This window comes from Anoplopoma fimbria, chromosome 24 (genome assembly GCF_027596085.1).
Source record: "Anoplopoma fimbria isolate UVic2021 breed Golden Eagle Sablefish chromosome 24, Afim_UVic_2022, whole genome shotgun sequence".
Taxonomy (NCBI): domain Eukaryota; kingdom Metazoa; phylum Chordata; class Actinopteri; order Perciformes; family Anoplopomatidae; genus Anoplopoma; species Anoplopoma fimbria.
Window position 1 is genome coordinate 11,735,471 of NC_072472.1, and position 60,067 is coordinate 11,795,537.

Here is a 60,067-nt window from a genome sequence, read left to right on the forward strand (position 1 = left end):
GCTGACTATCAATCTTCAGGGCTGAGCAATGGTTAACGTATCTGGCTACTGATCAGAACCATCTACATTGAACTTTTGGCCAGCTAGTAAACTTTTTTAACTTGTAGAATAAAAAAAAAAAACTGTATTGTATCCGCAATCTCAATCTTTCGGTCACACTGTATCAAAGTACATCAGAATTAAATACAGAAATATAGAAGGATTTGCATAATATATTAACAAATCCCAGCAAATGGAGGGTTTAATTATATAGATTTTATTTCACTCTTTCACCCCAGCTCACATAAAAATAAACAACTGGATAAGTTGTGTCTTTGGTTGTATACAAAAAAAGTGGAAACGACAAACTGGTATAAAAAGGTCCCTCCCAGTCCTAAAAGGCAGATGGTTATAGGGACATGGTTATAGGGACATGATGGATAAACTGACATTTTCCCTGATGAATAAGGGGGAGACCTTTCCTCAAAAATGAGAGACATGTGTAACCTTCACTGCAAACAATGAGGACGATGCAATACCAGGATTTTTCTTCCTCTATCTATCTTTCCTTTCTAAAGTATACTTATTTGTTTGAAAATAAAAAGTGACAAAAAGGTGTCTGTGCGCGTGTCGGTACCTGCAGCATTGCCATGCCGTCATCAGTCTGGCCTCTCTGTGCTTTCAATTTGGCACCTTCGACCATCAAGATGGCCTGAATATCCAGGTCTCCCCATCGTGCACATTCATCAAGTCCCTCCTGTAACACCCAAGCTGCTTCCTCGTTGATGTTCTCACCTAGAAAATCTGCACATGCACACATCCCCTTACACACAGTTTCAATATACAATATCTAACATTTAATGACTTACATATATGCAGCTAATGACGTGTAAAGCTTTTTCCCCCTCCTCTTCTACAATACACATAATTTAAGTAAGCGTTGTTACGGGAATCAATGAAAAGAAACAAGGTAAAGTAGTTCTACATGATTTTTTAAAGTATAAATCCAGTACTAGTTTGAATAGAAGTGAAAATAACTAATTTGTTTTGACATTTATAAGTAATGTGATATTAGTTCAACTTTTTCAGCAAACAATACATCGTTCAGAAAAAAAGAAAAAGCAGCACATGATCAGACCTGGGAAAAGGTCAGCAGTGCCAGGAATCTGTGCAGCCAAGCTGCGGACCAGAGCCAAGCGGCAACGCAGCCACAGAGAAACAATTCTCTCACTGGCCTCAACTGCTCTAGGACAGTCTCCATGCAGGAGGTTTGACACACTGCAATCTTTAGAACCCTGTAGACCAGATTTTACACATATAAACACATATTGCCTACACACACCATGTACCATCAATCATCATTCTACTTCCCAGTGTGGCTAATATGTGCATATTTTACATGTAAATAAAAAAAAAGATGACATTATAATTTTTCAGCTGCCAATACACTTTACATTACAGAACATGACATATGCTTTGGTTTGATAAAAAAAATCAACTTATTTGATTCTGCATTTAATTCATATAAACCTGCTACCTGTTCAATTCCAGTCCTGGCATGTTGGATCTCAGATGCGGGTTTCGGAGAGCTCGGTATGATTCCTCTCATGATCACAGGACATGTCTGCAGCAGCACCAAGGATGAAATTGCCATCTCAGAACTGAAGGATGTTAAAAATGGTGAGGATGGTCAGGAAATACAAACATAATCATGTGAACATACAGCACACATGTATAAGGCGCCTGTACCTAAGTGCAGCATGTCCTTGCTGCAGGTATAGATTGGCCTTCAGAAGATTGGACTCTATTGACAGTTCCAGGTTCTCCATTTCGCTACAGGACTGAGGTGAAAGTTGAGGGAAAATACAGTGCAACAAGGAGGATGCGCCTTCCAGCAAAAGGAACTACAACACATGAGAGGACAGATATGAGTAAGTTGACATAAACAAGTTAGAAAAAAATACATATTTAAAGTAAGTTGCCAAAAATAAAACAATGCAATGCTTATATTACAGTTAGTGTCAAACCACTACAGTAAAGATCCATTGAAAAATCCCATAGAGGTCTTACCTTTATCCTCTCTGGCGTGAGCTTCTCCTTTTCTTTATCAAGGGTCAGCACTTTTGGCTCTTCTGTCTTTAGACAGGAGGCCTCAGTGTCCAATATGTCCTGTTCATGGGGGTTTGAGCTCACTGGACAGCTTGTTATGCTGGCACCTGCTTCTCTTTCAACAGTATCTGAAAGACATTACCACTGTATGCATATCACGCTGTTTGATCCACAGTGACTATTTCAGAATTAAATCAAAATCAAAAACGAAGCTCATTTGGTTCAATGCAATCCAATTAGAGGTGTCACATGATCCAAATATTAAACCGAACATAAATAACATAGAGAAGGAAGTACTGTTGCTTACAGACCTGGCACAGGAGAGCCGTGTACGGTGTTACTGAGTGCAAGGACTAGTTGAATACGAGCAAGGTTGAATCTGAGGCACAATGTGGATCCATACAGTGATCGGACCTCTGGAGCAAAGTCACAGTTCACAAGTTCCTCCAAAGCCTAACCACAAACCAAAAACACACAAATTTGTTGAACTATATTTATTTCTTAATTTGGCAGATATATTGCTGAAACAGCAGCACAGAGACAGATAACATGTCATTGTAGCAGTTTTTGCCTACAGCTGGAACAGGGTGTACGTATTTATGTATGTTTGTGTCGATGCATTGTGCTGGTCTTAAGGCCCTGTAAAGAAGCTTTCCCCACCGAAAGATATTGCAACAAATTTCCTAACAGCCGTTATTTGGATAAACTAAACACATATTGGGAATTAATGATTTGGGGGCACAGCATCTTGCTTTACTTTTTAAGCTTTCTCTAATCGGGAATAATGGTTTTAGCAGTGGTGAAAAAGTATGCCTACTCAAAACTTTTTTCTGCCCTAAAACTATTAACTCTTAATGGCAAAATTATTAATACCGCACTGTAAAAAAATGGCATTAGAGTAGAGAGTGAAAGAGAGATATTATCAGCACAATGTATTCCAATACGGTGCTAGATAGGTCAAAGGGTAACAATGCATAATATTTTAATTGTTAATTGAAATTAATGTTATTGTTATACTTTGTGACCCAAATCTGAATCTGCAACATAACCAGTAACATATCTCTGTCAGGTAAAGGCAATACTACAACATTCTCCTCTGAAGTAGACATTAAGTAGTTTACAGTTGAGTGGCATATTTTTTAGGTGCTTTTGAGACCTTTTGAAAGTTATTTCAGGTTACAATGAGTTAGAATAGTTTATAGGTTGTTAATGTCAGCCCCTTGTGTTTTTTCTTGAACCAGTGTATTTCACCACTGTTTCTGACCGTGAGCAGCCATGACTTTGATGTGTGATGCAGCTATTGTATGTTATGGCAGGAGTATTAATGAGCACCCAGGAAAGCTCAGTGTCAAGTGTGAAGTTGATTGCATGAGCATAGAGTTTGCACTAATGAAATATCCCCAGATCTTCAAAATAAAATAAAAAATATATATGGAAAATACCTCAGAATTGTCCAGGAGAGACTTGTTGCTGTAAAATGTCTTCACAGGCTGCAGGATAAGCACAATTTATAATATTAACTAAATGATGGCATATACAAACACCCATCACAATAATTTCAAGCCTGTGCAGAAGCAGCAATATAATATTTTGTTTGACAATCTTCAATCGATTCAAAAATAATGTACAGTCTGTCTCCGACTAATGATTAAATTAGGTTGGAAGTAACCGGCACACATATGTATTTCTCCAAGAGTGTGGTAGGAAAACAACCCATGTCTTAACATATTGAATGAAAATTTCAGATTTACAGTACTATAAACACAAGGTCAACATTGTAACTAAAACTGTACATAAAGTACTTCAACAAAAGCGATTTGCACCACTACCAACATTACCAATTTACAAAGGCTAATAGGGAAAAAGGCAAAGAGTGCATATGTGCATTCTTACTTGGAGATTATCTTTGGTAATGTAGTGTCCATGAGGCAGAAGGACCCCTGTGCCCTGGGTGAGCTGAACTGCCTCCTTTACAGCTTCAGTGAACAGACACAGTTCAGTAAGGGCACGGATCTGCAGAAAACATCAATCCAGACTGAAAACTGTACCAAAACTATGAAAAGAAACATTTACATTTACATATAGAAAACAACACAAATACTGACCTTCAGTATTTTGCCGTCAACAGTGCGATATACATCTCTGCACACAGTCCCCACAAAATGTATGTAAAGGGCTAATATGGGCAGTAGCTGAAATTACAAACACATACATTTTTAATCTTGAGCGTTGCAGTTCAAAATGAGGACAGACAGACAGTGTTTATGTGTGTACCGTAATGTAGTAGCCTGTGCTGAAAAGCCAGTGGCAGATGAAGTTAAGGCTGGTTACAGTGGTGCTGAGGTGAACCCTGTGGGGTTCAGAGAAAAGGTCGACTCCAGGGAGCAGTTCATCTCTAATGCTGTGACAGGTGTACTGGAGGTCGGCCTGGGGCTGAGCCAGGGAGCAACACAGCACACACTAGGGAAGTGGGTCATACACACACACACACACACACACAAAAAAACAAACAAAATAATGTAAAAATGAATGTACACATAATACAGATAATAAAACAGTATTTAGGCATGAGAGCAAAAACCTCTCCTGTCATCATTTCATCAATAGTGCATTTAGCAACATAAATAAAAACACATTTGTCAGCAGAGAGAGACTGGAAGTATTACCTTAAAGAAGTGCGCAGACATGAGACAGCACTTGGTCCGCTCGCCGATATCAGACGTTAAGATATACCTGTACATCAAAACACATCCCTCAGGAGCAGGTCATTTTTAGAGCGACATGCCGAAAAACACCTCAAATGAATGCTTAACCTCATTGAAACCTACTGTGCAATCTTAGCAGTGAGCCCAGCAGCCTCTAGACATCCCCAAATGCCGACCTCTTTCAGGGTTTGTTGCAGGGAGCCACCCCCAAAGGACACACCATCCCATTTCTTTACAGCACCTGAGCTCTTTAAGGCACAATCAACTGCTTTACTCCAGTATAAGTGTGCTGACCTGGAGATAAAGCACAGGCAGGAATACAATTATTATAACAATATAAGGAAAATTGTGAAAAGCTCAACGTACACTTTTGCTATAATTATAGGTAAAAGCATAAAATGAGAGGCTGTAAGCTTGCTTCAACACACACACAGACACACACACATACACATACACACTCAGTCAAAGATTCTAACCGTGTGTTTCCGTTGTAGAACAGTAGGTTTCCCATTTCATGCAGTGCCAGAACTCTGAGGGAGTCATGATTGTTGGCCTGGAGATACTCTGAAGAAAAGTAGGGTTGAGATGGGGAGGAAAGTAAGATATTTATGACCGTGACAGCCTGACACAGACTTCATCCAGATATTTCTTGTCATGTAGTCTGCTGGTACTCTCTGTAACACATCTAACTCTGTGTCCCACTTATAGAGAACTTGTCAATACATGCCTTCTTTATGTAAAGTGTGCCATAGAAGTCTTTCTCTAGATGTTATTAGTATTTTGTGCTCTTACTAATGGAGGTGGAGTACGCAACACTGACAGTCGCCATGTGGTCAGGGCTGATAGGGACGGTGTAGAGAGCATTTGGAGTAGTGAAGTCCTCCTCTGTCAGGTCGTAAGGTTCGATGCTTGGAGTAGGCATAACTAAGGGACTGAAATCAACCAGGCTTGCAGAATGGCTGAGACTTCTGTTCTGACAGTGCTTCAACTGTGCCACAAAGCCTGGAAAAGAGACAAACAGTGCAAACAGTGACAGTTTGAAACAGTTGTTGTGTGAGCGTGGTAATCCAAACATTTAGAGGAGAACTCACAGGGCTTTGTGAATGCAAGAAGTTGTAGCAGTAATGAGCGACTATGCTGGAAGACCTGAAGACAGTGTGGTCTTCTCTCAAGAGCTTGACGGTAACAGCTCAGTGTGTCTTCCACATCCAGAGGAACGCACACAAGGGACAGTGCATGCTGTACCTCTGCACCTTAGACAGAGAACATGCACGAAAACATTATACATGCCAACACCATTTGAAACTGCCTACAAACAAGTATTTGTATGACTCAAATATTTTCACATGACATGACATGAGGCTGGCTGTTCAAACCTTTAAGATCAACTGTGCCTCGAGGAGTGGAGTTTGAGACTGCTGCTTTTCTAGGAGTGGTCGGTTGCTTTACAGGGGGAGCTGTACACCCAATGAGCAGTTGGGAGTCTGCGTAGCTCCTGTAAGTTACCTGAAATATAGAAAAGAGAGCACCATAAACTGTATACACATACATACAGCATAATACACTCAAAGCATGAGGTACTATAATATCCATTATCATTTGTTTGAAAATAAGTATTTGTTTCATTTGCTTGCTTTTTCTTGTAACACTTTGGTTTTTGAGATTAGTAAATAATGCCTCATAATGTTTATAATGTTTTGTGTCGATATGTTCTACCTCCTTGCCAGTCGCCTTCTGTGTCTTGACATGGTGTGGTTGAGGGACTACAGGTCCTCCGAAAGAACTTATCCTTTCCAGCAGCCTCCTCTGAGCATGGACTAGTAGAGGAGTTATGATCAAGGCATAACGATCCCTGGGATAGACATACAGATGCAGGCACAAACACACACACAAAATCATTGGCAAAAAAAACTGAGATAAGTGAGTATTTGATCCAGATTTGCAACATATGGCAATGTTAAGTTGTAAAAAAAGAGACGTTTCTTTCAGAAAATCCACTAAATATGTTTTTTAAAGGTTATGCGCATTATACAATGGAAAGTTTGTGCTGTGTCTATATTGACCAAAAAGTCTCCAAATTTAAAAACTCTCAAATTCCTTTTGATGATAAGAACCTGGCCATAATCTTTACTCGTTTCTGTTGAATATTACAATACAAAACAATTTATTATCAAATCTTGGCTGCAGTTGCAGATTTAGGACTGCAATATAGTTTTACTCACCGTGTGTATGAGTTGAAAACTAAGGCAAAGTGGGCCAGGCTTTCCCATTTGCCACTGTCGTGGAGACACTCCAGAGTGTGCAAAACCAGGGTGCGGACCCAACGCAGGTCCACCTGGGTGCTGTTATCCAGTGGGGCTGAGAAGTGAAGACTGGACTCAAGTTCCTCCTCTGTCAAGTCTCTGTCATACAAACTCCACAGCTAGTTGGGACAAAGATAAATATGAAAGTCATAAACAGGACTGTGTCATGTTCACTTTGTAGCTGTAAATGTGCTTTGCTCAGATGACAAGATGAAGACTGAAGTGACAATAGTCATCATTCAGCAACCTCTTGATGTGAAAAGTGAACCCAATACAGAAGTACCTTAAACTTCCAATCCCTCTAATCCCCCGCCTTCAGGGGGCGACTCCTCTGGTAGCTAAAGTAGAAGATGACCCTACTTCTCACTTGATTTATACCCTCTGTAACATTGTAAACATGAGTTTATGGTCTCAATCGGTTTTGGTGTTGTATTGTTTTCTTCTTAGAACATTAACCCCTTCACAGTTTGTTTTAGGTTCATGAAAGTAGATTGTAACACTTCTGTCACCTAAAACGGTCTTGGTCAGCCCTCAGGTATATTAAGCTCCACCATATCGTGTTACTTCTGGCTCCAAAATACTAAGATGGCGACGGCCAAAAAACCAAGAAGGTGGCTGCCAAAATGCCGAACTGTAGGATTCAAACCTGTAGGCCGCGAACCAGTGGGTGACGTAACAGTGACTACGTTCACTTCTTATATGCAGTCTACAGTATGATGCAGCACACTTCGCAATGCCTTGTATACTTTATTAGTAATGACTTATTAAGTGGGTGAGTTTTATAACAAGCAGTTACATGTGTTTATAGCTCTATGTGACGCTTACCCCAAGTCTGTTCAGCATGTCCATGATTAGGTCAGTAGCCAGCACCAGTAGTGGTGTGAAGGTGGTGTGCAACTGGTCTGCTGTGATGGAGGAGGGAGGTTCATGCTGAGCAGCTCTCTGTACTAGGACACTGATTCTGCAGCTTTGGTCCCAAACAGTCTGACACACACACTGTAGAGTTGTCCAGTGGCTGCCACGATGGGCCAACACCTGAAAGATGTTATAAATAGATAAATAAAATATAATACCTGGATTAATACTGTATGGTCACATGTAATGTCAGCAATTCTGTACTTGGGTGTAAGTGTAAGTCCGTGTGTGTGTGCATTACCATGGCCCTTTGGAGATGTAAAGCAGCTTTGTTGAGTGAGTCGATCAGCAAGGCAGCAGCGCGTCTGTGTGTCTCAATCCGCTGTTCTACCATTTGAGAGGCCTCTCCGCCCCCACAACTCTCCTCTGTGACAGAGTTATCAACTCTTACTGCTGGAAGAAAAGATTGAGAAAAGTGATGAAACACAGATCACAAGATAGTTATCTACTGGTTTTTCATTAAGTGTTTCTCACCCTCCTTTTTTTTACCCTCTTTGTGTGCAACCACATATTCCTTAAGAGCGGAGTGGGAGGAGTCTCTCCCTGAGACAACCTCGTATTTGGAAGATGTCTGTCGCTGTGGGTTCCTCCGCACCAGAACACCGGAGTAGGCCAGAGAGAAAAACAAGGGATTGAACTGCCTATAACTGAAAAAATAACATACAGAACATAATATTACAGGTAGGTTATAGGTATACAAATGCCCCATATGCAGAATTATTTGAGAAAAATACAGAAAATGTGAAGTAAAGTAGTTTCTTCTATCTTGTGAATGAACCTCTGCTGCAGGGCTCCTCCATGCAGCTGGTCCAGGCCCTGGTAAAGCAGTGCTAAATGGGCTTGAGCCATGCTGTAGTTGAGTTGAGACTTCCACACTCTCTCCTCAAAGCAAATGCTCCTCAGCTGAAGTTGCTTCTTCTGGCGTTGCACCACAGACGACATCACGGTTAACAGGTTCTCCACAACCTGCATATCTCTACACACACAGATAGAAGTCCAATGCACATGTGGTTATGTGAACAAACACATATAATTGCACACAATCACAGGTACACATACTGTACCTGTTAGTTTTCACTCTCTGAAGCATGCTGTGTGGCATTTTCTGCTTTAGTTTCTTCCTTGCGTCATCGTGTGAGGGTGTGCTCTTGTTCTGCTACAAAAAGTATCTGGGGTTAGGGTACATCCTTAATGTTATGTACTTATGGATAGTTTTGAAGGGTGTCCACAGTATACATTAGGCACCAAAATTGAGAGCAATCCACAAGGAATTTGCAGAACATATAGCTAAGCAGTAGATTGAGGCTACAATGTCTTAAACCAGAGCACATAATGAGATTGGCTTTCTGTGTTTTCTCCTGTGAAGCAGTTTTAAAAGAGCTAATATACATTATCCTTCAATTTTACTGAAGTAAACAAATTAATAATGTGGATTCCCATAACTCACTACGCTTGGCAAGGTCTGAAAAACCTCCACTGCTTGGTCGAATATTGTCCATGAAGTGAACTTAATGTTTATATAGAACATATGAACACATTCAGTATATTGTATGTCCTTATGTATCTAAATTTATGTGTTGGCTATTTGTTTGCATATTATTTTTACCTGTGGAGGTTCATTTCCTTTTAGGGCCTGAGCACTACTTCTTCTTTTACTCTGACTGTTTCCCTCCAAATATTTTGTGGAAATTACCTTCACTTCATCTCGCCTGAAAAAGATAAAACAATTTACATACTGTCAAGCCTTTTTTACCATTTTATCATAGTGTACAACATTTTAACATTTCTTTTTTTAAATCAGTAAAAGAGGTGAATAGTCAAAGCACACCTGGATAGATATTCAAACATGCTTTGTCCCCACTTTAACACAAGGTCTGGGTGTCCTTCTTCCATGGCTCTCTGGAGAATTAATGCCGCAAACTCAATAAAATATACCTTGCGTCTGAGCTTCATCACTACAAAAACACACACACAAAATACAGGTGTCAATTATAAAAAGATTAAAACTCATTAAAAAAATGATGTAAGTGTGTGCCACTTACCTTTTTGGTAGGCATCATTCACTGTGCTGTTGGAGATTAGATCATACAATACGGTGGGATCCTCACAGCCAGTCAGTGGGCGTGCAATCTCTACAGAAAAATGGTATACATTGTTCAGCTAAGGTAAACAAAACAATCAATACGTTTAGTTAACCAGGTGAGAGAAACAAAAATGTTTCTAATATGTCATTTAAATTCAGTGTTCCTGAAGTGATGTGTTACATGCCAGTGGTAGTTTTGGTGAATAAGGTGAGAAAGTATTTATTATTAAACAGTGGACTCAAAAGTATAATTTAGAACAGTGGTTCTCAACCTGGGGGTCGGGACCCCTTAGGGCATCAAAAGATGGTTGTAGAGAAAAATACATCAAAACATATTAAAAATAAAAAAACCTATTTTAAACTGGGGAATTTTTTTCACATTACATCGCCTTTACCAGTTATATTATTTGACTCGGAATAGATTTATTAAGAATATGTGAAAATCAAAGTGTGCCGGCACATGAGAGTCTGGCGGGAGAAAAGCCACGGAACGCATCATAAAATCCACAGTTCCACACTGGAGCAAGTTGGATAATGCCTAAGTGCTATATGCTCTAAATAATCAAAGCCGGGGGGGTCTAGGGTTATTCTGTGTATACCAACTTGCTATACACAGCACTTTATTTTTCACAAACTTCCTTTATACAATAAGACCAATGTGTGTGTTTTTTTGTGTGTTACCATTGTCTACGATGAGAGCTGCTTCAGATGTGATTGTTTCCTTGTTCTTCCAATGCAATGCCTTCAGCTTAAGACTTATCTTGATTTCACCCTTTATTGCAGCATGATCTGTCTTAGACTGCACAAACACACACACAGAGACACACAACAACACTAGAAAAGTGGAGCAAAATATTCTTCATTTTGCTGTATAGTTAAAGTATCGCATATAAAATCATCACAAAAAATATAGCAGTCTTTTGTACAATATTGGATATCATAGATTAATTTCATGATTTTAAATCACTCTTAGATTGGGGCTAAATTATGAAATAAATCTACACTTTGACACTATTCCTTACACTCACAGCTTTATCGGCAAGTCTACTGATCTGCAGTTGAGCATCATAGACCTCTTGGAGCAGCCTGCGACCACTGTCCATCATCACAGAAGCCATCTGAGGCTCCCTGAGCACACGTGATGCCTGGACAAGAAGGATGAGACATTATTGCAAGGCAACTAGTTGGTTATCATTTGGGGTATCTGATCTGTGCACTATATATATATATATATATATATATATATATATATATATATATATATATATATATATATATATATATATAAGTTTTGCCAAGTTTTAACATGCAGTTCACCCACAACGTTTTCAAGACCACTGAAACCTCTATAAACACATAAACAATTTAACTGTTAGTATACATATGCATGCAGACGCACCTTGGAAAGGTAGTAGGTGATGCAGGCTATCATGTGCAAAAATGACTCTGCGGTGTCTCCAATCCATTTTTGTTTGAGAAGACCTGAATTCTCCTCCAAAACTATCAGGCATTTTTTTAGTATCTGCATATCAGAACACAGACACACAGTTATGAATTATTACATTGATAACAAGCTAAAGTTGTTGTTTGTAGGAAGAAATATGAAGATGTATATGGATAAGGTGATGCATACCTGTACAACAGGGTCGCAAACGATCTGATGGAAGATTAGAGGGGCTAGGAGGCCATAACAGATAACTACAGCTTGCACTGCAGCGCTGCCATCATTCAGCCACATTGCCAGGTCCACGGCCACCAGCATTCGCTCACACTCTGCCAGTCGGGCTTCCTGCATATACACATGTGCAAACATAATTTATTTATATGTATGTTAATATATTTAAAAAAAAATGTTAAAATCATACAAGCTAAACATGGTAAGACACTCTCACACTGTGACTCTTTTCTTTTTTTTACCTGTTCCCAGACAAACGGCCCAGTATCACTGAATGAGTCACAATAGAGGGATCCCTGCTGAATGTTGATCTCTGTCTCAATGAAGATGGAAGTGAGGAACAACTGACATAGGTGAGGAGAGGAGCGTTGCAAGGTCTGGACACGAAGCCTTTCCGTAGGTGAATGGGGATGGAGCAAAAGGAGATTTGCAAATTTATAGAAATACACACTTCTTAGCTTGAATTGTGCGGATATTTCCCTCCTTACCCTGTGTTAGCGAGTCTATCCTGTGTGCCGTGGGACCCAGGGTCAGTGTAGGTATAGTGGATCCACAGTTCTCTGCAGGCTTTCTTTGCTACAGCATACTGCTCTGTTTGAAATGCCACCTGAGGAAGGAGTCAAACAAGCTCAAACTTTTTCTCTGGCTCTGTGGGCAACAGTGATAAAGGGACAGAAGGAAGACGGCATCTGTACTTGATACTGCTAGTTCACCTAGGCAATTGTTTCTTTATAAAACTGCTCATAACAAGGCCTCTGGTTTATCTTGAGTTACTAGGTGATGATTTTTCCATAAAAAGGCTGTTGAGATTTTTTTATGTATTTTTTGGCTTCTTGAGCATCACAAACCAGGTGCCGTCGAGATCTATTATAATTGACAGAAAGCGGACATCTCTATAGTCATATCTTCAACACTCTGCAACTCACACCAAAACAATGTAGAGGTGAGAGGAAAAATATGTATTTTTGATTTTGATTTCGGGGTGAACTGTCCCTTTAAGATATCCACCAGTTTGGCATGGGCCAAAATCCCAACAATGAGCAATAACTGTATGAGTCAGTGTTAATCATTATTATGCCTACAGGCTCTCCTTTCTACCCAAATAAGGCAACATGTACATATGTGTAAGGGTGAGAGTGTAGTGTACCTGTGCCAAGTGAGCCCACGTGGAAAGCAGTGTTACCGGAAACGATGCCAGCAATGGGAATGTTGACCCTCCTATGGTGTTGCCCAGTAGCTTGCCCTGGCTGTTGTAGGCTGCTACAGCAAACACATACTTCTGGTTGGGCTCCAGCCGCTCCACTCTCAGCACGCACTCACCAGAAACTGCTGGTACCTGGAAACATACAAGTCAGACCTAATATTATGGGCACACACCACATAATACAAGATGACAAAATGTGTTCCACTAGACCTGACACTCTTCTGTGAAAGAGAAATATTGTACCATATTTCCAGTTCCTTGCAGGCTGCAGTCTCCAAGGCGGACTTTCCTGTTAATGCCCTCAGCTGCACGGCCGCAGAGCTGGTACCAGCACACCTGGAAAGCAAGATAACCAAGATAAAAACCAAAGATAACGAGTAAAGAAGCTGTGTTTATTATCTGACACTTAAATTAAAATCTCACTTGTCCCTCCAAGTTATAAGGTGCTGGGGAAAAGGTTAAGGAGCGGTCAGTGCGTGAAAGCAGGATGGGGGGAGGTGGTGGGTTTTCTTCTTTCTCCTTCTTCCCTTTATCTTTGTTTTCAGCTGGAGTCTTCGGGGTGGCGGAGATATACAATTTCCTCTCTTCCACTCCTGCTTTCACTGTCAGGGTGTAGGCCTCCTGGCAAAGGAGCACAGACAAACCAGTGGATTATTGATTACACTTCATAAAGGATCAAAATGGGTAACATTTTAGTCCTCAAACAATATGAACTGAATAATTAAATTTGCCACTGAGGCCTGAAGTAAAAGGTTTGAATTTCAACAATTGACAACACATGTTTAGTATGGCTTCAGAAATAAAATAGTGTGTATTGGCTCCGTGTTTATGTTATAAAGTTCAATTGATTCATTTAATTTAAAGTAAGCATACTCTTTTCACATAACTGTACTTGTACACATTTGCAGATAAACATACACATGACTGTGGTGAATGTGGAAGAGCAATTTTTTACATTTCATGTGTAGTTGTGACTGTTCTAAGAAAGTATGAAAATTCATAAATGTGTAACCTCTAGAAGAGCCTCCGATTTGTGGCTGGTATTTGGCTCCATGTTGTTGTACGCCAGCGAGGCTTTCTGCATCAGAAAAAGAGCTTTGGTCACCTTGTTCTTCTTGATCCGATCCAACAGTTCAGACTCTGCGACTAGACATAACCAACAAAGTCACAACCAACACTATCAGACCCATTACTTATGTCTACAATTAGGCATGAATTATTGGCAGACGTTATTTTTTAATCAATATCCTTTCTGAACGTTAACCCTGACAGGTATCTACGATTTATTGTTTAATCATCATAAATCAGCAAGATCATGGATCATGAAATTTAACAATTTTCAACATTGGAAACGTGCGTATAAACAGGTAGGCAAAAGGCAATTAATTCTCAAAAATCACAAATTAGTGCATTTTCCTGTGTGGCAGTGATTCTGACCTGCATTTAGCTGCAGTAACTTGAGGGAAGCCCTGTGGCGGATGATGTCAAGCTCTTGATGAAGGTCTGTGGCCAGGAGGAACGCATGAGAGGACTGAGTGTTTCGAGAGGCTCTGATATCGGATTCTGCCTTAGTTTCAATCTCTTCTTTTTTCTTCTCACTTATTTCATCTTCTTCATTTCCCTCCTCTGATGATGTCGGAGAAAATAGGGAGGGAGTTGATTGAGGGAGAGGACCAAATCTCTATGCCAACAAGAGAAAAACAGGGTTTAGGTACACTCACCCACTGTATTTTCTCAATCTACACTGATTTCCTGTTCATACTTTTATATGTTCTCATCTTACAATACTGTGTATTGGGATCCTTACACACAATAACCCCTTAGAATTGTGCAGAATAAATAAATGCAAGACGAAGTGTTGCATAGGTTAACTTCCTACCTGCATGAAGGCAGCGTCAGTGATTGCTGAGCGGGGCAGCAGTGTAGTTATACCCTTTGCCAGATCTTCAAGACCCCTATCAACCACCTCACACACCCTCTTAAGCAGCTCTGTACATGAACTCTGCAAGCGCACACAAACACAAACATTTAAGGATACATTGGTTGGATATGTGTGTTTCTTTGTTATAGCAAAGTGCATACACTTAATAATAATAAAAACTTGTAGTATAAATAATAATATAATTTGACGCTACGCACAGACAGTCAATCCATTTAACATACCTCAAGAATAGAGAAAGAGCTTAGCTTCACACCCTCACAGTCTCCTTCACAAGCTCCTAGAAAAAGACATGAGAATAATAACAGAAAAGAAATCATGGTGAACATGACATGTACGTGCGTGTGTGCATGTGTTTTTGAGATACTGTGGTGGGGAGTTTACCCAATCTTAAATATATTGTGATATTTCTACAAAACAACACAAGATGAAGTAAAAAAGTTGTATGTTTATGCTGTCCTAAAGACTGAAACAGGGAAAACAGTAGAACCTCACCTCGGCTTTGAGTACTGCGTTCAGCTGCACTCTCTAGCTGTATGGCCAATGTGTGAATCATCTCTGCCGCCATTATGCAGTCAACAGTTGCCAGGTCACAGGCATAGGCCACCTCACACAGCATAGACAGACTCCACAGCCACTGCAAACATGTTACATACGCATGAAAAGTCATAAGTAGGACGTCTACATTAAATATACTGTGAAAAATGTAAGTAAATATAAGTCAATGAATGTGTTTTATCCTGTCCGAATTAATGTTAAAGTTCACTCAGTCCTTAACTACAAAAAATGATATAAAAAAAGTCTATGCTGTAGAGTAGGGCTGTAACGAACGATATCAGATATTCACAAGACCATTATTGTGGCCAAAATAATTCCCCATAACGATATTATCACTTTATATAGAAAAACAAATAATACTGGTATCAGTCAAATTCATCTTAACCTTCTCCTGTATACATACAATTATTTAAGAGGCCTTGGAATATTTACATTATAACATCATATGTGTATTATAAACATGATTCATTCTTGAATGTCACAGATATCGTGACACCCATATTCTAGCGGATAAAAGAAGCTGTTTTATATTGACAATAAATTGCTCCTATCACCTGGAAGTCAATGCTTACCTTTTTAAATACATACCTTGTCGTACATATATACCTTCTCATGGTAGTGTGTCAACTCTAGGTTTTGTAGCTGATTCCTCTTGATCACCATCTTCACTTTACCCCACAGAAATAACACAACATCCAAAACCAGATCCCCATCCGGCTGCACATCCTACACAAACACACACAAACAGTGTATAGACACTAAAAATGAACTATATCGCTAACTGTAATCCTAGTCATTGGCAGATCAACCCCAACACAAATGCACACATAACAAAGAAACTTACAGGAGCAGAGCCACAAACAGACTTGTGCAGGGTCTCTACCAGGTCAATGAACTCATCACCCATTGAGAATGAAGACTTGTGTCTGTCTGGTGGAAACATCAAACAACAAAACCACATTTTTATTTCTGAAATCAGCGTTGGAGGCCGAATGTTGAACACCTATCTAATCAATGCTATTTTATGAACAAGAAATCTCAAAGTGCGTCAGCTAAAATACTCAAGCAGCTTAGCAACAATGTGAAATTATCAATCACAAATAAAGGAAAAGAAGACAGAAGGTTGTTCAAGCATCATTGAAGCCTGGGCAACAGCATTAAATGGCTTATGCGAGTCCTTTGTGGACAGTTTATATTAATCCATTTATCTACATAAAAGTTTAGGGGTCTGATGATTCAATTGTGTCACAATCTTACCTTTGCTACCATCAATCGTGTTGTCTTCTCTAGGATGGCTCCTCTGGGAAGACAGCAGACGATTAAACCTGTCAAGTAAAGCAAGCTCCAGCTCTGCCCTCCTGAATGACTGACCTTCCACACCCTGACACAGAGAGACAAAGTAAGACAGAGTTGAGATTATTTAGAAACACAGCATACATTCAACTGAAGTTGAAACATTAGAATACAAAAGTGACAACTGATAGAAATGGAGTGCATTCCCCTTTTCTGAAATGCTTGTGTGCTACTTACAGACAAAACCTGCAGCATCTCTCTGGCAAGTTCAGTGAAAGCATCTGGCTGCTTGTACTGAAACAAGATCTTACTAAACCTTACTGCAGACATGATGGGTACTTTGTTTTCTCCTAGCAACACAAGACATTGCATTAATTCAAAATGAATTTCAAACCACTTGAAACAAACAAACACCTCTAAACAATTATAAAGTGTTATAAATGTAACAATTTCTGTAATGTATGAAACTGGGACTAACCTGTAATGGCTAAATCCATCAGTGTGGATGTTGGTGTCAGTGCCCCGAGACTCACAAGAGACTCACTAGTAGTTGTGACTCCTTCACAGACAGGAACATACAAGCTTATTACTCAATAGACAAAGTGAGCATTCCTTTAAGGATTCTAGAACATTTGCAGCACCTGTAGGTTATCTCTTAATTGTGAACATAGTGGAATGAACACAGAGTGTATTCTGTTGTTTGTTTGTTTTACTAACCAGATAATATACTAATGCCAGCAGACAGGAGTTCCAGGATCACCTCCTGCAGCTCTGGCTCATCTGGCATCCTTGTCTGCAGCGGGCGTCTGGTGCTGTCCCAAAGTGCTTCCAAGATGCCCAAGAACTGCGCTGGACTGCTGTCAAACAGGCCCATTAGCATTCGCTCTGTTGTAGTACGAGGCCATGGTCCCTACAGTAGATACAGGCAGGCATACAGGGAAAGGGACACTTAAGTCTGAGATTTAACAATGAAAATGATCACATGGCAGTAAAGGGGATCTTATTACATTGGGTATGTCCTTCAAGGTGCTTTTGATTTTGATTCTGAAAATGAGTTTGGGTCTTCTTCTGGCCTCAAACACTGCATGCTTGAACATCATGGCAGCCAGCTGAAAAATAAAATGTGAATGGACATTATTTGATAAACCAGAGAAGTACATCAACACTGGAAAGGCAAAACAACAAACTGTTAACTTCGGCACATAAAGCCACAAGAAATCTCAGAGGGCAACCATCTGTATAGTGTCTGTGTTCAGACATACAGTGGTGGCTATCTAGTGAAACAGCTGTCGTCTTACACAATGAGAAATGTTTCCCCAGAGTGATTCTATGAATGCAGAGTCACCATTTGCTCATACCGCATGGGTTGAGAATGAAGAAATGTCGCTTCTCATGCTTGGGTCGTGTAGATTGGACTTCCAATGGCATTTAAACTGATATGTAGATCGGCATGGCTTTATATTTGCCTGTACTATGTATTCTTTGCACCCATTTAATGTTTGCAGTTGTCACTGAGATGTGTGAATGATCTCCCTAACACTTTATAACATTAGAAGTAATAAGAGTATATTTCGGTAAGGGGAGTCTCCTGCCTTGATAGATGATTCTTTGTAAGCTCTCTGAGTCTCTCTGGTGGCAGGACCTTCCTTCTGCTCCTCCAGCTTTGCTAGCTCATTGATTTTTCCAAGGGCTCTCCTGGCAAATTCCTGAAAGCATTTAAAGACACACGAGCAACCCAGAGAATAAATAACTAAATAATCTCCTCTAAAGCAGATAAACATCAAACAGACTGTTGGCAGGCTGTCAAACAGAAAATGTCAGATCAACAGAAGATGACAGTTGGTATTTGTAGCTTATTAAATCAGCTTCTGAATAGTCTTTTAACATCACAATGATTGCATGCTTATAGGTGTCTGGATGTGGAAGATGTGTGTCTTTTACCTCCGCCTGCAAAGCAGCCTGGTTGTCATAGTAACAGTGGCAGACAGCACAGTAGAGTGTGACAATCCATGGCAAATACTTAGCAGTCATCAGAGTGATGGACAGCTCTATACTGATGCTTGCCCATAGAAGGTACTCCAGTGCCTGAACAGGTTCATCAACGGTAGAACAAAGGATCATGACAAACATATTTATATCGACATTCTAAATCACACAAAATTCTGGTTATAACATAAGTAAGTACCTGTGCACTACAATTCATGGTCATCAGGTAACGGCATATTTTGTAGATGACTAATGAACCTAGAAAAGATTAGAAAGGAAAAGAGAAACAGGTTAGTTCTACAGCAAAATATCAAATACAGTAGAATGTTGTAATTTAAACAACAAATCACAATAGCTTTATTCAAAAGGTTAATTAAGCGGATAAGACCCTTGTACCTAGATCCTCACAAACCCACCCTTTTAGGCACATCTTATTGTCCTGTATCAAACTTTGACCACTCAATTAATTCTTCAAAAATGTTATGCCAGACAAAAAAATACTGGGTTGAATTATATAAGTTGTACAAACATACAATTATATATTTGCCAGCAGAGGTGCTCATGTTGCTGTAACGCCTGCATCATAATCCTGATGAAGTTCAGCACATGCAGCAGTTTACAGAGTCCCTTCTGGCTGAGAACGCTGTTCCTTTTCTCCGTCTCAAATATACACAAGGCACAGCCCTGCATAGCACGGATCTGCTGACACACACACGCACATATAACACTTATATACTGTAGATATATCAGAGTTCAGTCACAAACAACAATACAACACCCTACAACAAGCATAGCATGCTCTTCACTTCAGTCAGTCTGTGAATAGTCAAACATATCACATACAGGAACCCACTGCACACAAGCTCAAATAATGCAGTGTACCTTCATGGCAAAGGTATCTTGGTCTGTATCAAAACCTTCTGGGAAGAAGCAGGCCATGAGGTGGTCCACATCTGTGATGTCAGTTATTTTCACTGAGTTGAACTGTAGCAGGTGGAGGCTGTATCCCTGCCAAAGAGCGAGCTGGTACAACTACACATGAACAGTAGAAGGAAGAAAGACGTAATGACAACTTTGAATTTGTGGTGTACAAAAAACACGTTGGCCAATTGCCCCAAACCCTATTTTGACATCTAAAAAACTAAGTTAGCTAATTATGGGACCAACACTCAGGTTCAACAAGTAATCCAATGATGAATTATGAGGTGAGAAATGGGGAAAGGAGTTGCAGCCAACATTAAGAGACAAGAGGCTAGTAATGTAGGCCAAATAACCAATTTAACAATTTCTCTTTTCCACCCAAAAGAGTGCTTAAATTCATCACATAATGACACAAATTGCCATGAATTATGAATTTGAAGCATATGGCATCATGGTACTTTGTATTATTTGTTTTTATTTTTATTTTTTTATTTTTTATTTATTGTATAATATGTTTTGTTTATTATCGGTTTCTATGTAGTTGAGCTGCTGCAACACCCGAATTTCCCCCATGGGGATCAATAAAGGAATATAATAATAATAATATGCACCATTTCAACATGGGTGCTCAAATCTTGGAGCAAGGTCTGGATTAGTTTTTGATGATATGCAGCTGGTAAAGCAATTGATTATCAAATATTGGCGATCAGCTAGGCTCCTGTGAAATACCTTTATTCCAAAGAGAAAATCTGCAACCTCCAACATGCGCTCCTGGTACAACTTCACAGGCAGTCGTTGTTTGTACTTCTTCCAAATCTCCACCAGGATTTTAATCCTTCAAAATGAAAAAGAGTAAGGTATGTGTAAATATATGTGTAACCTGTCAAGAAAACATTAAAATACGCTTGACTCATTATGCATGCAATATGACATTTACTGAAACGTTTGCAATCATCTCGACTGATTTAAACATGACACACCAGTGGAGCAATTTCTGCAAGATCATTGCATTGAAACAGCTCACCCTTTAGCGAAAGGGCCGCTGTCCTGTCTGCTGCAAGAAGCAACTCGTCTCATCAGCGTTATAAACGAGTTAATGTCTCGTTCAAAGGCTGAAACAACTGGGTTTCTTTTATCAAGTTCCCCATAATATGAAGCTGGTAATTCCATGTCTGCGTTATTTTAACCAGCTAAGGCTTCTGTTGGCTTATTATATCCAACAACAACCTGCTCCAAGGGAAGCACATCACTATGGAAACGATGCCAAACAGATAGGAAACATAGTAACCAGCAAGCAATTAGTTTTTGTTTTTAAATATTTTATTCGTATGGTTTGAACACACAGTAGTCTCACTGAAGGTAGCCTGCAAGTAAATACATTTTTTAATTGATTTATTCAAGTACATTTTTTAATTGATTTATTCAAGTAAATACATTTTTTAATTGATTTATTCAAGTAAATGCATTTTTTAAATTGATTTATTCAAGTAAATGCATTTATTCATAAATACAGCGGGTAAAATAAGTATTGAACACATCACAATTTTTCTCAGTAAATATATTTCTAAAGGTGCTATTGACATGGAATTTTCACCAGATGGCAGTAACAACCCAAGTAATCCATACATGCAAAGAAAACCAAACAAATAAGCTCAGAAAGTAAGTTATGTGTAATAAAATGGAGTGACATAGCGGAAAAAGTATTGAACACCTGAAGAAAGGGAGGTGCAAAAAGGCATGCCAAGGCAAAGCCAAGACACCAGCTGAAATCTATCAGTAATTAGAAAGCAATCCTGCCCCTTGTCAGTGCAAATTAATATCAGCTGGTTCAGTCCCAACTGATGGCCTATAAAAAGGTGTCTCATTACCAATGATTACTTAATTTCTGAACGTATTTGTTTTGTTTTCTTTGTATGTATGGATTACTTGGGTTGTTACTGACAACTGGTGAACATTTCATGTCAATAGCACCTTTAGAAATATATTTACTGAGAAAAATGGTGACGTGTTCAATACTTATGTATATGTTTAAATTGATTTATCCACTGATTGGAGCAATAAATAGTAGCCAAACAGGGGACTCACATGTAGTTAAACAGGAGTCACATTTAAATGAGGAAAACCAGTGACCACCAAGGTTTGGCCTGCATATCCTGCACACACACACAAAACACATTTTTTTAACAACTTAAAATAGGATATAACAATTTATTGAGGGTGGAAGGCACTATAACAGTGGGTGCATGATGGTTTAAATATGTCAGTAGAACCTCAGAGTTTCCAGATGACTGATTTAATGTGTGTAGTTCTGTTGGAGACGACATGACTGGCAGGATGAAGCAGAGACTGAAAGAATTTTGGTTGGCACAACTGCCAGACAGTTGGAAAGGAATCAGGGCTTCATATTTTACATCTGAGCTCATAGCAAAATGATACACGCTTAGAGTGTCATCTAATGCGGTCCCATACAAACTCATCAATTCCCATTCAACCTCACATCCATTCTGCACACAGACCTAAAGCTTCTGGCACTCAGAGCACTGCAGGCTAATGCTCTGGCAGCTATTCCTCAAACAAACACACATACAACCATACACACACACACACACACACACACACACACACACACACACACACACACACACACACACACACACACAGATCCAGACAGGGGCATTTCCTGGAAAATGAGTATGGAGGCATCAGCAGTACTCTGAGCCTGTGTCAACTCATGACTGGGAGAAGGGAGATACACAGAGTTACAGAGAGAGGGAGGATGGGAGGGAGAGAGAGAGAGAGAGAGAAAACCAGTCACAGTGAGACAGATGAAACAATGAGGGAGATGGAGGGATAAACAGTTGACATCATTGTTCCAGAAAGATCAGCCTGTTGGCAGGGTCACTATGCATGTGAACACAGACAGAGCCTGGGTGGGATGGGAGCGAAAGGCCTATAAATACTGTGCAGGAGAGCACAGCAGCACCCATCTCTGACAAGGTCAAACCAAGAGTCTGCCTTCATACCCATCGTTTTTTTACACCTCCTCTGGAATCCCATCATGGATATCCCCATCCAGTATCCCTGGTTCCGTCGGGCCTTCTCTCGTCGACTCTCCGACATCTCCTTGGCAGAACCTCTCACTGATTGGCCACTAATCTGGCCCTTCCCCTGGTCCTTCCCCTGGATACGCCCTTCAAATATGCGCTGGTTCAACTGGCCCGAAAATGGACACAGTGAGGTAAAGTAAAAATTCACCTGTGTCCTTAAAATAATCAAATAGTCTCATGTGAAATACCTACAAGTTGATTGAAAGACAATTTCACTAATATGTCTTCTAAAGCTACATGTCATAAAATCAGTACTAATTTCTATGTAGTGCAGTGTGTAGATTGATGTGACAGGCTTTTCAATGCATTTGAATGCAGAGATATCTGTAATATGTGAGATCTGTATCTATGATTTTACATTATTGAGTCAAAGAAGAAAATCCTCTTCTGCCGATGCCAGTCTATGTATAATTTAGTTTGTGCATGAGTCTTGCACTGAGATGATAATAACAAGCTATTGTGTTTTCATGCACAGCTGACTCCAGGCTGCAGGCCTGCCGCGTAATTTGTTTCTAACAGCTGTTTTGTCTATCTGTGTAGATGCGCATTGAAAAGGATCGCTATGTAATTTTCCTGGATGTGAAGCATTTCTCACCTGAGGAGCTGTCTGTCAATGTCAGTGACGAGTTCATCACAATACACTGCAAACAGGAGGGCAGACAGGTCAGAGGCACTATAGAGATCTGCAGAAATAGTCAAACAAAGTAATTTTTGGTCACCCATATACTGACTCTAATTCTGTTTCCAGGATGACCACGGCTTTGTGTCAAGAGAGTTTCTGAGGAAATTCAGGCTTCCTGCTGGCGTGTCAGCTGCTGATGTCACCTCCAGCCTGTCATTTGATGGTATCCTCACGATCACTGCACCTCGGTCGTCTACCGGCTCAGAGCGCACTATTCCTGTTACCTGTGAGGACGGAACAACCAAACAGAAAATGTAGAGCAGAGTCTGACGCGCTTCACACTGCTCTACTACTAACCCCAAGTTCTGCCTGTTTTTATTTTTAACCTGTTATAGTTTTGTTGGCAGTTTAGCAGACAGGATAAAGTAGGCAGGGCATGCAGGTCCTGTGGTCTGTGAGTGCAAGTGCCTTCTAATAAACTGATATCTAATTCCTAACTCAGTTTTATTCTGATGTGTCTGCAAGACAACTATGCTTTAAAACCAAAGGCTAATATGTTGTTATCATGTAACTGAGTATATGATATGTTTGTGGAGTCACAGTGGAGGTGCAGGATAATTAACTTTTGAGAGTTAATTTCCCAATCACAAGCCGACAGAATCCCTCTTAAAAGCTTACCCTTCTGCCAAAAAAAAATCACACCTCTGTATATGTAAATTAAATTAAGGGCATGTGATTATATTTTTAAGGTATTTCCTTTCATTCATCAAACATTTCCAAATGTTATATAATTATATAATGACTGTACCAGCTCTGCAGTTTAGTGAAAAAAATGTTAGCATTTGTTCATTGAACCCAAACTAGCTTGCAACAACTTTTAGTTTTACAGGGAAATGCTAAAATGTCAATTTAAGGGAGTCTCAAAATTGGCCTCTGGAGGTCACAACAGACTAAAATTGTTAAACTTAATTGAATCTACAGTGCACAGTACTGTTTGAGTGGGTAAGAGTAAGATGCCAAGTGTGCTTTGTTAATTATTTTAGTGTTGTTTTTTTGTATTTGTGAGGAGGAGGGAATTCTCTGAAGGCCCTTGCAGTAATTTTTTGTTTGTTCACTAAAATAAAGCCACCAAAGGAACTGGACCAGGTGTGTGTGTGAAGATGGAGGGTGAATGAGCAGTAGGGAAAGAAGTGGACGGGGGAGGAACTGATGTTTGGAGACGGACAACTTTTATTATTGGGCTCCTTTTCCTCTTGGGAGCATGCCTCTGAGCTGCTAAGGAAAGTCTGAGTGAAAGTATGTGAGAGTGAGTGCATATGCGCTTGTAGGTGTCCCAGTTACAGCCCTATCATTCCCTCATATCGGAGAAAGCCCTCTGGCATATTAACACAGAAAACAGCAATTAGAATAAATGTTGAAACTCAATCATCGGACTGATGTGTGTCATTTTTTATATCTGAAGTGTTTCTGTTTTCATAAGAACTTCACATAACAACACACACTACATCTGGGGTGAAACTGATGAATCATACTTTCAACTTTGACTTAAAACAATAGATACTCTTACAAAAATAGTTCCAGGTGCCTTATTTCAGTGTCATTTTTTAAAGTCCATCATCAAGATTTGATGATTTGTATTATATTGCATTAGATCCTACTGCAAAAGTCACCTGTATCATATTTAAACATTTATGCTTCATTCAGTGTTTTATTTTTGGTACTTTTTAGTAAAATAACTATACAGGCAATGTTTTCTAAGCAAATGAAAAGATCAGCTGAAACACGTATTTCTTTAGTGAGCACAATCATCAAGCAACAGAAGGAATTGTTATACAAATTGCGTTTGATACTTTTAAAAACACAGTATTTAACTTTAACACTTTGACAAATACTTTTAATATCTGCAAAACAGATACAAACAGTACTATGGAGTATTACCGAAATAAACAAACACAAGTCAAATATCGAGCGTTAAGCAGTAATGGTCCTTTCTTCAGCCGGTGATTTGTAAACCTTAGTTATGAAATCTGACAGCATCTAGAATCATATGAGCTATTCATATCTTTTAAAAAATCTGATTATCAAAAGTGTGGATTAGCAAACCTACTTATTGTCAACTATGTTTGTAAGATCATATGATACTCAAAACAAGTTATCTTGTAATGCAGTTGAGAATGTTGTTGTCTTTATTGGTGAAGGCAACATCAGTTACAGTAGAAGTCCCATTTCTGGAAATAAGAAGAGAATAGATGTAGAATTAGGAGAAAGCATCACATAATGCATACATTTGTTGATGTGTGTGTGTGTGTGTGTGTGTGTGTGTGTGTGTGTGTGTGTGTGTGTGTGTGTGTGTGTGTGTGTGTGTGTGTGTGTGTGTGTGTGTGTGTGTGTGTGTGTTCACCTACAGTAGTCTTGACTTCGGTGCTGGCCGGCATGAGAGGATGAGTCTCCTCCACTATGCTGCTGGGGAAGTGTCCAATGCGAGCCTCCTGCTGTCCGTAATAGGAGTCTTGTACCTGCAAACAGATGATATAGAATTAAGTGGAGAATATGATAGCTGTCAAAGGATACAACACGTTTTCATGACTGCCAACTAAGATTAACAAAGAGTTTTGTCTAAGAGCTGTGTCAAAGCAAAAGTCATCTCATCTCATTTTCGTCCGCTTATCCGGGGTCGGGTCGCGGGGGAGCAGCTCAAGCAGGGGGCCCCAGACTTCCCTTTCCCGGGCCACATTGACCAACTCTGACGGGGATCCCGAGGCGTTCCCAGGCCAGTGTTGAGATATAATCTCTCCACCTAGTCCTGGGTCTTCCCCGAGGTCTCCTCCCCACTGGACGTGCCTGAAACACCTCCCAAGGAAGGCGCCCAGTGGGCATCCTTGCCAGATGCCCGAACCACCTCAGCTGACTCCTTTCTAAGTAAAGGAGCAGCGGCTCTAATCCGAGTTCCTCACGGATGGCTGAGCTTCTCACCCTATCCCTAAGGGAGACGCCAGCCACCCTTCTGAGAAAACTCATCTCGGCCGCTTGTACCCGCGATCTCGTCCTTTCGGTCATCACCCAGCCCTCATGACCATAGGTGAGGATAGGAACGAAGATCGACCGGTAGATCGAGAGCTTTGCCTTGCGGCTCAGCTCTCTTTTCGTTACAACGGTGCGGTAAAGCGAACGCAATACCGCCCCCGCTGCTCCGATTCTCCGGCCAATCTCACGCTCCATAGTACCCTCACTCGCGAACAAGACCCCGAGGTACTTGAACTCCTTCACTTGGGCTAAGGACTCATTTCCTACCCGGAGTAAGCAATCCATCGGTTTCCTGCTAAGAGTCATGGCCTCAGATTTAGCGGTGCTGATCCTCATCCCAGCCGCTTCACACTCGGCCGCCAGCCGATCCAGTGAGTGCTGAAGGTCACAGGCCGATGATCCAATGAGGACCACATCATCTGCAAAAAGCAGTGACGAGATCCTCAGACCACCGAACTGCAACCCCTCCCCACCACGACTACGCCTCGATATCCTGTCCATGTATATCACAAACAGGATTGGTGACAAGGCGCAGCCCTGGCGGAGACCAGCACCCACTGAGAACGAAACTGACTGGCTGCCGAGGACGCGAACACAGCTCTCGCTTTGGGAGTACAGGGATTGGATGGCCCTGAGGATAGACCCCCTTACCCCATACTCCCGCAGCACCTCCCACAGTTTCTCCCGGGGGACCCGGTCATACGCCTTCTCCAGATCCACAAAACACATGTAGACCGGATGGGCATACTCCCAGGCCCCCTCCAGGATCCTTGCGAGAGTGAAGAGCTGGTCCGTAGTTCCACGTCCGGGGCGAAAACCGCATTGTTCCTCTTCAATCTGAGGTTCGACGATCGGCCGAACCCTCCTTTCCAGCACCTTGGAGTAGACTTTACCAGGGAGGCTGAGAAGTGTGATACCCCGGTAATTGGCACACACTCTCTGGTCCCCCTTTTTGAACAGGGGAACCACCACCCCGGTTTGCCACTCCTTTGGCACTGTACCCGAGTCCCAAAGCAAAAGTATTTTTATTTAACTTACACTGCCGGCCCAGAAGAGGTTCCCTCTGTCCTTTAGCATTGCATAGACATAGATGAGCTGCCCCTGTCTGATGGGGATGAACCTGCAGTCTCCAGGGTAATAGTCCTGCAGTGCACGTGCTATCAAGATGGGATCTGTGCAAGAATATAGAGGGATACTGAGGCTTCACAATGAGGACTTTTGCTGTTTATAATATGTGTTGTATTTCTATGCAGACTAAAAAGTTCTGCATGTGCATTTTCCTTTTGATTATCTACAGTTCTATAACGTGCTCACAACATTACTACTCAGCTAAGTTGGTGAGTGTGCTACTTACGGCTGCATTCGGAGTCAGCGCAGAGTTTCTTGTCAGAGAGTTTAGGCATTTGCCTTCCAGCTTCAGAGGTCGGCAGCAAAAGCCAAAGAGAAAGAAAAAGCCAGAGTTTGCACGGCATGTCTGTATGTGAGCGCAGTCAATGATCCAACGGCCTTGTTTTATGCTTGGTTATGGTCTTGTGGGCTTTAGGTTCTCTTTTGTCTGTTTGCCGTCTCTGAGAATGTGGTAATAGGGATGGCAGTCCCCTTTTTCTACTCTCCCTACCCCCTTAGCTCACACATGAAGACACAGAGCTCCTTTCAAACTCTTCAAGCAGGTAAACAGGATGGGGGATGAGGAGGAGGAGGGCCAGATTAGACAGACCCATGCTTGTGTCCTGACCTTCCCCTCTTTTCCATCTCTCACCCTGTGTCACCCCCAGTGTAAAATTGAACTAACAACACATTCCTCAGAGTTAATCTATGTTTTTATACCTTGTTGAACCACTAGATGTCAGAGCATTTTACAGCAGACACACCATTGTCTCCCTTCCAATCTGTCTCCTTCTGTTTGCACTCTTTACCTTTCTTACTCAGGAGGCGGAGCCACTGGCTCTATTTACATACTGTATGTTTCCACTGCCAAGGAAACCAGCTCAGCCTCTCTTGTGCAAACACTCCCAAACACAGACATACACACACAGACACAAACACACACACACACACACTCGCCAAACAGGAAGACTATACCTGTTTGGTGTGAGTTGGCTGGGAACTGTCAGGTAAGACAGACTTATTTTTTGTTCTTATGAGGTTGAGGCATTAATAGAGGTTCTGTTAGTACTCATAATGAAATGTTTGATGTTGAAGTAGGAATGAGGTCATTATTTTAATGTATTCATTATTTAAGATAATATGATGGCATAGTTCCATGGTAGCTAGATGTTTTAACAGCTGAGATGTCAGATGGTGACATCAGACTTAAAGAGAGACATGTCAGACTGAGTAGACCGATACTTCATAGGGCAACAATGTTGTGACCAAAATTTAGTTTATATATACTAAATTGAATAGAATGTGTTTAGATATAATACTGCAGTGACTTGAAATAACATTATATGGTCGCAGCCTGTTTTAAAGACTTATTTTTTGCAGGAAAACATAAACGACACAACATCAAGACTTTAAAGACTAAGCCTTGGTTATTTTAGAAACTGTTCTATGAGCATTCAAGACTTTATTGTATTTGTAGGAAAGCGGAGCACAATACCTCTGGAATTTAGGGAGGGGAGCAGAAGAAAGATAATAGTGTAGCTGCTATTTCGGTCAAAGTAACAAAAGCACCTGTCAGACAAAAGACCTTCTTAAAGGCCATGTGAGATTATATTTCTAGATAACAACTAGTCTTACACTCACACAAGTCATCATACATTTTACAGTCAATAACATCTGTTTATAGTGGTTCTCTGTGCTATTGATGGACTTTTTTGCCCACAGAGTTCTCTTGGAAGAAGAGAAGAAAGGATTTCAATGATATCAACTTAAGAACTATTGGCACCACAGTGAAGTCCAAGTTTGGCAGAGACATAACTGGATTACAAAAGTGAAAATTAAAACCCTGCAACCCACTCCGGACCAGATCCGGAGTGATGATGTTTTTTGACTGACTTCTACAAGCCTGCAGCGATCAACAATGTTCACCCCCAGTAAAAACAGTCTCCCATCCCCCAGCCTGGAGGACTCCTTCTTCCCTCTCTCCTCATCCTCTTCAGTCTCACTCTCCTTTGCTCTCCCCTTATCCACATCCTCTCCTGGCAGCAGTGACAGCGGAGGAGGGATCGAGACGGATCTGATTCTAGCTGCAGAGCTGGGACAGGCTTTACTGGAGAAGAATGAGGAGCTGGCAGCCTCTCTGGAGCAAAGAGAGAGGGAGCAGGAGGTAAAGATAAAGCTACTGTAAAAAGTGTTTCTTGTGACTATGCAAACTTTCTAACACTTGTAAAAAATATAGTGAGATGGAAAAAATAGGAGCACTAGAATTTACCATGAATAAGCACATCAGCCAATCAGTCATTATACATGTGGAAAGACGTCTGTAACTAACACTGATCAAGATTAAATTAATTCCACCTTAGATAATACAAATTATAGTTCTCCCACAATCAACCAATGCTAATAACAAAAGTGTAGGACATCAAACCCATTTCGAAAAACAAATATAAAAAAAACACAAGATATATTCCACAAGTGACAAAAATATATAAAGAAAAAAGAATGGCAAGGATGTGAAGAAAAAAAAAAAAGATTTACTACTGATGTCCGATTGTTACACTCCCACACTTTTTTTGCTGCATATCAAAAAGACACAGAATAACATAAATAATGAGAATAACACAGAAAGTAGATCATGAATGGATAAATGCCTTTACATGTTATAATCATTAGTTGTTAAAGTATGTAAGTATTTTTCCTGTAATTTCCTTAAATTAATTATTGACACTGCATGTATGAATCTGTCCCTGATACACCTGTAGTGTAAAAATGAGAACTCATTTTTACAATTTGAGACAGAAGGAAAAGCTCAGGTGTTAATAATAAAAATAATAATGTCTGAATTCCATTTAGCTGCTTCGGTTTCAGGGTACTGGCATTAAAACTTGGACACTTGAATAGAGCAGAGCCATCGTTAATGATATAAGTAACATCTTTGCTTTGCCTACTATGACAAGTGAAATTGTCTGATGTGTTAAGGCCTATTCTGTTTTTCTAAAACCAGCGTCACTGAATCTAATCTTGTCTTCTACTAACGCTTTTGCTAAGGACACATTTGTTGCAATTATACTTCACATTCAAAGTAACAAGAATACAGACATATTATCCATGTATTGCAAAATATGATGCTTCCATGTCTCCTTGAAGCCAGTTAATGTTGTTTCTAATGTCTCAGGCTTTACAGCAGGAGAAGCATGTTCTGCACAGGAAGCTGGAGATGAATGAACTTGACTCCGGGCAGAGAGAGGCAGAGCTGATGACAGATTTAGCAGCATTGAGGGCTGAGCTGGAGCGACATCACAGCCATGGGCGGGACCGGCGGAGAGATGAGAGCGAACAGCTGACTCAATTATCCAACCATAACCAACGCTTGGTGGAGCAGCTAGCAGAGGTTGGTTTATACTACTAGTGAAAAGGCAGCCTGAACCCTGCCTTAATTTGCTGCTCACCCACAAAGAAAAAACAGTGTGTTCATGCTGTTAGAATAAACATAATCATCAAGTGTATGTGTGTGGGAATTGCTTGCATATGTGTGGTGTCACGTCACAGTCATGCAGACATAAAAATGCAGAGTAGCAGGTTTATGGAGGCCCATCTTTGTCACTCATTGAACAACAGCATTTCTCAACTTTTCCACCCACTTAGGCTGTAACACTGGAACACTCCTTGAGGATTGAGCTTCGTTCGCTGAGAGAAGAGATGGATGAATCATCTTTCAGCAGAAATATCAACTCTTCACAATTGGGAAACATTCAAGCAGAGGTATACCAGTCACTTTTTAATGACAAGCAAATCAGTGCCAAAGTAAGTGGCTCGGTTTAAGTGTGACAGTTGTGAACATTATTACTTTTATTATTATTATTATTATGCTATCTTGAATGCTGCAGGAGAGCATTCATACACAAAATGCATTACATTTAAAATGTGGCCAAATAGTGTGAAATTAAAATGTGAAAGTTAGGAGAGGTGGTTTTAAGTCTTGTATCCAAGTCAGGTTTCAAGTCCTGTTAAAGCCCAGTTGCTTCATGGCAAGTCCAAGTCCTGTCTGTATGCTGACAATTAAATGATAAGGCATCTGAATATTAAAATCTTAAAACTGTGTTTTTAGATAAATGAAACCAAGACCTTTCAAATAATTATGCCAAATAATCAAATATATATGGCCTGCATCTAGAGGTCTTAAATTTGATTGTTTTGGTATTTTACAAAATCAAAACTTGAGACTCAAAAGTTTTTGTTTTGAATTCTCTAGCTAGGTCAAGTGTTTAGGGAGTCAAGTCTCACGGTCAAGTGTTTAGGGAGTCTCAAGTCTACCACTCTGTTGCTAATACCATATGGAGATATCAGCAAAATATGAATTAACCCATAAAGATTTAACAGACGTTGGGGCCTATGTATCCATACCTCAAAGCAGCAAAATCCTTTTTGATTACCGCTTAGTGTTACCTCTGTCATTGCATCATTTATTCAGTACTTTCTCTTTTTCTCTTTACAGAACAGAGTGTTGCTGGAGCGGCTGTCGTACATGGAGGCACAAATAAAAGCTTCACAGGAGGACAGTGACAGACTCCGCATGGAGAGAGACAGACTGAGAGACAGACTGTCAGAGACACAAACGAAGCTGAGAGAGAAAGAAGCAGAGGTGAGGATCAATAGCTGACTGGTGTTAAAGATGAACTGCAGCGTTGAAAGAATCGTGCTCAGCCAAAGATAATTGATTCATCACTTATCACTCAAGTTATTTATCTGTGTGTGTGTGTGTGTCTGTACTGTAGATAGAGCAGGAGCAGGGAGTGATGTTTGAGTTGCGTACTGTGAATCGCTCCCTACAGCAAAAAGCTCTGAACCTGGGAGAAGAAAGCATTCTGGACAGTACACAAACACAACCTTTATCTCTCTATAGTGAAATTCAGCAATCACAGGTACACACACACGCACGCGCACACACACACACACACACACACACACACACACACACACACACACACACACACACACACACACACACACACACACACACACACAAGAGATACTGAGTAACTGCACTGACGTCGTTCGTTTGATAGTTTGAGACCGATACCAACCGGTCTCCAAATACCCAACCTCTTTGAACCAAAATGTGCATCTTAAGCACAAACACCAAGTATTAAGGTTCTGATCTTACTGATTTTTCTGTTGTGTTATGTTGTCTCTTTTTCTAACCAGGTAAAAGAGGCTCTTCTAGCTCACTCCACAGTCCTGCAAACAAGAGATGAAGAGATACAAGCGCTCACAGAGGAGGTTTGTTGAACTGTATACACAACACATACACTTTTCAAAAACACAATTTAACGTGGTGATTGACCTAACAGGAGGAAATGCATAAACTTTTGAAATGAAAAATATTTGCATAATCAGTCTTCATTTTAAGAATTTAAACTAGTTTATTTACTTTTGTGGACGAATCCCACACAAATTATACCTCAATCAGATCAAAAGATCTTTTAAGACAACCCAGTCAGTTGTTGTGGGCTGCCTAGGTCAGGAAGAGGGCTTAAAAAGGTAGGTGCTAAAACAGTGTGAAGTGAGCAGAATGAGGAAAAGTAATGTCTCCTTTAAATTCTATAAAGATAGAGATGATGGAAATCTGAGTATTTTAAAATAAAAATATTGTAATTATGATATTTACAATATGTATGTCATTTAATTTCACACTTTGCAGCTGCAATCTCAAAAAGAAGAGCTGGAGTCTTTGAGGCAGGAAATCAAGCCATTCAGGAGCAGTCCTGAAAAGCCAAACTACAGGTAATGTTATACAACAACAACAGCATCATTCTCATTTAATTTGAGCCCACAGCGATATATGTTTTCATAATCATCATATCAATGTGCAGTTGCTTAGAGACCGAATTGGCCACTGTGCGTCAGGAGAGAGAATCACTTACGCAGCAGCTTCTCAACACTATCAAACACAAAGTGGCGCTATCGCAAGAGCTGGAAGTCTGGCAGGTAAGTCTGAGTGTAGGGATGGAAAATTCTAAATTATGTCTTTGCTTACAAGTTTACAAGTCGAATATTGTTTTCCCATCATCCTGTTGCAGGAGGACATGCGGTTAGTGATCAATCAACAGGTGCAGGAAAGGGAGGAGGAGAGACAGAGGGAAAAAGACAGAGAAAGACAAACAAACAAGGCAGTGGGACTCCAAAGAAGCAAGTCTTTGAGACTGAAGGGAGAAGGAGGGAAAGGATTCTTCTCCTTTTTCAAAGACAAATGACAGAGAAGTGGCAGCTGCCTTTATCTTTGTCACTGGGAGCGTCTGCAGCAAGATAATGTACACTGTAATGTGTTATCACCAAGTGAAATGTTTACAGACCTCATATTTTAATATATTTGTATTTATGTATGTACAGTATATTAGTCATTTTAGAATCAAGGATTTTATATTAAAATTCTATGGACCAATGAGTCTATTATTTTATAATGTGTTGGTTGTTTGTCACCACAGCATCTTAAAGCTGCATTTTTAGTTTTCTTGGTCTCTCTGACTGTGAGTTCAGACAGAACACGAGGACAAAGAGGTGGTGCATTCACTTGCATACAAAGTTAATGGAAAGACATGATTAGACATGAAAATAACAGTTTCTGGTGTTCTGGGGTCAGTCAGAGGCTAAGCTGAAATCAAACAATCAGGAAAACTCTCACAGACAATGTTGGTGCGTCCTTTGCTAGCTAGCTTACAGCTAATGTCTGTACAGTACATTGGCTCCAGTAGAAACACACAAACGATCCAGTGGTCAAAGGGAAAAAATGTCCTTAGCTTTCTGAAGACAAAACAAACATATTGGGGCCTTATAAAGTTGTTATGGGAATATTATTACAGATATTTAAAGATCCAGCGGACATGAAGCAACATTAACATTCATTTGGAGTCACTGAATTTATTAGGTGTCTAATCATCATTCTACTTTTAGATTTGTATTGGTCTCTGACAATTGCTGAGAAAAGAATCTGGCTCTTTCTTTCGCTAAATGCTAAACTATTTACGTACAACCCAAACAATGAGGTAACGGAGGCTAGAAAGCAGCTTAGTGCTGAGAGTACGTTCAGAATTAGGTAGTACGTTTCTGTTGGTTTGCCACTAGAAGTGACCACCTTCATAATATTTACCACTGGTTTATACTAAAATATTGATTCATGGAGCTTTACAACACAAGTTTGCTTAATCTACAGAGCTGCAAAGTATTTCATATTAACACGGAAGAAGAAATAACACATACTATGAAAGAAATAACATCTTTAATAAATTAAGTCTAAAAAGACAGTCCCTCTTCCCCTCTCTCACTTGTCTCTATGTTTACATTACATAATGTATAAATAATATTTATGCAACATTTCATAAGTTAAACAGGACTGGAAATATCCAGAAGCAGCTTGAGTAGTGCAGGTTGCATACAGATCCGTGTTTCTACATGCCTTCATCTATATACATACAGTACAGTCCTGTACAGTATTACACGCCTCCGCTGGAGGTTACAATATGGAACAGCACCTTTTCTCTTACGGTCAACAGGCTGTTAGTTTACGTGTGGTGTCTCACACTTTTATATGCTGGCAAAAACAAGATGTGCAAACAATAACTTACTCCTACACACAGTTTTTGGGATCACTCTGGCATTTGAGCAGGATTTTACCTATTTTACATTTCTGCCGACCACTTCCTCTTTATTTATCCTCTAGGCATAAAAACAAAACAGAAAGCCAATATGGAAAATAGGGCAAACAATAATGTGAATTTGGTCATTGGTATTGCCTTCTAAATAGGTTTCCTGTTTCTTCGAGTTGATTTCTTTCTTTAGAGAATGGTCAGCAGAAAGGTCAGGTATACAAGAATTATAGTTAAATAGGGTAAAACATGAGAAAGACAATTATTTTTCAATATAATCTATATTCATTACATTTCTTTAAGACTACTTACAGTATAAAACCTTTAGTTATTTTCAGTTTACAGGACGCCACTGATCCCTTTCTGTGTCCGTTGTCTAGGTTGGTTTCAGGAGAACAGAAACACATCTGTTTAGTCCAATCAGACAACATCACCTCCATTTTGAGTCCCAATTTTCAGCTTCAACATCCAAACAATCCACGATACTCAGGTGGTTCAAGTGGTTTACCCAGAAGGATAGGGCTATTATGATGCCTCTGAAACAGGTCTCTGGATGGATGTCTTGACAGCGAGCTGTCACTCCAGCAGACGTTAGGGGACGATTATCCCACGTTGATTCCTAGGCCGACTTGCAGTTTGTCACCTCTGTGATTTACAAAGGCACCCATAATCAGGGTGGCAGGGAGCGGGGTCAGGCGCTTCTCCAACACGCCTCCTATTATGCACCGACTGTTAATCATACCTGGATACACACACACAAAAAAAAGGTCTCCTATACTGTATGCTGTCTTGATAGTTTTCATAAAGATGAAATGTCATCAACATGACATTTGACTCAAAGTTGTAGAAAGAAATGTACCTCTAAAGACCATGTTGGCCTCTGGGAGCTCCATCTGGTACCCAAATGAAGTTGTGGTCTCCTGTGTCCTGGTACTGGCCTCAAACTCCACCCCGACTTGGATCTGGAAAGCAAAAAAGACGCATATGCACATTTGTAATATGCAAGTGAAGGCTGTGTTCATACAGTATGGTGGTATTTGCTGTACCTGTTTGTTGGCTCTATGATAGTAGCTAGCATGGGCACCTCCTTTCCCAGCATTCAGCGTCGCCACCCAGTTGGGTCCTGTATGGAGAGCCAGAAAAAGAAAAGTCAAAATACTGCCGCTAAATCGAGCAAAACATATCAGGAAAGCTCAATTAAATCAGGTGTTTGAAGAAGATTCATAATGAAACACAAAACTCTCACTTGAGTACTGTCCAGCCAGAGTAAGAATCCCTCCTTCCTCTGCTCGGCCCCGATGGTAAACCAGCTCCCCTCCTAAAACCAGCCCAGAAGACACACTCTGAAGGAAGTGTGCCACAAGGATAACTGTCCAAGAGAAACCAACACAAATACATAATAGATTAGAACAACAAAAAATATCATGATTATGTACTTAGTTGCTAAATTGACAGTTGTATTCACTTGAAAAAAAAGAACATTTGACTGAAAAAAAATTATTTATTTTCTAATATCAGATGATACTCTCATCATTCCACCTGCCATTTCTCACCTGACTCTCTGAGGATATCAGGATTGGCTACTGTCACAGCGGCAGTGAAGTCGCTCCCTCTGTACTCAGTTTCAAACTGCCACGTTACAAACTGGGACTGCTGGGTCTAAAACACAATCAATGATTCAAATATTCAGTTGTTTGCAGCCAACAGAACTTAGTGTAAAGAGAAGTGACAGTGTGTGAACATGAGATGGGTTAGATGGCCAGACGTTAGAATCTCACCTGAAACACTGTCCTGGCTCGTACTCGCTCAGTGAGATGCAGCAGAGCGTGAGCGTTCAGACTGCCTGAAGAGTCCATTTCACCGATCAATGCTGGGGCATCCTAAAAAATGTGAGGCAAAATGAATGTGAACTTCTCAACTAAAAAAGGCGGCAGCTTCATCTGTTTTCAAAACATCTCATACAGCGAAAGCATATTAATGAAAGTAGTGGTATCATAATTATGCTTGACCTTGTCCTTGCTGTAATCATCAGACTGCAGGTGCTCTACGTGGAAACGATAGTACGAAGAACTAACAGCACTGAGGTGGAGAGTATGACTGGCCTGGAAGAAAACACAATCATCGTGTTATAACATTAAAAAGATTTACACCATTATTATTTTTTATTTACTTTCAAATAAATTGTTTTAATGTAAAGTCACCTTGAAAAAGCTGCTCAGAGTTTTATTTAGGATCATCTTGACTCCCTCAATCTGTTGAGGAAAAACATCTGGGGAGACAAGTAGAAAAACAGCCAGATCACTATCATTACTACTTCACAAATGTTCTCTATGTAATCTCCTTCTGTGTGGCCGTCCCCGTATTTTTGGCCAGACATACCTTTGCAGCTCCTGTGGAGAGAGTGAAAGCTGCCTGGGTTTGGTAGGCGGCCATCTCTCCTCTCCCAGCGTGGCGGGCTGTCCCAGTGAGCAGGATGTGCGTTCCAGTGAGAAGGAGGGGGGTCCGTGGAGAAAGGCCAGTTCGGATGGCCCGGACTGGAAGACAAAGCCAGAACACTGCCCATGTGGGCGCAACACTTCCTACAAGATGCAACGAGAAGAAAGAGAGATTAACAATAATGCCATGACCCATTCCCACCTGCAATTTAAAGCCAGAATATGCCCCCTTATGAAGAGAACAGAGTTAGACCATTAACCATGCCCTGAAGTACACTTTTCCTTGACAAATGGAGCATATAAATATAAATGTGTTACTGTTCAAACACACTCAGAAAAAGTTACAGAACAAGTTAACGACATCAAGGTTTTCTAAGCTGACACAATTTAGACATTCAAACTAAAAATGTTCAAATGTTAGATTCTTGTTCTTTAAATTGGTTTGTATTGGATTTAAATATGAGTTGCAACAACGATTTATCATGGACGGCTGTCTGTTGTTTTCATGTGCAGGTGCAGCAATTCACGTTAGCTAGCATGACCTTAGCTTTGGCCAATACACAGATAAGTGTGCGCTCCTTGTTTCACTACATACCTCCGCTGTTATCAAGAGACGTTAAAACCCGGAGCGGAACTGAGAATCGCACATTAGATTAAAAAAAAAAACTGTCAGGTAGAATTCCCCATTGATAAACTACTAGAAAGCTACGAGGAGACAATTGATGCTCGGGTCTACTGATGCTGCGAATAGCGCCCTCCTCCAGATGTGATGAGCCACCCTGCAAATAACTCCGTCTGGAAACACGATGGGAATAATGTAGTCTGGGGAAATTACGCTTTTAAATTCATGCATAAAATAGGAAACTCAATGGTGACATTATAAAAATAACATCTGTATATTTTCAACCCCGTTGAAATATGTATATGTGCTTGTTGAGGGGCTTTGAGGCATTCGGGGAAGCAATCCACCATTCCGGAAGTTGTGTTTCTTGTCGGACTGTTATATCTGCGACACAGCGGTCAACGCAGGCTGCTACAGGTGAGAAACTATTATTGGGTTTCTGGATGCACTGCAGCGGGGATAGTAGGAGAACTCTGTAGTACAGTCAATATCACTTCTGATGTTTAGCCGAGCCCGTCTTAGACACAAAATACGGATTTTACTTACTAAAATATGCAATTACTACGATATATTAGGCTCATTGTCGCTTTTATGCGCGTCTCTCCCGTCCGATTTTTGGTGCAACCTCCAGGTTAATTGAGTTTTTGTGTGTTTCTTTCCATTTTCCAGAATAAAAATGTCTCCTCCAAGGTCCATATTGCTGGTGGGAGAAGGAAACTTCTCATTTTCTGCCTCCGTGAGCCAGTTATACTCGCAGACAGAGACCCGCATAACAGCCACCTGTCTGCAGCCTGAGGAGGAGGCACTGCGGCATGAAGGCGCAGCCGATAACATTCAGATGATCAGGGACTCAGGTAGTACTTTTGTTATAACTGTACAGTACCAGTCAAAAGTTTGGACACACCTTCTCATTCAACTACTTTGAAGAATCTAAAATATAAAACATATTCTGGTTTGTTGAGCATTTGTTTGTTTACCACATAACTCCATATGTGTTCCTTCATAGTTTGGATGTCTTCAATATTAATCTACAATGTAGAAAAAAATTAAAATTAAAAAACATTAAATGAGAAGGTGTGTCCAAACTTTTGACTGGTACTGTACCTATTGTACCTGTGTTGTATTGTGGCACTTTTTGTACACTTTTGTGTGTTAATCAGGTGGGGCGGTGCTGTTCGAGGTGGACTGTAGGAAGCTGGGGGAGTGTGCCTCTCTGCGGGGCCGTGTGTTTGATCGTGTGGTGTTTAACTTTCCTCACTGCGGGAGAAAGAGCGGGGTTAAAAAGAACAGAGAACTACTCAAAAACTTCTTCCTCAGGTAAAACTGCATCATACCTTAGGATTAAATCCATTCACAGTATTGTCTCTAAAATGACAATTGGAAAAACTTCCTTTTTCAAACTATGAATTTATAAAAATATTGTGGTGCGGTTGCGTATTGTTACTTTTCTCCTTCCCAAGTTTATGACACTTTTAAAATGATAATCTTAATAACTACAAATTATGAAAAGAACTGAGATTTGTTTCTATATACAGACTGACATTTGTCTGTACAGCACCAAGTATGAGAAGGTAGACATCCCTACAGCAGGTATCTCCAAAAATATCTAGATAGATAAATAGCACTACAGGTAGGCTGGGCAATTTATCAATACTATAACTATATCGTAATATGAGACCAGATATCATCTTCGATTTTGGATATCATAATGTTGTAATATGGCTTAGGTGGTGTTTTTCCCTGGTTTTAAAGGCTACATTACAGTAAACTAATGTCATTTTCATAATTTACCAGACTATTCTAGCTGTTTTGCCTTATGCCGTCGTATGCCTTTACCCACTAAGTCAATATGTTAACCTTACTTGTGATTAATTATCAAAAATCTCTATGTTTAAATATTTGGAAAAGCAACACTGGTCAAACCTACAATATCATAACAATATCGATAATGAGGTATTTGTTCTAAAATATCTGGATATTTCATTTTCTCTATTTTGCCCAGCCTTATGTAAGAGGATAAGTATGTATTTTTGATGTTGGGATGACCAGTCCCTTTAAGTTTTCTTATGGCTGCGTGTGTTTTTACATAATTTCCCCCAGCTCTGATTAAGTACGTACTTTTATGATTCAGTACCGATGTCCGTGTTCCGTGACAAAAAACTTGTTTGTTTGTTTTTTCTGTGCCTCCAGTTGTAGTCAGGTGTTGTCTGAAGACGGGGAGGTCCACATTTCCTTGTGCAACGGACAGGGTGGGACACCAGCGGACCAACCGAAGCGAGAGTGGCACAACAGCTGGCAGGTGGCTGCCATGGCAACAGAGGCCCACCTAATCCTCAGCGATGTCCATCCTTTTGAAAGAGAGAAATACCAGAGCTACAAGTGCACTGGATACAGGTAAGGAGTAAAGGTGAGTGTAACAGGGTATAAATACAAACAACCCTTTTACGTTCCTATGTGTGTGTTTTGATGTGTGATCGCATACTGACAATGATGGTGTTGCTGTTGTACAGGAGCCAGGATAAAGGCTTTCATGTGGAGAAAGGTTTACTCCACGTGTTTACTCGCAGCCTCCCCTACACCCCTGCTCAGATACTGAAGGTTGAAGAGGCTGTTGAAGGGGAAAAGGTTCTATACAACATCCCAGCCGAGCTCAGTGATTACATATTCAGGTACAATAACACAGAGACTCTCATGCTGTTTGAGTAATAAGCCACCAACGCAAAAAAGTTATGTAACCAGGCAATTACTGTCTCTTCTCTTTTCATCAGGGGATTTCTCAGCCCAGGTTCTGTCCACCCTGTCAGGTTGGTGCAAGATTTTCTTCTCAAAGGCCTGGCGGAGAAGTGGTCTGTCTCCATGACGACGGAGACCATTCCCTTCCTCCTCACGGCCCAACAGCTGCAGGCATGCGGCTGTGACGTTGACATGACGGACTGCTACAGGATCCACCTGCTTCATAAAGATGTCAGCTCTGACACCAATACCTCTACAGACATAGAAAAAGACACGTGTTTGGACGGTCGGGGACAAACAGACACACAGAACACTCTGTCAACCACATGTCTCACATCAGCTAAAGTGGACAGTGTGAAGAGTAAAGGAGCTGAAGGCCTCAGGTCTGCGTGCTTACTTGATATTGATCCTGAAGGGGAAAGTGGTCTTTATGTGCTGCGTCCATCACTGCTTCCTCAGATGGAAGAGCTTCTAACTAAAAAAGAAGAGTTGGTTAACAATGCAGAGAGTCATGCGGAGGATGAGGAGAATAATAAAAGTGTTGAAGGTGAAGGACATAAGAAGGAGGGGCCCTGTGGGGGCTGTAATGGCGTCACCAGCTTGTTCTTTGGCATCAGTGGCCTGGTGTTCAGGAACCTGCCCGTCAACCTCTGGGCTCTGCCGGCCTTTCATGAGCTCCTCCTCAGAGGTGTTTTCCCCTCAGAATGTGAGCCAATCAAATTGCTTGGACAAAGACTGGAAACGCTGCTCGCGCCCTATGGGGTCACCTTAGTCACAGAACAGGGGGGTCTGCGATTGATGGCACAGCCAAAGGGTTTGGTTGGCAAGGTGTTCGCAAGCAATGCAAGTGACAACATCAGCAATGTCAGTGTCACCGTGTCCTTCAATCTGGACCTTCTTTCCGTGCTCCTGTTCTCACTCCCCGACTGGCGGCTGCTGTGGTCACATGACCCACGCTTTTTACAGCAGTTTGAACTCCGCCCATCTCCAGGGAAAGCTTTCCAGCCGTTCTCCCTGTTCCCCGAGCAATTCAGCTTTGACATTAGCTTCTGGACGGGGCCGACGTGGGAGGAGAGGAAGTTCCACGCTGTGATCCGAGAGGCCAGTCATGGGACTGTGGAGCAAGTTAAACTCATGGACACGTTCTCACACCCTGACCTGAGCCAGACCAGTTACTGCTACAGACTCATCTACCACTCAAACACACATGCTCTGTCACACACACAAGCCCTCAAGTTTCATAAAGACCTAGAAACCTCTCTTACCGCTCGGTTGCAAGTCACCATCAGGTAGCAACATGTTGAATCTTAAGGAAGACCAGGAACTTAACCTCTTTAAGAGACATTATCATTACATATCTGTTTTGTACCTTCTATGCAAATAATAAGCATAGAAACTGCAAAACTGTACAGTGTTTACAGTAGTTGAGGCATTGCGTGCTATTGTTTGTATTTGAAATGTGTTTTCTGTGTTTCTGTATGCTTAAAGTATCATTCAATAAATATGTTATCAGAATCATCTTTATTGGACAGGTATGAGCACACAAACCATGTTTTCTGGTTGGTGTTTTCTGTAAATTATAAACAATTATACAGCAGTCCATAATGCAATATTTAACTTATTTATTTATAAAAATAAAAAAAGTCACATGTAGTACATGTAGTACACTACGTTAAAGAAAGTATTCTTGCAAGTAACAGCTCTGGAATCAAGTCCATGAGCCAGTTTATACCTCTGCAGTGGTGGTGAAAGTACTTCTTCACTTGAGTAAAAGCAACAACACCACTGTATGAAAATATTCTTATAATAATCTTGCATTCAAAATGATCATTCTTATAAGTACATGATGCCCTCATGTAAATCCCAGCATAGCTTCAAACAACTCCTATTTGAGTGGATCTAATCAGCAACTGAAAGCGCCTATGAGGGCATGTGGGGCCTTAAATCCATAACAGTGGATCACATATAATAAACTGATAATACGTTTTAATTGTAAAATCAAAGTATCAAGAAACAATAGCAGTTAAATAAAACTGGTGAAGTAAAATGTACAATATCTCCCTCTGACACGTAGTAGAGAAGAAGTATAGCTTCAATTGGATCTTTTACGCAAAATTTCCATAGTTCCTCCGATGTTATGAGACTTTTGTGTAAATATGAGTCCATAACTGGGTTCAATACCCGGCTTCGGCAGTCGACGTGTCCTTGGGCAAGACACTTAACCCCAAGTTGCTCCCGAAGGCTTGCCATCGGTGTGGACTGGATGTTGCATGAATGTTAGTTAGAGTCTGATGGGGGCACCTTGCATGGTAGCCTGTCATCAGTGTGTGAATGGGGGAATGATATGTAATATACTACTGATTGTAAGTCGCTTTGGATAAAAGCGTCTGCTAAATGACTGTAATGTAATGTAATAACTTGCTGTTTCCTAGAAATAACTATAGACTTATTATAGGAAACTAGATGTGACACTGTAAGGATTTAATTGTGTTGAATTATAAGTCGTTTTTTATTTCCTTATCCTGTTATCTTTTTTTTTGTAGGCTATGAATTGATTAATTATTAATTCATGATTGTAAACTTGTTGAATTTCATGTGTTCAGCCTGCCTGCTGTGCACTAACTGGGGGAGGAGGAGGGGGGGGGAGGGGAGGGGGGGGGGAGGGGGAGGGGGCTGTCAATAACCGAACAGCGGCGGAGATGACCGAAGCCCGACTCGGGAGCGTCATCGGCAAAAAAAAAAAAAAAACCATGGCGGCCAAAGCGCTCCGGCAGAGGACCAGGCGAGGAAGCAGACAAGATGCAAACAACGTCAACGTCCCCGCCGACGCTCGGCCACCGCCGAAAGAGGAGAAAGGCGGCGAGGACAGTAAACCCACAGAGAGCTCGGCAAGAGTGAGTGTGAGGCCCGCGAGCAGAGCCGTTACAGAGCCGTTGGTGCTGAGAGCTCCATCACCGGGTCTGACTGACAGCTGAAGCTAGCTAGCTAGCGTTAGCTACTTTGATACGTTGAAGTGCACGTTTTCAATAAAAACAACACGACAGCGATGATTCAAAACGTCCTCCTAACAACACACGGGACAATGTCTTTAGGATACTTTTAAACATAATGACTGTTAAGTTGTGTTTCCGCTCCACTGGCTAGTTCGTTGCATGTGTTTAGTAGAGCAACGTAAAGCAGTTTGGTCGCCCGTTCAGCTTCATTCATTCCCCCCTAGTTACCAAAGCTGACAACGGATAACCGTTGTCAACGGACAACCGTTGATAACCGTTGACAGCACGGACATGAGTGTTTATTTTTGAATAATGCATTCTTGTCGTTGAAACGTTGCTAGGGTCCTTGGAAATAAATCATATCAGTTGTTAAGGTGACGTGTCAAAATAAAACAGCCTGTACATGCAACAGCTGAGGTTATTATAATGGCCATTGGTATATAATAAGTAAAGTAGTAAATAAAGTGTTTTCTCCTGATAGTGTAGTGTCAGACAGCTGTTATGTGATTTAAAAATATACATACAGTACCAGTCAAAAGTTTGGACACACCTTCTCATTCAATGGTTTCTCTTTATTTTTATTTTATATATTTTTTTATTTTATATATATTTACAGTACCAGTCAAAAGTTTGGACACACCTTCTCATTCAATGGTTTTTCTTTATTTTTATTTTTTTCTACATTGTAGATTAATATTGAAGACATCCAAACTATGAAGGAACACATATGGAATTATGTGGTAAACAAACAAATGCTCAACAAACCAGAATATGTTTTATATTTTAGATTCTTCAAAGTAGTTGAATGAGAAGGTGTGTCCAAACTTTTGACTGGTTCTGTATATCTTCAGCAATATGCTCATTGTAAACACACTACTAGAAACTACAAATGATTTAGCTTTAGATTGGTTTTAGGATTTAAGGATTCAAAAGTTTACAATATATGCAGTGAAATACACGTGTAAAAACTAATAATAAGAAAAAACTAATATAAAGGATAAAAATTCAAGATCAAATTATATTAAATATGTTAAGTGTTAACTTAAAACAGGACAGAGCCAAATGCTGAAATCAGACAAACAAACTGCTATTCACAAAACAACTGGAACCAGAAGAGTAGAGGACAGTTGTGCAATTGTATAATGTATATAATAATGCATTCGTATTAGTTGTTGCACGTATTGTATTCGTATCAGTTCGCTGCACTTATTGTATTCGTATTAGTTTGTAGCACTTATTGTATTCGTATTAGTCTGTTGCAATTATTGTTTTCGTAGTATTTTGCCTCTGCACTATACTTTTGCTCTGGTTTATGCTTTAAGATGCTTGTTTAAGAAAGGAGATGCACTTATGACTTCTGGTGACTAGTAGTTCTCTTGAATACGGTACCTATGTTGAATACACTTCCTGTAAGTCGCTTTGGATAAAAGCGTCTGCTAAATGCCTGTAATGTAATGTATAATTAGTTATAAAAAGGACTTTTGATTCTGTGAGTGTTACTGCTCAGACATGGTTCAACCGTGTTTCAACCCTCAGAGTAATTCAGGCTTTTCTCTGTTGTGAGATGATATTTACTTTGTGTTCTACCAAACACATCATTTTCGTAATGGAGGGCACATTAATTAGCCAGCTCTGAAATAACTACCATAATTGGTGTTTTATTAAAAGTAGATGCACTGGAAACATCCATCAGTTAAGCCTGTGAATGTTAAAACACACAGACAAGCATCAAAGACCCGTATAAAGGGTCATCAGGTTGCTTCATGGCGAATCAGACTGTTTAAGATCGTTTTCATTTTCTATTACATATGCATGAAGCAGACATGATGTAATATTAAAGTACATTTTGGTACATAGATGTTGTTTAATACACTTTGATGCTGAAGTGGATCGTAATAATATTATGTGTATTAGTATAAAGCAATTGTACATCTGTGTTTATTTTTATTTTTTTTATAGGTCAGTAAGTCGTGGAGGGCAGGTATGGGCTCCAGAAGGTTCAACTGCATTTAAATGCCTTCTCTCCGCACGTTTTTGTGCAGCTTTGCTCAGCAACATCTCAGACTGCGATGAGACCTTCAACTACTGGGAGCCTGTGAGTACTCATCACTGCTATCAGAAATCCTAAAGGGTCATTTTCTGACCCTTGCAGGGATTTTCTTAAATCTATGTCAAAATGCCTTAATTATTCAAGCAAGATACTACTTCTCTTTCTTTAACTGTTGAACTGTAACTGTTGTGATGACTGTTTTGACAGATGCACTACCTGCTGTACGGCACAGGGATGCAAACATGGGAATATTCTCCATTGTACGCCATCAGGTCGTACGCTTACTTATGGCTACATGCTCTTCCTGCTTGTTTGCATGCTCATGTTCTACAGACAAACAAGGTATCTATTCCAAACTTGCTGTCATTTTAACATTTGTTGATATTTTTAATGACTTCAGCTAAATTACAGCATAAATATCAGCTATTTTCTCTTCCAGATTTTCAGTGAGAGGACTGTGTTTATCTTAAAAAGCAAGACAAAAAGTTTCCTCCTGTATAAACATAAACTATGTGGGAAATTATTTAAACTCATGTGCTCATTTGAAGAAAAATATGTATTTTTCATAAGAAACATACATGAATTCACGCATGCATGCATACAAACACCCACACAGAGGTGTGTATATCAATATCTTGGTATGTTTGCAGAAGTTTCAGCATTGTGTTATGATTGTGTTGCAGGTGTTGGTGTTCTACTTTGTACGATGTGTCTTAGCATTCTCCTGCTGTGTCTGTGAACTCTATTTCTACAAGTGAGTTTACGTTCCTCTTAAATGCAAGTTGGCATCCTAAGTGCTTTGGCTTACAAATTTTGCAATTTAACCATTTGGTTTGTTTTATGTGTGTGTGTGTGACACAGGGCAGTTTGTAAGAAGTTTGGTTTGCATGTGGGCCGTCTAATGTTGGCATTCCTTGTCCTGAGCACGGGAATGTTCTGCTCGTCTGCAGGTTGGTCAGATTTATTTACTTTCTTTTAACGATTTCCGTCTCTTGTCATCTGTTTCTCCTATTTTCAATTATCCATTCACCCTCATCCCTGCCCTCTTTGGTATTTGTGTCCATCCTTTGTGAATGAATTATTACAGAGCCTTACATTTATTTCCTCTTTAACCAAATCATCACACAGATAAACAATATGGAGCAGAATTTTTGCAGTATGTAAACATTTTAGAAAGGGACATTTCATATTTGATACATTTCTGGTCTGTATGTTCACTTTATTCACCTGTCTCTGTGAAGGTCGGATGAATGAGGCTTTACCTATTGTGACATGTGCCTTTGACAGGTTCTTTATTGCTCCTCATTTTTTGTGATCCATCCTCCTCTTTTGTTTTTGCTTCTCAGCATTCCTGCCTTCCTCGTTCTGTATGTACACAACGCTGGTTGCCATGACGGGGTGGTTTCAGGACTCAACACCGTTAGCCATCACGGGTGTGGCTGCTGGCGCCATCGTTGGATGGCCGTTCTCTGCTCTAGTTGGGTAAAGGCGTAAACTAAAATGCAAATTTGCCGGCAGTAATTTCTCCAAAAAAGAGATGTCAAAACGTATTACTCTTAAAACTGTTTTCCTTCATTTTTTCTTCAGGATTCCCATCGCCTTCGACCTGCTGGTGTTAAAAAGGCAGTGGAAAAGTTTTATCACCTGGTCAGCTGTTGCCCTGCTTCTGCTGCTGGTGAGAATCATTTTTTTAAATGCAAATAAAACGAATAAGGATTTAAATGTGCATATTACAGGACAAAGGTGTGTGTATATGAATTTCTTTGCAGTGTCACAGCTGCAGTGTTTGCACAGACCTTCTGTTGTAGAGTTGATCATAAATGCAGGAATATTATGTGTCATACAGAAAACGATATAATATAACGTAGGCATTGTCTTGTAAATGTGCGCACTCTGTATAGACACATTTGTAACAATTCACAAATTATATAATATTATGATTATGTTGCTAAATGTAAATGGGTTCATTCACTCAACCTCTGTTTGTAATTTGTGTCTTTCTCAGGTTCCCCTCGTGGCAGTAGACTCTTTCTTTTATGGCAAACTGGTCATTGCTCCACTCAATATTCTACTATATAATGTCTTCACTCCACATGGACCTGATCTGTATGGTAATATACAAGAGCATCATCAATGTATCATTTTATATTGTGATGGCAAAACACTGAATTCTGACCTAATATTGCCCACTCCGGAACACATGCTCCCTTCATTTTATTTTAAATCTATTTCGGAATGAAGCAATTTTCATTATGTTTTATTTTTGTAACATAAGAATGGAATTGTCATAATATCTAATTCGGCATTAAACCAGAACCCTATTTGGTATTATTCATTCTGTTCTACAAAATACTTGAAGTGATTATTCATGTTTAGGTTTTTTTTCAAAGCGTTTCTGGACTGATGGAGCAAATAAAAGTATGAACAATTTAAAGGTGCACTGTTTTTAGTTAACTCTAGATGACATCCCATCATCAACACTAGTACATCAAACCCTTTGAAATAGTGTCAACACAATATGTGTAGGACTTTTGGGCTTGTGTCTACACCACTAATATTCAGTGCTTTAGCTGGTATAACTAAATCTTTGACTATCCCCTCGGTGTATTTCCCCTTCAAATAACTTGCAATGACGATATGTTGTCTTTATTCTGATAGTTTGTACATGTGTTTTGATAATTTGCATATTTTATGTTGTTTAATTTTCAGGTACAGAGCCGTGGCATTTCTACTTTACAAATGGGATACTGAACTTCAACCTGGTGTTTGTTCTGGCACTGTTGTCTCTACCACTTACTGCTCTCATGGAGACACTGTTACACAGGTTCAATGGTGAGGATGGAAATGGTAGTCGTCTGTCTCAGCAGAACAATATTTAAACAATATTATGCATAAATGTAAGTGCTGTGGTAATGACACACTCGGGTACTTTTCACCTCATTGTATTTACAATTTTAAAACAAGTCTTTTTGGGGAAACAGATTGAATGCTGATATGATGTAATCCAATCACTATTTTCTGTAATTATTGACTGTTACTATTACAAAACATCAAAAATATAACCAGCCATTGAAGCTATCATTGGCTGGCTATGTACCTGAGTACTCCTCAGTTTAGGTTGCAGAAGGTTGCAGCCAAACCAAGAATGAATCTACTGTTTAAATCGTTTGTTTTGGCTTTGATGTGAATATTCAAAGTAGCTCCTCTTGTGATTTCACGGCCTTGTGCACACATGTGTTTTCTGCAGTGCAGAACCTGGGCCGTCCATACTGGCTGACTCTGTCTCCCATGTATCTGTGGATGTTGGTTTTCTTCACCAGACCTCACAAAGAAGAGCGTTTTCTCTTTCCCATCTACCCTCTCATCTGCCTCAGTGGGGCAGTAGCCCTCTCCTCTCTACAGGTGTGTTTTTTGCAATTTTGGCTTTTGTTGCAAAACGGTAGTCCATGTTAGTGGGCTTCACTTGTGTGAGACCCCTTTTGGAATCTGTGAAAAAGGAATTGTTACTGATTCATTTTATTTCCCGCAGAAATGCTACCACTTCCTCTTCCAGAGGTACCGACTGGAACACTACACAGTCTCCTCCAACTGGTTGGCTCTAAGCGCAGTCGTGGTTTTCTCAGTGCTGTCACTGTCTCGCTCTGTCGCCCTCTTCAGAGGTTTGTGTACACACAGACATTATTCACCCAAGCACTAATTTCAGGCAACAAAAGCAAGTAGTTCAAGATGGATGAAAGAATATTTTTTCCTTTGTCTACAGGCTACCACGCCCCTCTGGACCTGTACCCAGAGTTCCATCGCATCGCCAAGGATCCGACTCTTCACTCAGTCCCTGAAGGCCGACCTGTTAGTGTGTGTGTGGGCAAAGAGTGGTACCGCTTCCCAAGCAGCTTCCTCCTACCGCACAAGTCAGTATCCAGCTCTTTGTCCAATTAAGTATGGAACGTGTAGTTTGTTTTCCAGGTCGCTGATAGTTTCTCTTCCCAATCTACAGCTGGCAACTGCACTTCATTCAGTCTGAGTTTAAAGGGCAGCTGCCACAGCCATATGCTTCTGGTCCTCTGGCCACACAGATCATTCCAGCTAATATGAACGACCAGAACCTGGAGGAGTCAACCAGATATGTGAGTCACTCAGACACACATGCTTGTGTGTTGACACATGGACAATGTATATTTATTAGTAGTTGTAGTAATAATTGTGAAATTTCTACTCTGGGCAGGTGGATTTACGGCAGTGCCACTACGTAGTGGATCTGGACACAGATGAGGAGACGCCACTTGAGCCACGTTATTCAGCCAACAAAGAGGAGTGGAATGTCATCGCCTTTAAGCCTTTCCTTCAAGCCTCAAGGTATATTTCCAAATACATAGTATTTAGTATTGAGTGAATTACTTGTCAAAACTAAATAGAAAAATTAACTCAATTTATTTCTCCTGCATACAAAAACTTATGACAGACTTTTTCTTAACAAAAACTATTTCTCTATCAGGTCATCTCCTCTCTTCAGAGCACTCTACATCCCGTTTATATCAGACCAACACACCACCTACAGGCGCTACGTCATCTTGAAACCACGGCGACAAAAGCAGCCTCGCAAGCGGACCCATGGCTGACCTTTGAACCTCAACCTGGCCCCAAGTACAAAATCTTAACAAAAGATATCAATCACTTCCCCTCAAAACAGCTGGTATTTGTGTGTGTGTGCGTGTGATGGTTGGACATGTATGCACGCATGTGTTTCGAAGTATTTGTCACATTTGAAGATATCAGACCCTTTAAGGACATTATGTCTGCCTTTGGGTTCCTGCATGTGTGTGTGACTGAAGAGAAAATGTTATGTTCAGTATGTATGTGTGCTTGGCAGGTATCAGCTGGACCTGTATGTCAGTTTTGTGTGTGTGTGTGTGTGTGTGTGTGTGTGTGTGTGTGTGTGTGTGTGTGTGTGTGTGTGTGTGTGTGTGTGTGTGTGTGTGTGTGTGTGTGTGTGTGTGTGTGTGTGTGTGTTTGTCGGTGTGTTAATGAATGTTTTACAGTGGATGCACACTACAAGATTTTACATTTATTTAGACAGGCCGTTACAAACAAATATGAGTATTTTCTTTTCATACTTTATTTGAAAATGTTGCCTGAATGGAAGTATTTTTCTGAATGATGTATTTAAGAAATCTTGTAGTGTTTGCTTGTCTGCAATTGAACAGTACCTTATTGTGTGCTCTGTCTGAGTGGAGATGAATGAAAGCAAGGGTGCGTTATTAATTTAACTTGGAATGTTAATAAAAAACTTGATTGACTGCTAATACAAACTTCCTGTCATTTCATCTGAACGGTAAAATCACTTCACCACAAGCAGACAGATTCAATTCTCATTTTATTTTATTTGAAGATATAACAAACATACAAACCACTCATTTACAGGAGAGACGTCAAGGCATTACACATTCTGAATAAGTAATAATAATGATGCTATATTTTATCAATCTCTGTGATGTCATGCCGTTGCTGTTGTCAGGCTGCAGGCACTCAAATTCACTGTATGAGCCACTTTTCCACTCCCCAGCTTTGTTTTTGGTTGTCTTTGATCCTCAATAGGAGACAGAACTTCATTTATAAACGAGGAAACAGTGAAATGTAATTAAAATTCTGGACATCTCACAATTATAGTTAATTTCAAAACACACTTGCAGTACATCAAAAAACATTGAACCATTGCTACCTCAAGCAGTATTGATTTATTGTGTCTTTGTCTGTTTGAGGTGGCATTTTTATATCAGAAAAAAACATTATTTTCAGGCACAGCAGCCATAAGGGTCCAAGACATCAACAGTTAACATACCAAGCAAGGGCTGCATGACAAGGCCATGCAAACAGGCTGCTACACAAAGTCACCAGTCAAACGGTCAGCTTTGTGATATACACAGTTTAAGCTCAGCATCAACTGAAATAGTTGGAGCAATAGAGATTCAGAGAAATTATTTTAGTCTTGAGGAGTCATGTAGTGTTAAAATATTATTTCAACAACTTAACATTGTATTATACAGTAACACTGTTAGGCTCTCGTGGACGGTTTAAAGAAAGGTGTGTGGATTACTAAGAGTGACCTAGATGTTTCTGAAAAGATGCTGTTGAGTTATCTAAATATAATTCCCCAATGCTGTGACCACCACCAACAACAGATCATTCCTATCCATTCAATTTGGTTGGAGGCAGAGAATGATGTCACCAAACGTGAGTAAATCAAACCCAAACTATCAGAGTGGCTTCACACAACTAAAGATAAGTGAGAAAATGTTTTTTTTGTAATTTGGGTGAGGTGATCTTTTAATGTTAAGCTCACATTCCCTCCAAACTGTACGACAAATTTATATATATATATATATATATATATATATATATATATATTTAGATTAATGGGCATGACCTCATAGGATTTAAATCCCCTAAAAGACCTCAGAAATATACCATACAAACAATTCACATATGTGCACAGTTCTACTGTCCCTGTCTGCAATCACACACACACTGCTTTATAAACAGTAAAGCGGCTGTTCAAGGAATCAGTAGTTTTCTCTGTTGATCCAGTCTTGTTCATTGAAGTATCTCCTTCCGACATCAAGATTCAGGCCATTTCTGTAGCAATCCAGATTCGCTTGGTAGGATTTTCTGTTTCCATAGGTTCCGAGGTTGGTTTGGTAAGTGTCTCCTTTGCCGTTGGAGATGTATGTCTGATAGAGGTCAGCTTTTACCGTGTGACTTCCAGGCATCGGTTTGGGATCATAGAGGTCACTCCCTCCTCTGATACTGCCATCATACAATCCATGGTCTCCATACACACCACTGCCGTAATGCTCACTCTTTGTCGTACGACGACCTAGACTCCTGTCATAAAACTCTCTGTGCCCGGTGCTGCACAGACTGCTGTCAATCAAGTCCCTCTTTACAGGGCGGCCCAAGCTGGCGTTGTGGAAGTCGTGGGTGGCACGACGCCCAAGGCTGAGGTCATTGAGGTCATAGTTGAGGAAGCAGCTCTCTGTGCTGGCAAGCGTCACGAAGCCGCTCTCCGTGTCCCGACCGCCCAGGTTGTCGTAGTCACCTGTCGGGGTGTCAGGGGAGGAGCATAAAAAGGAGGTGTTTTTGGTCTGCGGGCGAGTGGAAACCAGGTCATCGTCCTTCTGAGAGTTAATGACGTTGTAGACGTCGGTTTGAGCCGAGCTTGCGCAGAGGCTTGGCTCTGTCTGGCACACTTTGGATTTCTGCTGTTTCCTGCTTCTGTTTCTCACACAGAAGAAAAGCGTACATTAACATGACATCACTAACATTAACGTAGAATGAAACCTTAACCAGACTGTTTTTGAAGGTGTGGAAAATGTAACAGAAGCAACAGTTTTCCTGGCACTAATTCATTTTATATTGAAACTGAGGTGTTGATTAACACAGTTTTTGAGTCACAGAAGTGTAGTGATCCTACCAACAAGTGTAACTAATGTAGTGAAACCTGAAGAGGTTTATTCCTTGGTAAGAAGGACCTTCAATGTTTTCCAAAAAACATTAAAAAACACATTAACGACCCACAAAAGAATCCCACATACACCGCCCTGCTGCTGTACTCGCTCGTGTGTATTAATCCACAGTTGAAAATAGTACCTATCACATGCACTACTTCCTGCTGTTTGAGTAACATTAGCTAAACACTACAATACTCAGCTATAAGAGGCAATTTTATAGCTTATAAAGAAAATTAAACAAATATTTGTGACCCGATTTTAAAGATTTAGTCATCAGTTGGAAAAAAGGACTTGGAGCTGAGTGCCAAAGACTGGGTAATGAAGATTAAAAAAGACTAAAACATAGTTGGTTTTGGTCTTTTCATGGGATTTTACAGGCTAGCCAATCATAGCGTAGCATCTCTGACCAGGGTCTGACAACTAACAGGCTCTGCTCCGAAGACTCTCACGCAATTGTCTCAAACTTTCTTAATTTTCAGGCTGTTTTGGGAGATTTCGAGCTAGTCATGGTTGAATGTTCTGTAAAAGTGATACTTGTTAGCCAAAGCAGTTGGAAGGAGAGATATCATTTTCTCAAATGTTAAGTTTCTAAATGAAACCTGTGGCACTAACATTAGCAGAGTAAATTAGCACATGCATCATTAACTTGCGTTAGGCGTCATGTTACATGAGCTACTGCAGATATACTGAATGTGTACACATGCTGCTTTGACTTTAATGATTAACAGTGAATTAAGAATTACTGGGCTTTAGAGGACATGCTGTTTGTCATATTGTGTTTTTTCTTATGGAACAAAAATAATAAAATAATAAAATTGTTTGACAACTCCATTTTGGAAATGTTAGAATAAGCAACATTATATTGCATCTTGATGGCTGTAGCTTAGATGGTCCTATGAACTGGTGAACCATATTGATGTTTTTTAATTACAGCAGATCAAAGTTTTTAGCATTTATTTAAGATCCTTACCGTCTGGTCAGAAGTTTGAAGCAGCAGACTCCAAGTACTGTCAGTAACAGCAGTATCAGGGGAATGGTGGGAATAATGACGTAAATCAAATTAAAAGCTTAAAGAGACAACAGACAACAGGGAGATCCAGATTTAGAGACTGTAAAGTTAGTGTTTGGAAATGCACGTCAGAGTTGAGAGTGTATACTCGTCTCCTTCGCAGAAAAATGTTTATCAGTATGAATCTTCACTCAACCTGTACTTCTGTCCTGGTTGTGGTCAGTTGGATTCCACGGCAGCACAGCTGAAGGGAAAACATCTGTAATAAGTATATACATTGTATATTGACCACACAGATTTTCAAAGTATCCAAAATGTCTGCTACATAATTTGTGACATTTTACTTGTTTGAGTGTAGTTGGGAGAAGGGGACGGTTCTTGTGGCCTCTCTGTGTAGAAAAAGAATCACGATCAACAATGTTCAAGTATTTACAAAGTAAAGGATATTGAAATACTGCAGCAGTATTCACCTGAGGTGTATTTGCAGATAAAGTTGTTCTTGGTTTCACAATTGTCGTCGTTCCACTGGAACATGTAGAGTCCCCCTAGACCGGGAGGAGCGGACGGTTGGTGATACATTACCACACACACCTCATAGCCGCATGAGGGCTCATCCCAATGCCAGTTCCTACAACAAACACACACACACACACACACACACACACACACACACACACACACACACACACACACACACAAAGCACATTTATCACTTTTTCTCAAAGCCACCTTTGCGGAAATCTACAAAACTTGAATTCTCATGTACAAATTTACTAAATAAAGGTAAAAACAAAGCTGGTGAGACCCAGTCTGGGTATCAATACTTGTTTGGAAGGATACTGGCTGAAGTGTCTGTTGCACCGAATATCCATAGTTGAACTGAAAGCTGGCATTGCATGACCGATTTTGTAATGTATTTACTTATTCTTCGATTATTTTGTTCCTAATTAAAGAATTTAAAGATTGATAGTTTTAGACAGTTTTAAAAGGAAAAGTTATTGCAAAGATGCTTGTGTTTGGACATCATTGGAGGTAGTCTGACACATTGGCCTATATTAGTTTATTGTCTGTATCTGTACAATAGGAAATTGCAGTACAGTATTGTAAATATATTTTATGGGCAATTTTTGAAACAGTATAAATGTTATCCTAATCCTTATCATTGATGTTTTAATGTACTTATTTGATAAAAGATTGGAAAAAAAGACTTTCAGCTGAAATGCCATCAGATTCTTTTAAATCTCAATATCCGTTTAAGCCTAAAAACAATCTACATTGATCATACTATAATCAACATTTCTCAGTTTTAAACGTATGCCCCTAAAAAAATGTATTTGTAGAAACAAAATACTTTTATAGCCTTTCCTCATAGAAAGTATTTTTGTTTTTTTTAATAAGGCACCACTTCATCGAGCAAAATTCACTTGGATGACCACACCAATTTCTTTAACGCTCAATTCTCATCATACAATCAGCAGTCAAGATTACGAGAGCAATGCCATTTAGTATTTCCCTTAATTTTTCTAAAATTAACTTTCAACCCTCTAGATACCTCTCCCCCACCTAAATGTGGACTTGCTGCCGTCCAGCCAGTAGTACTGTGAGGAGCAGTCTGAGCTGCTTTCCTCATCTCCATGGTTACGGCGGAGACCAATCCAGAAGTCTCCATCGGTCGGACGGAGCTCTGTGATGAGCTGCTCTACGATCTTCTGCTCAGATTCCGACTCCACGCTCAGCAGCTGTCCTCCGTCCCGTCTGCAGGCGAGTTCTGCCTCCACAAAGTTCAGCCTCCGCCGGAGCTCAGAGAAATAGGCCAGCTTGTAACACGGCTTGCCATTTCCTGCCTTGCACACACGTTGACCTGCACCCACACACACACACACACACACACACGCACACAAACAAACAAACATGTACCTGATTACACATGCAAGAAGTGCAATGCATTTTCTTTACATGTTCCCTCACATATCACAACCATCAGCTAATAAGCTATGTAAGATTTTGCCCAATAGAGATGGAGTAAGTTGTGCAAGAATTTAATACTGTATATTTTTTTATTTTAAGAGGAGTGTGTTGCCTACCTCTGGCTTCGAATATATCCGCTTCAAGGGCCAAACATCCATCATGAAGTAAGAGGGCATGCCGTGGAGAAACAAAAGATAGATCCACCAATGAGTCAAAAGTTCATGTCTTTGAGCTGTGCTGTGTTTTCTGTGTGCAGCTTACCTGTAATGAGGCTTGTGGCTGCAGATGGATCAAAACATAAAAGCATGAGGTGACAGAAAATTGTCAGCAGGTCCATCTTTGTCAGCTGTTCACCACCACCTCTTGTATTTTAGTTTAGTCTTTTTCATTCCGCTGTCTGCTCATCTGGTCATCAGTGGAGGTCTGGTGAAACCAGGGAACTTCAGCTGAACCTTGAGAGGTGCAGCTGTTGCTTTGGGTGTGAGAGAAAATGCCTAAAAAAGGATGAAATTTAGAGAGAAAGCAAAAAAGTGCTAAAGAAGCAAGTCTCTGGTTCTATCGGCTGAAAAAGAGAGTGTGTGAGACAGAAGGAGGAGCAGGAAGAGGAGGAGAAAAATACTGTGTGCGTGTTTGGGAGGGGGCTGTAATCTGTTAAGAGCAGTTTTAATGATTGGGAGAAGAAGCTGCATCGATTGCAAGACATCTAATCATGCAAGTGCTTCTCATCGTAAATGCTGACAAGAGGCAGATTTCGCTGCTTTCTTTGTTACTTAAGCTTCGGGTATTATCATTACAAAAGTGTTACATGAAAATGATCTACTCTAACTCGATCAGGCACATTTTTAAGTATTTCTCTCTGGTCCTTCTTCACGGTGTATTGCAGTGATCGTCCCTTATTGTGTTTCAGTACAAAGAAGGACAGATAGCCGACCAAGCGAGAAACACAATATTGTTTCTTTCTTAATAAAGTCTGAAACTTTAATATTTCTCTGCAACATGAAATATTGCAAACAATTTAAATGAAAGTTCAGAAAGGCTAAATCCTTATTGGTGCATATGTGTACTAAATACATGACAGTACATCAGTCTTTTAAAATAACCAAAATAGATGTGTTATTGACAAAAAATGCATTCATGTTGGACTCCATCCATCAGAATAATAGGCTGATGGACAAAAAACGATTTCAGGCCTTGTATTTGTCAATGGTCTGAAATTAAGGATAAACGTGGCAAATTAGTCAACACATCACAAAATAAAATTTGACCTGCATTTATATAGTGGACAAGAAAGACATGGAACATCCCTGATATTCTTTCCCGTATTATCATTATTTTTTTGTATTTTGCCACTCTCATAAATATAAATATAAAGCAAGCAGCTGGTTAGCTTTGCACAAAGTGTCACAATCTCACCTTTATTGTGACTTTATTTCATATTTTTTGCCCTGACTGTCAATAATTCTCTTGTCATAACAGATCCTGTTGACCTCGTCTGCCCTGCATTATATTCATTATCCTCACCTGAGCTTCCCCACACATTTCCACACCTGGTCATCATCATCCTCATCAGCCACTCTTTCCCATACAGGCCCAGATTCTCAAACCTTTTGCCCGATTGGCTAGAGCTCCATGCCTAGTGATTTTGCTTCCTTGGTTTTGTCTGCCTGATCTGCCTGCCTGGTTTTTGATTCTGGCTTGTTTCTCTGGATTAATGAAAAGGATTTTGGACTGATTACTGCCTTTTGACTTCATGCTTTTTGGTTCAGTGACGTCTTAGCTGTTACACAGAGACTGGAAACAGCTTGAAACAACTACAGAACCACTTCTACAGGTGACAAATATGTTGTTATTTGTCTGATTTTACAAACAAGATATCACATGTTAATCAGTGAGCTCTTAAAGTGCTGGCTCACGGTAGCTTCGTGTCGACTGTAATCGTCACTATTGGACAAAGTCAGTCTGTTTCTGTCAGTTCATGTCTTTATGCTTAGCTAATTTAGCCTGCTTCTGGTTGTATACAATACAACAATCAGTGGTATCAGTCTTTGCACCAACTTTCAGATTGCAGAAAAGCATATTTCCCAAAATTGTGAACTTTTTTATTAAGAACTGTTTAAGAATAAAAACAAATGAATAGCATAAACAAATGAAACACAGAAGACGATAGACTTTGCTTAATTTCATTTCAGAAACTCAGCTCGTACGGATGCCAAATTATCCAAATAATTATTTGACAGTATGTGTTAATAACTAGGGAGATTTCCATCAATATAATGCCCGCTATATAATTTCATATTCAAGCCTCAGTAAAGCAGGACTCAGGGGATGCATGTGAGCGTGAACTGCTTTTTCTGAGCACAAATGGGGGGAATAGTGTATGTATGCAGTTCTTAATGGTAGTAATTTCTAAAATGGGCCATAGGGTTGATTTAGGGCTCCCAGAGAGACAGATCAGCAAGAGTTTAAACAGCAGGATGCTTCATCAGGAATATGCTCTGTGCTGGCGTTTAAAAAAAGAATAGGCGGTGGGGGTAGAGGGGGGTGAGGCAGCCCTGAATAAACTGTCTGCATGCATGCTGTTCTATCAAGACACAGATCGGATAGAAATCAGTTTAGGTGCAACTGATTGATTTCAGTAAAGGGGTTTGTTTAAATTGAAGACGGGTAGTGGATGTTTGCATTAGCTGGTGATGCTTTGAGAAATAAAAAAGAAGACCGTAACAGTAACAGAGTCCTCCAGAGGGATTCAATAAGGAAGGAACCTGGTTTTAAATGTCTTCCTTGTTTACAGCATCTGAGACCGAGAGAGGGTTTCATTCAATTAAGCCTCACCCATTCGTTCCTCCTCTTACAGTCTGTCTTCCTCCGTCTCTGCCTCCTCCTCTTATCCCACTGACCTCCTCCCTCTCTCCCAATTAGTTAAAGGGAAACCAGATGAATGTTCCCATGGGAAGCCAGTACATCACTGACCACACACACACACATATACAGAAACTCCCTCACACAAAAGGGAGGTGTTTCACCATGTCAGAGAAACCAAACATTTATGTTGAAAAGTCACCAACGTTTCTTTGGTTGGTTGGACATTTAGCCGATATGCAATAATAAAGAGAATTGCTAAATGTACATTTTAACTGAGGCGAAGCCTGACAGCGTAATTGTCAACAGATCATAGTTACACAGTATAATAACATTTGATTTGAAGCCATAAACTTGCTCTGACCACAACAAATCATTTGTAATGCAATGGCCTTGTTTGTTTGTGGGTCGTAAAGACACGGCAATGAATAACAAGCGCAGTTCATTACCATCTCAAAGCCAGAAAGAGATGGAAAAAACGTAATTACTCAACAAAAAAAAAGAACTTAACTTTCCACAAAATTCAATTTGAATGATCCTTGCTGGCACTGCACCAGAGTGTCCGCATTGCGTAGGCCTGCACAGAGAGCTGGAAATGAGCCCTGAGTCACTGACCTGCAGGGGAGCTGGACGGCTCTATCAGCAGATCTGCTCCATAAAAGAGTTTTGAGGAAACCTTTTTAGTGCTATAGTAATTCCTTAAGTCTTTTTTAGGCAGTTTTG

The 60,067-nt window shown here is 40.2% G+C and overlaps 8 protein-coding genes across 10 annotated transcripts in view; 4 read left to right on the forward strand and 4 right to left on the reverse strand.

Annotated features, from left to right (window-relative positions):
- LOC129114035 (cilia- and flagella-associated protein 54-like) overlaps nt 1–20,840 on the reverse strand; it is an 87,150-nt gene extending 66,310 nt beyond the window's left edge. The window contains exons 1-54 of the mRNA XM_054626538.1: nt 20,695–20,840; nt 20,400–20,505; nt 19,632–19,781; nt 19,283–19,448; nt 18,949–19,007; nt 18,705–18,848; nt 18,356–18,469; nt 17,771–17,872; nt 17,481–17,673; nt 17,242–17,322; nt 17,001–17,113; nt 16,737–16,851; nt 16,315–16,400; nt 16,059–16,196; nt 15,408–15,549; nt 15,137–15,192; nt 14,853–14,975; nt 14,411–14,654; nt 13,986–14,119; nt 13,397–13,594; nt 13,217–13,309; nt 12,917–13,105; nt 12,258–12,376; nt 12,012–12,159; nt 11,728–11,883; nt 11,494–11,616; nt 11,117–11,239; nt 10,776–10,893; nt 10,054–10,143; nt 9,840–9,966; nt 9,618–9,720; nt 9,076–9,167; nt 8,790–8,987; nt 8,486–8,658; nt 8,253–8,401; nt 7,922–8,131; nt 7,016–7,215; nt 6,510–6,645; nt 6,170–6,299; nt 5,885–6,046; nt 5,586–5,795; nt 5,270–5,357; nt 4,917–5,087; nt 4,755–4,821; nt 4,363–4,548; nt 4,194–4,280; nt 3,982–4,101; nt 3,531–3,578; nt 2,400–2,541; nt 2,050–2,216; nt 1,729–1,883; nt 1,514–1,640; nt 1,118–1,274; nt 617–774 (exon numbers count right to left, since the gene is read on the reverse strand). Of these exons, the coding sequence (XP_054482513.1) occupies nt 617–774; nt 1,118–1,274; nt 1,514–1,640; nt 1,729–1,883; nt 2,050–2,216; nt 2,400–2,541; nt 3,531–3,578; nt 3,982–4,101; nt 4,194–4,280; nt 4,363–4,548; nt 4,755–4,821; nt 4,917–5,087; nt 5,270–5,357; nt 5,586–5,795; nt 5,885–6,046; nt 6,170–6,299; nt 6,510–6,645; nt 7,016–7,215; nt 7,922–8,131; nt 8,253–8,401; nt 8,486–8,658; nt 8,790–8,987; nt 9,076–9,167; nt 9,618–9,720; nt 9,840–9,966; nt 10,054–10,143; nt 10,776–10,893; nt 11,117–11,239; nt 11,494–11,616; nt 11,728–11,883; nt 12,012–12,159; nt 12,258–12,376; nt 12,917–13,105; nt 13,217–13,309; nt 13,397–13,594; nt 13,986–14,119; nt 14,411–14,654; nt 14,853–14,975; nt 15,137–15,192; nt 15,408–15,549; nt 16,059–16,196; nt 16,315–16,400; nt 16,737–16,851; nt 17,001–17,113; nt 17,242–17,322; nt 17,481–17,673; nt 17,771–17,872; nt 18,356–18,469; nt 18,705–18,848; nt 18,949–19,007; nt 19,283–19,448; nt 19,632–19,781; nt 20,400–20,505; nt 20,695–20,840 (7,332 nt within the window). The remainder of the gene's footprint in view (nt 1–616; nt 775–1,117; nt 1,275–1,513; nt 1,641–1,728; nt 1,884–2,049; nt 2,217–2,399; nt 2,542–3,530; nt 3,579–3,981; nt 4,102–4,193; nt 4,281–4,362; nt 4,549–4,754; nt 4,822–4,916; nt 5,088–5,269; nt 5,358–5,585; nt 5,796–5,884; nt 6,047–6,169; nt 6,300–6,509; nt 6,646–7,015; nt 7,216–7,921; nt 8,132–8,252; nt 8,402–8,485; nt 8,659–8,789; nt 8,988–9,075; nt 9,168–9,617; nt 9,721–9,839; nt 9,967–10,053; nt 10,144–10,775; nt 10,894–11,116; nt 11,240–11,493; nt 11,617–11,727; nt 11,884–12,011; nt 12,160–12,257; nt 12,377–12,916; nt 13,106–13,216; nt 13,310–13,396; nt 13,595–13,985; nt 14,120–14,410; nt 14,655–14,852; nt 14,976–15,136; nt 15,193–15,407; nt 15,550–16,058; nt 16,197–16,314; nt 16,401–16,736; nt 16,852–17,000; nt 17,114–17,241; nt 17,323–17,480; nt 17,674–17,770; nt 17,873–18,355; nt 18,470–18,704; nt 18,849–18,948; nt 19,008–19,282; nt 19,449–19,631; nt 19,782–20,399; nt 20,506–20,694) is intronic.
- A 1,720-nt stretch (nt 20,841–22,560) lies between these two features.
- On the forward strand, nt 22,561–24,824 carry LOC129113432 (alpha-crystallin A chain-like). Its single transcript, XM_054625708.1, has 3 exons — nt 22,561–22,908; nt 23,318–23,440; nt 23,526–24,824. The coding sequence occupies exons 1-3, from the start codon at nt 22,729–22,731 to the stop codon at nt 23,715–23,717; spliced, it is 495 nt and encodes a 164-aa protein (XP_054481683.1). The 5' UTR covers nt 22,561–22,728; the 3' UTR covers nt 23,718–24,824.
- Nucleotides 24,825–24,877: 53 nt separating this feature from the next.
- mia (MIA SH3 domain containing) lies at nt 24,878–27,423 on the reverse strand. The gene is made up of 3 exons (XM_054625706.1): nt 26,691–27,423; nt 25,805–25,915; nt 24,878–25,627 (listed from the first exon to the last, which is right to left on the reverse strand). The coding sequence occupies exons 1-3, from the start codon at nt 27,150–27,152 to the stop codon at nt 25,604–25,606; spliced, it is 597 nt and encodes a 198-aa protein (XP_054481681.1). The 5' UTR covers nt 27,153–27,423; the 3' UTR covers nt 24,878–25,603.
- A 1,065-nt stretch (nt 27,424–28,488) lies between these two features.
- bicdl2 (BICD family like cargo adaptor 2) lies at nt 28,489–33,935 on the forward strand. Of its 2 annotated transcripts, XM_054626482.1 has the most exons (10): nt 28,489–28,537; nt 29,253–29,694; nt 30,703–30,918; nt 31,173–31,289; nt 32,023–32,169; nt 32,303–32,449; nt 32,733–32,807; nt 33,229–33,311; nt 33,401–33,515; nt 33,608–33,935. In XM_054626482.1, exons 2-10 carry the CDS (start codon nt 29,449–29,451, stop codon nt 33,779–33,781), a joined length of 1,320 nt encoding a protein of 439 aa, XP_054482457.1. In that variant the 5' UTR covers nt 28,489–28,537; nt 29,253–29,448; the 3' UTR covers nt 33,782–33,935. The 2 variants fall into 2 exon arrangements, with proteins under 2 accessions (XP_054482457.1, XP_054482458.1); XM_054626483.1 differs by lacking the exons at nt 28,489–28,537; nt 32,303–32,449 and having other exon boundaries at nt 29,053–29,694.
- A 901-nt stretch (nt 33,936–34,836) lies between these two features.
- si:dkey-71l1.1 (uncharacterized protein LOC569883 homolog) lies at nt 34,837–38,336 on the reverse strand. Its single transcript, XM_054626145.1, has 10 exons — nt 38,201–38,336; nt 37,550–37,749; nt 37,372–37,439; nt 37,180–37,272; nt 36,949–37,050; nt 36,724–36,829; nt 36,417–36,539; nt 36,217–36,293; nt 36,030–36,132; nt 34,837–35,912 (listed from the first exon to the last, which is right to left on the reverse strand). The coding sequence occupies exons 2-10, from the start codon at nt 37,731–37,733 to the stop codon at nt 35,773–35,775; spliced, it is 996 nt and encodes a 331-aa protein (XP_054482120.1). The 5' UTR covers nt 37,734–37,749; nt 38,201–38,336; the 3' UTR covers nt 34,837–35,772.
- A 281-nt stretch (nt 38,337–38,617) lies between these two features.
- Nucleotides 38,618–42,431, forward strand: fdxacb1 (ferredoxin-fold anticodon binding domain containing 1). Its single transcript, XM_054626135.1, has 6 exons — nt 38,618–38,644; nt 38,897–39,081; nt 39,388–39,544; nt 40,418–40,621; nt 40,738–40,896; nt 40,996–42,431. The coding sequence occupies exons 2-6, from the start codon at nt 38,904–38,906 to the stop codon at nt 42,251–42,253; spliced, it is 1,956 nt and encodes a 651-aa protein (XP_054482110.1). The 5' UTR covers nt 38,618–38,644; nt 38,897–38,903; the 3' UTR covers nt 42,254–42,431.
- Nucleotides 42,432–43,709: 1,278 nt separating this feature from the next.
- alg9 (ALG9 alpha-1,2-mannosyltransferase) lies at nt 43,710–51,295 on the forward strand. Of its 2 annotated transcripts, none has more exons than XM_054625692.1 (15): nt 43,710–43,854; nt 45,913–46,048; nt 46,211–46,345; nt 46,687–46,757; nt 46,865–46,953; nt 47,350–47,485; nt 47,591–47,678; nt 48,009–48,114; nt 48,713–48,835; nt 49,251–49,405; nt 49,533–49,662; nt 49,764–49,911; nt 49,998–50,127; nt 50,226–50,356; nt 50,496–51,295. In XM_054625692.1, the coding sequence occupies exons 1-15, from the start codon at nt 43,760–43,762 to the stop codon at nt 50,617–50,619; spliced, it is 1,797 nt and encodes a 598-aa protein (XP_054481667.1). In that variant the 5' UTR covers nt 43,710–43,759; the 3' UTR covers nt 50,620–51,295. The 2 variants fall into 2 exon arrangements, with proteins under 2 accessions (XP_054481667.1, XP_054481668.1); XM_054625693.1 differs by having other exon boundaries at nt 43,711–43,858; nt 45,918–46,048.
- Nucleotides 51,296–52,560: 1,265 nt separating this feature from the next.
- Nucleotides 52,561–56,822, reverse strand: layna (layilin a). The gene is made up of 8 exons (XM_054626532.1): nt 56,747–56,822; nt 56,602–56,622; nt 56,081–56,378; nt 54,988–55,145; nt 54,862–54,906; nt 54,714–54,776; nt 54,479–54,575; nt 52,561–53,272 (listed from the first exon to the last, which is right to left on the reverse strand). The coding sequence occupies exons 1-8, from the start codon at nt 56,820–56,822 to the stop codon at nt 52,561–52,563; spliced, it is 1,470 nt and encodes a 489-aa protein (XP_054482507.1).
- Nucleotides 56,823–60,067: the final 3,245 nt, after the last annotated feature.

Bases quoted from the DNA above. Each gene is read 5' to 3' on its own strand.
- LOC129113432 (XM_054625708.1), top strand. From the start codon at position 22,729: ATGGATATCCCCATCCAGTATCCCTGGTTCCGTCGGGCCTTCTCTCGT. The intron at 22,909-23,317 runs GTAAAGTAAAAA...CTATCTGTGTAG, and splicing joins CCGAAAATGGACACAGTGAG to ATGCGCATTGAAAAGGATCG. The intron at 23,441-23,525 runs GTCAGAGGCACT...TTCTGTTTCCAG, and splicing joins GCAAACAGGAGGGCAGACAG to GATGACCACGGCTTTGTGTC.
- mia (XM_054625706.1), bottom strand. From the start codon at position 27,152: ATGTGTTTTGTGGATCTGGAGAAGGCGTATGACCGGGTCCCCCGGGAG. The intron at 25,916-26,690 runs GTAGGAAATGAG...ATCTGTTTGCAG, and splicing joins CGATGGATTGCTTACTCCGG to GTACAAGACTCCTATTACGG. The intron at 25,628-25,804 runs GTAGGTGAACAC...TCTTATTTCCAG, and splicing joins GCACCGAAGTCAAGACTACT to AAATGGGACTTCTACTGTAA.
- bicdl2 (XM_054626482.1), top strand. From the start codon at position 29,449: ATGTTCACCCCCAGTAAAAACAGTCTCCCATCCCCCAGCCTGGAGGAC. The intron at 32,450-32,732 runs GTACACACACAC...TTTTCTAACCAG, and splicing joins GTGAAATTCAGCAATCACAG to GTAAAAGAGGCTCTTCTAGC. The intron at 33,516-33,607 runs GTAAGTCTGAGT...ATCCTGTTGCAG, and splicing joins AAGAGCTGGAAGTCTGGCAG to GAGGACATGCGGTTAGTGAT.
- si:dkey-71l1.1 (XM_054626145.1), bottom strand. From the start codon at position 37,733: ATGGGCAGTGTTCTGGCTTTGTCTTCCAGTCCGGGCCATCCGAACTGG. The intron at 36,294-36,416 runs GTGAGAGTTTTG...CTCTCCATACAG, and splicing joins TCTGGCTGGACAGTACTCAA to GACCCAACTGGGTGGCGACG. The intron at 35,913-36,029 runs GTACATTTCTTT...GTGTGTATCCAG, and splicing joins GGCCAACATGGTCTTTAGAG to GTATGATTAACAGTCGGTGC.
- fdxacb1 (XM_054626135.1), top strand. From the start codon at position 38,904: ATGTCTCCTCCAAGGTCCATATTGCTGGTGGGAGAAGGAAACTTCTCA. The intron at 39,082-39,387 runs GTAGTACTTTTG...TGTGTTAATCAG, and splicing joins TCAGATGATCAGGGACTCAG to GTGGGGCGGTGCTGTTCGAG. The intron at 40,897-40,995 runs GTACAATAACAC...TCTTTTCATCAG, and splicing joins CTCAGTGATTACATATTCAG to GGGATTTCTCAGCCCAGGTT.
- alg9 (XM_054625693.1), top strand. From the start codon at position 43,711: ATGGCGGCCAAAGCGCTCCGGCAGAGGACCAGGCGAGGAAGCAGACAA. The intron at 47,679-48,008 runs GTGAGAATCATT...TGTCTTTCTCAG, and splicing joins TTGCCCTGCTTCTGCTGCTG to GTTCCCCTCGTGGCAGTAGA. The intron at 48,836-49,250 runs GTGAGGATGGAA...TGTTTTCTGCAG, and splicing joins ACTGTTACACAGGTTCAATG to TGCAGAACCTGGGCCGTCCA.
- layna (XM_054626532.1), bottom strand. From the start codon at position 56,822: ATGGACCTGCTGACAATTTTCTGTCACCTCATGCTTTTATGTTTTGAT. The intron at 54,576-54,713 runs GTTGAGTGAAGA...TGTCTCTTTAAG, and splicing joins CAACCAGGACAGAAGTACAG to CTTTTAATTTGATTTACGTC. The intron at 53,273-54,478 runs GTAAGGATCTTA...TGTGAGAAACAG, and splicing joins TTCAAACTTCTGACCAGACG to AAGCAGGAAACAGCAGAAAT.